We start from the raw sequence: 72089 nt of genomic DNA on the forward strand, positions 1-72089 counted from the left end.
ATGATGCAGATGACTTTACTTCAAGAGAGTGCTTAGGAATGGGGAGGAAGAGCTTGAGGGCTCAAGGAAGTAGCAAGACATAAATCAGGGTGTGAGTAATGCTTAGTCTTTGACCGAGGATGGTTAATCTGCCTTCACGAGAGGCAGCCTTCTATGTCTTCATTTATGGGTGGACTGTCAGCTGTGTTTCATATGAAAACCTGTCTTCAAATGCAGCCAAAGCAAAAACACGGACGTCACTAAGGGATGGATTCAAAGGCTAGTGTAATGGCAGCTGACATAAAGTATGTGTTAGGAAAACTCCATTGCTAATGGATCGATCGCTTTCAAGTGTCAGCTAATGCAGAGAAGGCAGAGACTAAACATCTTTCAAGAGTTTGTAGAAACTCAAACTTTGATAAGGCAATTTACAAAGATGAAATGATTTTTTAAAAAGGGGACTTGGTTTAAAGAGGGACTTGAGTTGTCTCTGATAGTGTATGTGGAAAACAGTATTCCAGTATTCTTCACGCTTGTTCTACAAGATAAAAAGTTATGGATAGTACCTTACTGAGGCTTCATCTCCTCCATACTCCCCACATAGAACATATTTAGAAACTTTACCTTGTTAGGCATGATGGTATATCCCTGTTATCCCTGTACTCAAGAGGCTGAATCTGCAGAGCCAGAAGAAGTTCAAGGCCTACCTGAGCTGCGTAGCAAGACCTTGTCTCCAAAGAAAAGAAAAGAAAAAAGAAAAGAAGAGAAAAGCATACAACACAAAGCAAATCAAACTGAACCAAGACAAAGAAACAACCAAACAGACATCTAACCAAACAAACAAAAAACCCAACTAACTAAACAACCAACCAAACACACACACACACACACACACACACACACACACACACACACACACACACACACACCAAAACAGCCAAACAAACAAACAAACAAACAAACAAACAAAAAATCCAGTCTATTTCGGGGCCAGGAAGTGGAGGCAGTATCTCTAAATAGATAAGAGACAACTTAGGGTGAAATGGAAACCTAAAGTGAATGTTTAATACTCTTGAACAGCTGAAATTGACATTTAGTAAGCACTTTCAGTGGGCTGTGCATTGATCCCGATCCTTTCTTCACATAAAAACATTTGCTTTTTGTAACTGCAGGGGTGATAAAATCCTCATTTGACCAAAAGAGGCCGGTGATTGTAGAAGTTGAGCACACGTGAACTAAAATTCAGACTGCAGGCAAGTGTATTTGAAAGTTCTTTTTTTTTCTTCTTCCCCACACTGGAGACAAGCACATCTTTAGTGATGTAGATTTATTGCTGCTTCCATCCTAAACAGAAGTTTTCTGAATTGGAGCTTTCTTTGATCCTGCAGGAATCCGATGCCAACACCACACGGACGGGAGGCGTCAGGAGGAGAAAGAGTTGTAATATTCAATGGTCTGCGACCAATGCGCCAGGAGTCACCGTCTTTCATCCTGACTGTGTGGACGCATTTTAAAAATGACATCTATTACCACATTAGAGGCAGCCCATAATAGTGCCTCATAGAATGTTTGTCTCAATTGTGGTTATTTAATGTCCTTATACCAAATTTCAAAGGGCTCTTATGGTCAACAGACATAGGGAAATAGATGGAGACAATGTTGCTTACAAGTTCTCAAAGCCTGGCTCCCTCTCTCCCTCCCCCCACAACCTCTCGCCCTCTTTCCCTCTGTAATTTATTTTCTGAAGTCTCTAATTTTCTGGTCTTAGAAGTTTCCTCTCTAAGAAGAGACATCGCATAAATTCTCTGATTGGCACAAGTAAGACTCGAGTGTTAATGACGTTGTTATTACGAAGAGGGGGAGAAATACATAAATCCACTTGATCCTGGCCGGTATGCAAAGGCACGTTAATGGTCCCCAGGTCCAGACTCCATGTTAAGCTCTGACTCAGGGCAAGTTTGAAAGCTGAGCTAAAGCCATGACTAAGGAAGCCAGACTAGAGCTGATGACAGGCCCTCCTCTTCAGCGGTACCAGTAGGTACTAAGGAGGATGGAGGAAGCCTCCGGAGACAGTGACTGAGCATGCTGCTGGAGGTCCTGACCTTCACAAGGAGCAGAGGAATATCGTGTTTCATACTGTGGTTACATCTGTGGTTTCTAACTGAGTTTTTTTTTTTTACCCGCCTTTCTTTTTTCTTTGGGCACAGGGCATGGTTCTAATGATATGTAAACAAAATAAAAAATAATGAGCAATAACTTTTACTGTTCTAATTTAACATTATTAAAACGACACAATATTGCTTTGGAAGAAAGTGGCAGAGGGCAAATGCTGTTAAGCAGAAAAAAAATTAAGTACCAATATGCTGGTATATTATTATCTACACACTTGGCTAGATTGCACTCTGAATGCCTGCCACAGGCAAGCTATGTCTACGCAAAGATAAAAGAAATCTAGAAGAACGTCTGTTTGACTTTTCCTGGATTGTTCTGACACTTTTAAGAGCTGAAGGCAGAAGAATTTCAAGTACCCTGAGCCTTTCCCAAGGCAGACATTCAACTCCTGCTGCCAGGGATTCCAGGTACGTGAACCAATCAAAACACCCAAGTGGGTTCTTGAAAGGACCATTCATAGGAACATGAACCAGTTCTAAATATTGACAGATGTTGACTTTGGATTAAGTGTCAAAAACATGTCACCAGCTTCAGCAAAGGAGGAAAAAAAAAAAAAAAGAATAAACAAAATAAGTATAACAGTCTGGAATGTTTGTTGGATCTGGGGCTGTAGGGATTTATGGTCTTATGATTTCGATTCTGTATATTTTTGACATTTTTAACGGGAAAGTTCATTTTGAAGAGTCATCACTTCAAGAATGGCTTGTTTGATGAGTTCCTCACTTTCCTACATGCCTGGACTTGGGTATGTATACTTTCTTGGACTATAGTCAACGAAATGTCCCAAACCCTTTCATTGCAGTTGAGTCATTGACATTGCATATGGCTTGAAAGTGTGCTTTGGGGATTCTTCCTAGAATGGCAATATTTGTGCAGTGCTGGGATTTGCCAAGTTTTGATTATGGCCTGTGTGAAGAAAAGTACCTTGCAGACAGAGCTCCCATCTGTACGTGAGCAACTGGGACTTTTCTTAAGAGTTGTCAACACATTTTGAAAGTGGTGTTGCCAAAGCTGGGTTACCTCAGATGTGAGCCCAGCGGTATAGCTAAGGCAGCGCACAGACGGGAAAGCCGCTGGAGAGACGGCGATTGCAAGATGCCTCTGCAAACCAGCACACAGGACTGAGACCTCAGTGCCCCTCCACATGACCCCTGGTTGGAATCTTAACTGGGAATGGATTCTCTTCAGGTCTCTGTACTCATCTTCAGGTATTCGTTCCTCAGCATTTGACACCACCGATCTTGCCCAAGTCAAGCTCATAGAAACAAAATTTCAAGTCTTGGCAAGTTTCCCGGGTCTCCTCCCGGGCCAGTGAGAAGGCAGCTAGCCATGTACATTGTACAGCTTGTTTAATTGTTATGTTGCTTCCCTGAACATGAGTGTCAGGTTCCCCCCCCCCCCCCCCCCCGATGCTGACTTTTCTCATTTATATTTCCTATTTTCTGTCATTAAATCTCTCAGAGAGCCATCTGGCTTGCTAGGCCTAATGGTGCTAGATGGGGTTTCTTTCCCTATTGAGATAGATGTTTGGGGGGACATCATGCACCTTCTCATTCTACTTTGTGTATCTGAAGACGTCTTCGCTAGCTCTGGCAGATGGGAATCCTTTTGTCTACGCTTTTCAAACCTGGTTTGGGACTGGTTTTTCTGTGCTGATGTCCTTACCTTCTCCTCCTTTGGTTAGGGTTGCTCTTATTTCCAGCTTGTCCTCTCTGGAGGACTTTACCCTCCGGCCAACAGTCAGCTCTCTCCTTCTATCATGTCCATCCTGAGTATCAAACGCAGGTCACCAGGCCTTGTGGCAAGGACCCTCACTTGCTGAGCCATCTCGCCAGCGCCCATCTAACTTAAGCACAGCCAAGGAGCTTACAAATGAGTGTTGAACTTCCGTTTCCAGTTGGAAAAATTAGTGGTGTATTTTAGTGAGAGGCAGGATGCAGAGGTGGGACCTCCCGCTTTGTGTTTACACAGATTTGCATATCGGAACAAAGAGAACAGACGGTCCACTGCTGTTCGGACGGAGAATTGTCTTAGGACGCTTGCCCTCTTCCAGCTTTATAAGGACATAGCTCTCAAGTCAGGCCTCCAAAGTTGCTCTCCTGCCTTGTTTTGTGCAGGTCTGGAGAAGCTGAGACAATTTTACCCGTCAGTAATGAAGAGGGGGATGGGATCCATCCGACTTCTGAAATGGCCCCAGCTGTCCTGTAAGACTCTGACCCACTGACACTGGTGATTGCAGCTGAAGACAGTATGAATTGGATCTTTGGGAGGCCACTGATCTCTGCTCAGGGAGTGCACTTGCGGCAGGTTCCTCCTCGTGAACTTGAATTTGTACACCATCTTCTCTCCCACACGTGGCTGAGACAGGCTGAGTAACGCTTTGGATGTATCTGTTCCATTTGCTAACATTTACTACTTCTCCGGATCAGAGTAAAGATCTGTTTAATTTATCAGCTTTCTAATCCGTGCTGAGCAACTAACTGAAGACTAGCCGGACGTTTTCTCCAGGTCCTGTGTCTGCAAAAGACAACCGTGTTGAAAATCACGATGTGAGTGAAGAAAGATTGAGAAGAGTCTGACTCTTGTGTCGATATGGTAGATTTTTTTTCCTGTTTACCATCCTAACGCTGCCACCCTTTAATACAGTTCCCCATGGTGTGGTGACCCCTTTTCCAACCATAAAATTATTTCGTCGCTACTTCGTAACCACAATTTTGCAACTGTTATGAATCGTAATGTAAATATTTGATGTGCAGGGTATCCGGTAACCTACCGTAAAGGGGTTGAGACAGGTTGAGAACCACCACGTATGGTCCTCTGACTTACATATACTTTCTATAGACAGAAGCATAAGAATGACCGAGGCACTGAGGTTCCCTCACTGGTGTCCTGCCAGGGAGGTGCGAGCTGCAGGTCTCATGGGCATGCCGCTGTGGAACTTGGATTCTAGAAGGGGTGACTCTTGGAAAAGTGAACCATCAGACTCTTTCTTATTTTGCTCTCCTTTCTCCTCCAAAACTATTGTTGGAGGATGGCCCCACAGGTCCATATTTCTTTATGAATATCAAAATATAAGCATTTTATGGATTTAATAATTCTTACATACTCAATTTAAAGTAGTGGTGGCAAATAAGATTCACCACGAACAATATTTTGATTCGTTTTATATGTCTTAGTTTTTGTTTTCTACACTAAATAAGAGCCCTTGAATTTATCTGTAAACTCGAGACCTCAGCCGCTGCATTCTTGAAATGATCCCAGCCGCTCATATGTAATAACTGAGGTTGCATAAAAATAGATGGGGAGCAAGCAGTGTATTCTAGTCTTCTGTTCCGCTGTAATGTCATGTCTCTAATTCTGCAGGCTGGAAGTTCAAGGTGGTGGAGAGTTTGGCATTTGGTGAGGTACCAGGCTTTCTGTTTCCAGAATGGCACCTTGGAAGAGACACATTTAAGACATAGCATGATGTTAACGTTTATCAGTCTGGTCCTAAGTCTTGAGTGATGATTGTATGTGTGCTAAGTCCTGTGCAGAGGCAGCTATGGAGAAGAATTCAGCATGAGAAGGATAACACAAACTAGCTTACCAGGACTATAGTGAGTCTCATTAGGAGAAAACCTTGGAGAGTAAGGAAATCCTATTCATAGTAAGGGGAACAGGCTGATGGAATCTGAGATTGAATTCCTGACACGAAGTGTAATCAATATACAATGACATGAAGTGTGGAATGTGCATCTAATAAGAAAGAGTGTGTGAAGTGTTTGAAGTGGGAAATCCAATGTGTGACTTCTCTGAATTCTGCAGGTAATATGTGGAAGATATTCTGATGGATTTCACCCAACCATGAGAGACCATGAAATGGGAGAAGTCGTTAAGCCAGCAAGGTTAAACAGATACCCATGCCTCTCCTTCAAGCAGCTCGTTTACCTTTGGAATTCAGAAAGGAACTGTGAACATTTTTTCAGCATCACCTAGAATGCTTGTAGCTGAGAAAATTATTAAATTCTATGAAAAGATGGGCTTCTTAAGAAAAAGATAAAATCATGGCTGTCATACAGACATAACATGAGCATTAAGCATCCCTGGAACTAGGCAGATGTTATAGTTGGCCGGTAGAAACTTGGGAATGAATGCATCTATTTATAGATAAGAGATTTGAAATGTGTGGGTAAATGGGAGGCAGGAAGTTTGGGGAGGGAGGTCAGTTGCCTGCCCATGGGACACAATGTGCATAGCTTCTGTGCAATTTTATCAGAGAACCCTGGGGGGAACCATCTGGAATCTCAAAGGTAGCTTTTTACTGGAGTACACATACCTCCCTGTGCTTTTAAATATGAAACTAGATTGTGTTTCCCAAGCCACACTTAATGATCATTAGATCTTGAGTTTGAGGCCAGCCTGGTCTATGAGTTCCAGGACAGCCAAGACTGTTACACAGAGAAACCTTGTCTCAAAATGAAAGAAAAATAAAAGTGAAGATTAAATGTATTTAAATAGCTTAAGTCCAAAAGGTAAGGTCATAGTAATTTTTGTTGGTTGTTTTGTTTAAGACAAGGTCTCACTTTTCAGGCTAGTCTGGAATGTAGCACAGACTGGATTCAGACTCTTGGACCCCCTGCTTCCATTACCAGAGCGTTGGGATCAGTGTGTGATGCCATGCCTGGTATAGTTTCTACTCTGAATAGAGGTTATTAGTGTCCACCATTGTCTTGTAATGATGCTGACCTCATCTCTCCCTGAGGTGCGTTTCTTGAGAACTCACGGTGACCATTGTTAAGCATTTACAATAACCCTCTAGTCACCGTGAAAAATAAACACCCTGGCTTTGTCTCTAACATATCCTGCCCCTAAATCTACAAACTCAGATTCCTGAGTGACTGACTGTAAAAGTTCTAAGGTCAACTCTTGAGAGCTGGCAATTCAGCTGTAGCCCTGGAGCCATCGGGCCTCCTCTTCCTTTTTTCTTCCCAGGGGATAGACAAGCTAAATTTGCCATGCTGGACAGGGAAATCAGCCAGAAATGAGGCAGAGTCTACAGTCTCAGAGTACCCTAACCAGCCACGCAGATCCGAGCTGCAAAAGTTCACCCAGTGCCAGCCAGTGGTAAAGATACAAATGCACTTAAAAGATTGATTTTATTTTGAAGTGTGTGTGTGTGTGTGTGTGTGTGTGTGTGTGTGTGTGTGTGTGTGTGTAAAACTTTGAATGCAGATGCCCACAGACTACGAAGGCATTGGATTCCCTTTGGTGTTGGAGGTATAGGTGGTTGTAAGCCAACTACTGTGGGTACTGGGGACCAAACTGAGGTCCCCTGAAAAAGCAATAAACTCTCTTAATCACTGTGCCATCATCTCTCCAGCCCCACAAATACACTTTCAATTAGTGTTATTTTGGTAATCTTTTCCAGTTTGGGTCTTCACGAAATGAAATATGTTACAACTGCTACAATTTCTAGAAGCAATTAATATACCATGTTTAGAAAACATTTGGCATAAAGAAATGCATCTATACTTATAACTGCAAAGAACATCTGTGATTCTGCTTTTATTTAATTAAGGCATATAAAAGGATGAATCTAGTATGTCTTCTCAAAAACAAGTCATTTCAGATAAGCTATTTTGGTTGTTCAACATATTTATTTAACTTTAGTTGTTGGGGCTACTGAGATGGCTCAGTGGTTTAGAGCACTGGCTGATCTTCTGGAGCACCGGGTTTCTTTCCCACCACCCACACGATGACTTACAGCTATCTGTAACTTTCATTTCAAGGAATTTGATATGTTTTTCATACATGCAGACATACATGCAGGCAAAACACTCATACACACACACATTCATAAAATCATCTTCAGCTTACTCTAGTTCTCAGGATATTGTGAATAATATACAGAGTTTGCTCTAACACTTGACATTTTTGTTAGAAGTATTCGGAGAGTTTTGCAAGAGCTACAGGATCTTAGGAACGCATCTGCCTAGCCCACACTAGTAACAGACCTACACAGTGCGCTGTTTAGCACCAAATCCTGAGTTACACGGAGGTTAAGACACATTGTACAATCGACTCAGGGTCCCTAATAGTAAATATGGAGAAGCCGAGACCAGTCTGTGGCTGGTCCCCCTGAACAGACATCATATTCGTATTTCTATAAGCAGATGAATACACGGTGGAGTGAAATCCTAAGTGGTTTTCTGGTGCTCCTATCTAAACTCTTAATGTGCCATTGTTCCATGTGGCCTTAACTGTTGAAAAGAGGTTGTAGTTTTTGTAAGAAAATGGAGAGAATGGAAAAGAAGGAAGGGGCATAAAACTTCCATCACAAGTAGCCGTGTAACTCACAGAGGAGACATCTGCAAAATGTTAAAGACGAAAATAGGACCACAGGTTCCTGATGGCATGAAATGGACTTAAACCTTGTCCCTTCTTCTTTTATGATGTCATACTGTTCCTCGACTCATTTCTGAGGAATTTGCAGTTAGCATCAATTGTAGAGTAGGCACATAATTTCCCTCAAGCTATCCAGAGGAGCTACAGAAAATAAAACAATGATTTTATGTCTTTGCTGTTTTAATGCCCTGGGAGCTATCCAGCCCACCCACACTGTATTGAGATGCCATTATGGGAAGAATAAGCTCCTTGTAACACAAAGCAATACAATTTCAAGTATGTGGCGCTGTGTGTGCCTCTGATCATTACAAACATATCCATTCAAGTGGCTCTCAGCTATCTCAGGATTCATTACCCGCATCTAATTCTGCACTAGATCATTTGAATATAAAAGTTTACAGAGAAGTTGTTTTGTCAACTTAAATCGAGGGCCTTGTTTACATGTGAATTCTAATCTTCCATACCTTTCAAATCCCAGTACCAAATGTCTCATTCCATGTCCATGCCAGAGGAACCAGATCACAGCGTGTAGTTAAATGGCTTCCTCCTCCTCATCTTCCTGATATTTATGGTGACTGGACCCCATTCCCAGAGATTCTGGTTAAATGGAGCTGAGACAAAGCCTAGAACTGTGCATTTTAAATGTTCCAAGGAGTGTGAATACTGGTCTACAGACCACACTTCAGGTGGATTTCTTTGGTTCTCCATTTACTCATCTGAATTAACAACAGCGGCTCCTGAGAGATGAGGTTGTTTGTGCCTAAGCAAATTGTTTAGAGAAAACAAACCATAATACCCCTTGTTGATGAAGTTATAAGCAATTGAACACACTGCACCTTTTCATTTGAACTGTTTTTAAACATTATTTTTTGAGATTATAATTACATTCTGCCCCCTTTGTCTCTCCTCCCTCCAAACCCTCCCATGTACCTCTCTTTGCTCTCTTCCAAATTCAAGGCCTCTTTTCTATTTTTAATACACACACATGTACACACTCATATGCATACACACTTACACACATATGCGTACACACACATACACACTTGTGTGTTTGTATTCCTAAATACAATCTGCATTTGAGCTATTTCTGATAAATCCTATTTGTAATAACTTGGGTTTACACTATGGATGTGTCTATGATAGTGTTCCCAGAGAGTTTTGGTTGGGGATGGAAGATTCCCCTTGAATGTGGGCAGCATCATTCCATGGATTGGGGTCCTGACTGGATAAAAGGTTGAAAGGGGGCAGAGTATGAGCATGCCATCTCTCTCTGTGGCTGCAATGTGACCAGTAATCCCACCTTCCTGTTTCCATGTCTTCTTTCCCAGCATGGACTGTATCCCCTCACACTGTAAGCCCAAACAAACCCTTCCAGACTCAAGTTGTTTCTTGTCAGGTATTGATCCCAGCAGTAAGAAAAGTGACTAAGACAGAAAACAGGTCACTGAAAAGTGAGGCCATTGCAGGCATATATCAGACTGGTTCTTGATTAGCACAAAACACTTCTTAACAAGGAATTATAATTAAGCCACGAGAATCTTTGATGCTGCTCTCCTAGGACCAACTTTGATTCATAACCAAAAGCATGCACAGATATAAGCCTTCTCCTTATTTCTCCTCCTTTTCCTTGATGCCTAATTTCCTTAATGCTTAAACAGTCACATCCTAAAGGATGCAGGCCAGCTCAGCACCTCACATTCATCCTAGTTCTTGAACACAGGATGCAATTTCGAAGGTCAGTGGGAACTGTGAGCCAAAAGGTCTTTGTGCACATAAAATGACATTTAGAGAGAATTAACCTTCTTTGGCTGCTGGTTATGGTTGTCTAGGAATGTTGTTGTGTCTCCGTACTATAAGGGTAGCCAGCCTGAGGACAGGCTGGGGGTGAAGGAACAAAAACGTAGGAGGAAATATGTCATTGATTATAAAATTTAACCATTGAATTAAGTGTGCCTAGAACTTCTTTCATGGTTCCTATTTGTATATGGATGCCCTGTAATACATTTTCCATATTCTGTAAACTGTTAGGGTTCATGAGAAGTCCTCAAAAGACCATCCATCATGATGCAATCAACAAGAGCGTTTATTATATGGCATGCATGTGGGGTCTCTCACCTGTACACAATGGCAATGACCCTGAGAGACATGTGTAAATTCCTTTCAAGGACAGCTAAGGGGAGTTCCTAGGGCAGTTAGATCATTTGGGCATTTTACCTACAATTGGCTTAATTAAGTGGCAATTATGTTAGTACATTCCTAATTGTCTAAGGCTAGCAAGGGCTGGCTAAGACTATAGCTTTTCCATTTTGGAGCAGGCCTGGACAAGTCCCAGGCCTTGTCCTTATTTGGTTATCACCTATCAGGCAAGGGGTTTGACCAAGCCCTAGTTCTTAACTGAGTTATTAGGGGCCTGTCATGATGTTTGCCTGGCCCTCTTGTAAACCATTTTCAATTCTGTTTCCATCTACTTGCTGTTAAAGGTATCTTAACTGACATACCAATTTTAAAGCATATTAATGGAATTAATTAAGATGATCAGAGTGTTACTACCCTGGGGTCTCATTTTAGCACAGCATTCATGGACAGTGTGGTTGGGTGAATCATTTAACTTCTGTGGGCCTCAGTCCCCTCATTTGTATAATGATATTGTTGGGCTGGACCATCTCTAAAGCCATCCTAAGTTTCAGTGCTGGGAACTATTTGATTACATGTCACGTGAAACATATTGGTGCCTTATGCCTTCAACAATAATGTCACGCACATATCCCCTAAAAGCTACAGAACACAATGACACATGTGTCACATGATGACCATACATGTGCTTTGATGATGTTCCAATATCACTCTAGTTATATGCTCTGATTTACATAGAATTAATTATTACCACTGTGGAGTTACATGACAATTACAGCTCTTTACATGATGCTGTAAAAAAATTAGCACATCTCTAATATTTAAAACTTTAGCAGAGGGAAGGACAACTCAAGTAATACTTTAAACTCTTTTCATAGGATGCTTCTATTTACATAAATATGGGCATGACTGTTTAGGGTAAAAAGTTAGCTGTTCAGATGGGGAGCAGAAAATAGAGCACTGATTCCTTTTCTCTCTGGAAGTATACATCCTTCACATTTGTGCAGCTACAAAGGCTAGCTACATGAGAAAGTGACATGTAAACTCCATGTGTGCTCTATCAAAGCACAACTATCATGGTAGGGACACCTTTCATACATGATATAACTGAGGCAGAAAAATGTGGCAGAAAAAAGTTTTGAGTAACCTTAAGTTGGACTTTTTGTTCCCTATCCTATCTTGACAAAATCAAATTAATAATATTGAGAAATAAATAAGGTAAATCATGTGTTATTTCAAAACAAAAAGTTAAAATGGGGCTAGGGATCCAGCTCAGTGATTAAGCCTCTGCCAAGCATGCACAAAGTCCTGTTTCCAGCCCTGAGTAATACACACACATAACACACACACACACACACACACACATACACACACACACACACACACACACACACACACACACACACATACACGCAAGCATATATGCAATCAAGAAAGTCTAATTCCTTTGGGTAAATATTAGTTCAACATTGCCTTCTTCTTCCCATTTTTTTAGCTGCCACGAGCTTATGTCTCCTTGGGGAAGATCGTGGTACAGTTCTAGTCATTGGCATCCAACCTCAGAATGTTCCACTCATAAATATATTCATTTGCTCTTTAAAAAGAAAGAAAGAACGAGAGAAGAAAAGAGAGAAAGAAAGATCACAGGATACAACACAAAGATGAGTGTTAGCATTTTAAATGTTTTTAGTTGTGAATGAAAATAAATAAGCAAAAATACTGATAGAAAAATTAAACAAATACATGTAAGGCAGTGTTTTAAAATACTATTTCTAATCTTTTAAAGATTGTACTTATTTTTGTTCTTTGACAGTTTCATGCATGCATATAATGAGCTTTAGTCATTTTCAACCTCCTCCTCGCTCATCTTCTCCGTCTCCCATGGAAGCTCCTCCCCCTGGCCAGTCCCTCCCCACTTTCATGTCTTCTTTTGTGTGTGACCCACTGGGTTTAAATATGGCTACCTGCATGAGCATGGCTGGGAGGTTACTTCCCGAAGCATGGCAACTTATCAATGGCTACACCACTGAAGAAAATGATGCTGTCCCCCACCAGCAACTCTTAACTGATCATGGCTCCTCAGATAGATGGGGCTTCATGAGTGCCCTTCCCCTCCAAGGCCCAGTCTTATGAAGTTCTTTCCCAGGTAGCCACAGCTGCAGGGAGCTCATGAGTACTATAGTCCCCTCCAGAAGTCTTTTTATTTCTTTCTGAATATCTCTGCATCTTTTGGCCATTACATGCTTTCTGCCCAGTCTTCCACAATGTTTCTTGAGTCTTGAAGGGTGTGTGTGTGTGTGTGTGTGTGTGTGTGTGTGTGTGTGTGTGATATAGATGTCCCATTTAAAGTCAAGTACTTCACTGTATCTTATTCTGAAAGTTTTGACCAGTGATGAGTCTTTCACTAAATGATACCTGCTGCAACTATTTCTTTGTTCTTATTCTTTCAGATCCAATTAGTTGTTCTGCTATGGCTATATATATATATATATATATATATATATATATATATATATATATATATATATATTTAATTATTGGTCTATGAAGTTCACTTTTGATCTTCCTTGACCCAAACATTTTCTGGTTCCTACTTCTACAAACTTCTTAGCCAATTCCTTGTTCCTATGGGGGACACAGGGAAAGATTAAACACTTCCCTGTTGGCCTAGTGAACAACTCAGGGAGAGCATGTGTGGTAGGCCCTCTCTATTTGCTCCTTCTTCTATAATGCCAGACAACTCTATCTGTGTATCTGCACTTGTGTTGACATCACACCTCTGCTCTGCTCCTCCCATATCTTGATGTGGTTGGGAAAATTTCTAAGCTATGATTAGCAACATTCTCATCTCTATTACCATGGGAATGTGGTAAGGATGAGTCCTTTATGTGAGCATCACTGATGTCTTGGGACTCACTGGATGTCAGTTCTCTAGTGGCAAGGGCAAACCCTTTTGGGTTCTTTATCACATATTTTGTCCTGAGCCTCAGTTTGGAGGAGGAGACGGGGGGACTTCTGGGTCCCACAGTGTCAGAGTCAGATCCCTACCTGTGCACTTTGGAATCTGCTCTTCACACTTGGCCTTTCAAAGTAGAACACTCTTCTGAAGTCAGCTCACAGTCTTTAAGTCGTTTTAACCTGAACTCTCTGTGCTGGGACTCAGTCAAGAGCCTAATCTTGACTTGCCAAGTTGTATGCTAGAATAAAAACAATCCTGATGAACTTGATCTTTGATAATCAAGGTTACCGCTTCTGTTATTTGAAATCATGTATGTGGCCTTGCTTATTTCCTTCTCCTTTCTTTCTGCCTTCCTCCTTCTCTTCCTTCCTTTCCTTATCTCATATCAACACAGTAAACTCAACCTTCCAGCTCTGCCTTTGTTCATGGCAACTGTCTCTGTAGGGTCTAAGGTTCTCTCTCTCTCTCTCTCTCTCTCTCTCTCTCTCTCTCTCTCTCTCTCTCTCTCTCTCTCTCTCTCATCATTATTACCATTCATTACAGACTTTAATCGCATTCCCTTTGATCATTGCAAAAATCCAAAAGTATTTTATGATTTTTATTCTTAGAGGTCACCCCACATATAAATTATATATAATATATTTAGTTGTATGTAATTTATAAGTTATAATATATATAACCATATATAATATATATGCATATCTTCATTCATTCATTCATTCATTCATTCATTCATTCATTCATTCAGGAAACCTCTATGGACAATTGTTCATAGGGTATCAGGTGCTGGCCTAGATGCTGTCAATCTGACACTGGGGAAGGAACAAAGGGCCTCTTTTAGAAAGAAAGCCTGAGGACTAAAAGATGAAAAGAGTGTGACTAGATCCATGAGGGTTGGAGTGCAGAGCAACAGGTGAACATCAGGGCTGTCTCTTCTGGCCAGGATGACAGGAAATGCTTCCTACAGAATCGCTAGAAGATGAAAGAATATTCTGGGCAGGAGAAATTGTGAAAGGACTAGAAATGATGGGGAACAAAAGAAAAAAAAAACTTTGGTTCAAGCTTCTATGTCTTAGGTGAGACAGCCCAGGAAATGCCACTGCGGGTCGTCTCACAAGCTGCATGTCGTCTGAAGGCACTGGACGGACAGTGTCGGCTCCTGTGGGTGAACGGTAAGTGAGTGACTGGTACTGTTTTTTATGTTGGTTTGCTAACAGTCACACTTTAGCTGTATTTTTGCACTACCATCATGCACGGTGTTGTCAGTGATGGAAACCAGTAAGTGTTCCACAGGGCCTATGACATGATGGAACACACTAGGGACCACAGCACTCAGGAGGCCAAGGTGTGAGGACAGCCTGGGCTGCAGTGACGCTTATCTCAAAAAGCCAAACGTAAACAAAACATTTTATGGGATTTCTATCTTACAATGGTCTCTGAATCCGTAATTATTATAATATAAAAAAATTTAGGATTCTGTAATAACATATAATATATGGCAAACATAAAATTCTAGAAAATACTTTTAACTGAGATTTCTCCTTGAGAATTCAAGAAGAACAAAATTAGAGTTTACTTAAGGACTCATTTATTTGCATACAGAATCACAACCTGCTGTCCTCTGATATCTGTCAGAGAATTTTATTAATTAACCAAGTCCACCACATATCTCTGGGAACTCTTTCAGTAACAGAACCCAACTCAAAATGGCATTTTAAAGGAAGGGAGCATACTCTCACATAATTAAAGCATCTGGAGGAACCCCTTAGACATGTTCCTGTAACATCTTGGGATCTCTCACAGTTTCCCTATACTCCTGTCCCTTCTGGCCCCAGGAACATGTCATTTTTGTCCCCATGGTTTTGTCTCCCATGCTGTGACAGTCCTAGGGACTCGTGTCTTTAAGCCCAATCATGTGCTGTCTTCTCAGAGGGAGCTCATCTTCCTCCCCAAGTTCATCAGCTTACTTGTAGTTGGGTTTCACTGTCCTAAATTGAATCACTATTTCGTTCACGAGTGGAAACCACAGAAATAGAAGGACCAATGGCCCAAGAAAGGAGGGACTGTCCTTGAAGCTGAAGGTACATTATCCCATGCTGTGCTAAAGTGGCAGCACCAGCTTCTGGGAGTCAGTCATTAAATCCTTGGGAATTTGCAAGTAGTATTTATCTACAAGCATTATTAAAAAAATAAAATGAGTGCTGGAGAGGTGACTTAGTAATTAAGAGTGTTTGCTGCTCTTTCAGAGAATCCTCATCACAAGCTTCTGTAACTCCAGCTTGAGGGGATCCAGCTCCCTCTTCTGGCCTTCAGGGACAACTGCACTCACATGCACATACACATTCACACAGAGGCAGAAATAGATACATGAACATAAACATAAAATCAATCTTCAGAAATTACATAGCTTACAGTTAAATTATACTCACTGGGCCGTGGTAGCTCAAGCCTTTTATTCCCAGCACTTAGGAGGCAGAGGCCAGTGGATCCCAATGAGAATGAGGCCAGCCTGGTCCAGGACAGCCAGGACTGTTAAACAGAGAAAACCTGTCTTAAAAACAAACCAATAAACAAAAAACACAAAAGCAAACAAAAATAACAACAAAACATTTACATTATACTCAATGTACATAGAATGTATATGCAGAACACAGCACTTCCTAATCATTATACTAGCTGTTACTATCAACTTCACTCCTAGGGTGATGTATGTCTCCATGTCGCCTGACAAGAATAAGACACAACATACTTCTGTGCATTTCTTAACCCCACACCCAGTGATGTGACTTTCGTGGTGTGAAAGCAGACACTGTGAGTATGTTTATACCATGGAAAAGGACAAGAAGACATGGAATCAGCCTAGATGCCCATCAGAATTGATAATGAAAATCTAGTCAATGAATACAGTGGAATTTCATTTAGGCATAAAGAATTAAATCATGTCACTTTGAGGAAATGCATATAAATACAAATCGTTACAAGAAGCAAAATGAACCAAACTACAAAAGAAAAATGCCATCTTTTTCTCATATACAGATGCTAGGATGCTAGATATGCTATCACAAGGTAATATCATCTACTAAATATAATACATATGGCATGAATGTAGAAGGGGGACCAATGGGGGGGTGCAAAAGGATATGAAGGCAGTGAGGAACAAGAGATGAAGGCAGTGAGGAACAAGAGATGTAAAGGGTGTAGGAAAACCAAAACACAACATCCTTTTCTTTCAAACGCCAATCTAGATTTACTTATATACTTACCTTTATCCATGAGGCACAAAAGGGGACTGTTTAGGAGAGAAAAGGGACCAGCCAGAGGAGGAAGGATTGCAAGGGAATTGTACAGGGGAGGACAGATATAATCTAAGTTTAATGATATATAGGTATGACAGTGTCATAGGGCAGCAAAAAAATTAATTAAAAAGTAAGACTTTAAAACAAAGCTTTCCTCCCAGTACTTGCATCCTTCAGGTGTTTGTGAGAGTGGTCAAGAGCTGATTGACATACAAGGCCTGGTCCCTGCTTCTCCACCCATCTGGCACCTAGTCCATTTACTATAGCAGCACCATTCAGGATCCCCATCAGTCCACAGCTGTCCACCACTCAGAACTCAAAGCTGGGTTCTTCTGCTTGGTTGATGTTTCTGCAACTAACGCGACTTTAGGTAGAGGAATCAGAAGGGATTTCGACTCTAATTTGGATTTTGAAGAGTTCAAGGAACAAGCTGTAAAGTGAGTTAGCTGTGTTCCCAAGGTTGAGTCCCTCCGGCTCCTTGTCATCATACTCGGTGACGAAACATGCTTTCTAGCTGAAGGGTGACTCTGTAGAGTGCAGATGACAAGCAGGGACCTGGGTTACACTTTGTCCACATCACTGTTGATGATGGAGTATTAGGCAACATCTGGAAAGGCACCTATTGCTTGTCACTGAATGACACAGTTGTTTCTCTATGTTCCATTCTTAGATTCAACCAACTGTGGATGGAAAAAGCTTTAGGAAAAGAAATGTCTGTACTGCACTTGTATAGGTTTTTTCCTTGTCATTTCCTCCTAACAATACAGTACAGAACAACTCTCCATAAAGCATTTACATTGAATTAGGGGCTATAAAGTAATCTTGGGGTGACTTAAAGAACATGGAAGAAGATATGTAGGGTGTGTATAGATACCATGCCATGTTTTGTACATGGGGTTTGAGTGTCTATGAACTTGGTTATCTGAGCAGGATGAGGACCCTGGAATCACTCCAGTGTGGATATCTTGGGACTATACTCAGATGGATTTGCACTTGGGCCTCTATGTGGTCTGCTCCCATAGTGAGAGCGAGTTTGTGTGACCAACTGAATGTGACAGAAGGGACTGTGTGGCACCTGAGGCTGGGTCAGGGAATTATGACTTCCGCTTTTCTGTTCTGAAGCCTTTTTCTTTTAGGGAAGCCAGTGGGATGGCATGGGAACAAGTGTGATCCCCTGTGAAGAGTCCCACACATATAGAACTTAAGCATCCTGGTAATCACCACTAACAAAGTGCCAGCTGTGAAGATGAGCCAGCACCTTCTAAGAAGTTTCTATAGGCCCAAGTCAGACCTTCAAATGACTGTGATTTTAAATGATATGTGATGTCTGGTGAGAGACCGTGACTTGACATTACTTAGTCAAATTGAAATTTAGAAATGAGTGGCTAGTTTTAAACCATAATGTTTTGGAGATTTGTCATGCAACATTAGATAACCACTATATGTTGTGTGGCCACGGGCAGAATCCATACAGGCAAGGTGATAGTCACACCTACTTACAAGATCATGGAGAGGACTGAATGAGTCATACATGTCATATCAGGCATCACTAGCAACACGTAGGAAGCGCTATGTTATTTGCTCAATATTGGCTGTATTTCAGGTGTGTCTGTCTGTCTGTACTCTAGCCAGCTCTTTCAGAACTCTGGCTCTAGGTCTGACCCAGGAGCTCAGTTCCATCCAGTCTTTTGAACAGTATGCTATGATTCCAGGAACACATTCTTTGGAATTCAGGTTTTATACTAGATATGGATACAGACTATATGGATATAGATATAGACTAGATATGGATATTTTTATGAGAAAAATATTAACCACCCCTAAAGACATCACAGTATATTTCCCTGTGTTTTTCAAAAGCAACATGCCCACAATGACTTTGCATTGCTTTATGGGTCTCCATTTCTACTTTTTCTTAAAATTTCACGCATGTGTTTTCTCAAAGAAATGAGCATCCATCCCACTTCTTGTCCCCATTCTGTGCACCTTAAACTGTAAGGGCTATGTGTGGAAAAGGAAGATGATGCCCTTCACGGTGGTGAGCATTAGGAGAGGTGATAGTTTTTGGTACTCAGCATTCATTTACCCAGGCTTAAGTGACATCTTTCGTTGCTGAGATACCTAATAGCTACCATCTAGGGGAGATACTGAGGACTTCATCTTTAACCTGAGAGGTCAGCCTGGGTACCATTTTATCATAAGCTTAACCCATCCTTTCTTTACGTTGCCATGACTGCATAAGAGGAACTTCTATTTGCAGTCTGCATCTTGCTTGCCTCCTACACTCATCTCTACTACTCACACTCTGGAAAGACAACAACAACAGGCATCTGTCTCTCTTGCCTCCCAACAGCATCCTTTAAAGCCAAGAAGGCCTTTGTTGCTCATGTGTTTCTGGACCAACACTTAGCGGTAGTGGGAAATGTCCTGGACATGACACATTGCATAACTTATTGATTGTTTTCCTTCCATTGTGAGCACTAAAAAAAAAAGGTGATTTGCTCACATGATCCAAGAGTTCCAGATATTTTGTCTGACAACTCACCGGCAGATTCTAAACATGGCTACTTGGTGGCTCCTCCATCTGGTGGTTCCTCTTGCGATGTGCAAATACCAGGTTTCAAATGGGATTGTCACAGCCAGGGGGACTGTAAGGAAAAGCCTCCTGAAGCAGGAACTTCTAATTGCCAGCATCACAGCCTGTGTCTGGCAAAGTTTCAGCCCAGGAAAAAAGGTGCCCTTGCGATATGATTGTGAATATGGCAGAGAGGAAGCAGGTAGGCTGCCCTTTAATGGCAAGATCTGGTGCACTCACCCAGCTTTTCCCAGATGTGGAAAAGCAGCAAATGGAAGAGGCAGTGAAACAAATTAGCAACAGAAATACCAGCCCTGCCTTGCCTTTGTGGCATTATTCAGGTTCAAATGCCTTTGATGTGATTAAGTTACTCTTTTTAGGATACGGCTGCATTTGAAGAACCACAAGAGAAAGCACAGGAGCTGGAGAGAAACACCCAAGTGGATGAGTGAGGGGACAGCTGCAGCCCTGAGACTGAGATTGTAACTTGTCAGCTTCCAACCCATCACGTGTAAGCCAGACACAGACTAGCTTCTCATCTGCCTCGCTGTGACGCTGTGATTTTGCTGTCTGGTGTGTTTCGGGTCGCATCTGTCGGCTGCATCCTCATCTCTATGAGATTTGTGCCGGCTGATAGCTTCAAGCTATGGTTATCTAAGTCTATGGCTCTTCTTCCTCTCTTAGGAAGCCTCCAGGGGAACATAGTATGCTCTAATGTGGGTGTCTTGATCTTATTAATCAATAGATGGTGCCCACATCCAGGCAGTTCCATATGTTCAGGATAGGACACTGGACTCATTTGTTATGCCCTTTGACATTTGTTGGTTCAGTAATGAACATTTGCCAACATAAAAACCCGAGTCAACTTTCTCAATATCAAATGTTTGAAGCACTCTTGCTTACAATAAACGTGACTGTTCCTCTTTGCTCTTTGCATGCTCTCGACTCCTTCATTATTCCATCTCTCACGACGAAATGATTAAAAGGCACTGCTTCAACCCCTAAAATTTGGCTCTTGGCTGAATAAGGCTTTAAGTTTCACCATGCCGGTCTGTGCGGCAGCCTAGGGAGGCCTTTCGCATTTCATCCATTGCTAATGTTTCATGTCTGTGGACTGAATGAAACCCTTGATTTCTTTTGTAGACACATGTAATCTAAAGGCATGCAACATTTTGCAAATGTTGGCTCATATATTAATTTCATAAGGTCTTATTTGGTCTGTCGACCAAGTTCTGATTACTTCCATATTGCTCGTAATTGCCTTAATATCCCCAAAGACTTTTTCATTTTGTGCATCCCTTTATCTTTGCGTCTTTTATCTCTTACTGTGAGAGTCCAAAATTGCTGACACATTCAGTGGGTTTAAATCCTGAGTGTTGCAGAGGAGTTTTCAAATCTGTTTTAATTTTCTATACTCAGCTGAGGGCCATTACACATTCTGTTCAGTTAATCTGTTTTTAATCATATCTGTAAATGCTAAAGCTGTACATGAAAGAAATGGTGCATAAAGTGAATCTAGATCAAGTATACTTCAGCATTTGTGAAATTGAATTCTTACTTTGTTCTACCTACAAGTTACTCTTCTGTATTTGTATCGAGTTGACTTATAGCAGAAGTTATGGACCAAGAGTTATGGTACTGTATTGAAAATAGTATAGGTATCCATGTTTATATGTGCATTAACTATTACTTATCACTTTGAGTAACAGTGTTACAATAGGACTAATAGGTAGAAAGTTATTATTTATATTTCATCTCTTATCAGCTAGGATATGTTCAGTTGCATGAAATTAGCATTCTCATTAATAGTGGCATCAGCCATTGGCAATTGCTTACTAAGAGTTCCAGAGGACTTAGGCTTTGTCCAATTTTTTTTCCTCCATCCTTGAGGTTATTTGTATTATATCTCACAAAATGCAAAAGACCTTTCTGGGCTGGAGTGAGTCACACTCCCAGATGTCAAACTCCGTGTGCACCTGAGCAGGAACAGATGGGACAGAGGCACACACCCATCCCACTACAAGCTTCTTGACTTTTATCCTTCTTTCAAGGTCTGAGCAATCTTCCCCTCATGTCTTATCTGGGATAAAGTTGGGCCACAGGATCACCCTTAGACTAGGTAAATATTTCCCAAGGCAAGCACTCATCTCGACTGGCTTAGGCTAATCATAATTATCCTGGTCCTCCATGTACAATACTTGAACAAGGGGCTTTGTCGGCGAGTAGGGATAGGCTGGATGAGAAGCAAGTGGGTGGAGGGTAGAGCTGCTTGCCAGACAGTAACTATTCCAAGTTCATGCTCTGATATATTTACAAGGTTTCTACTATGGTCTTTTGACCTATGAAGTCAGCTGTAATGTTTCAAAGTGCTGCCTGTTCACACATTCCTTATTCCTTGCATTTAAAAATAGCATATCTTACTACAATATATTCTTCCTGAGTTTAGTGGACAATGTGGACTATACTGTTGTATTCATGTGAAAGAGCAAGTGCTTAGGAGTAGAGGGGAGAAATGTAAGTCAGGGAAGGGAAGGACAAAGCCTGGGTTGTTCATTTCCTTTGCAGAATCTTCGCTGTGGAAGAAACACACAGCATGTGTTTGGGCTATCAGTGGAGAATTACTTCCTCAGAAGAAAATGCTGGGACTCGATGGGTGAAGGGTTACCATGAGTAGAACATAATTCTGCTGCTGCCTCAAGCCAGTTAGCTAAATGAATAAATACAGATGTGGAAGGGTTGTGTCTTCAGCCGTTTATCTCCTGACTCCTCTTGCTCTTCTTTGGAGCTTTGGCCCTTTGTGCCAAGTTAGACTGGAAATAGAAAGAGCAAGTGTAGGGTAGGAAGACTTTAACTCTCAGGGAAGTCTCAGAGTTGACAATGAACTCTTAGCTACCAATCCAAGACTTGGAGGAGAGGTGCTTTTCCTTGTTTTAGTTTACAATTTAAAGAAAGTGGAATGACCCTTCTCCGGGTTCTCTCGGGTATAAGTGATAGGATTTATTATATACTAATTGAAACAAAACAGAGGAATCAGGGATGGAAGTATTGGGACTGCATAGACTCAAGGGGAAAATTCAACAATCCTGTCTTAGGAGGAAGTAGCATCCTGAATCAAGAACCCCAATACGGGTGCTTGCATCTCGGCATGTTTTGTGTCTACTAAGTGTTATCTGGCCTCCATGTTCTTTCTCTATGTGGCCAGAACCTGCTTTATAGATAGATTCTAAGTCATATTATTGATGCCATATACAACAATTTTGTTTTTTTCCAGGAAGTGTTGATATAGACCATGAATGAACTTTGACTTTTCTGGCTTGGGGCAGAAACTGTCTCTTGTAGGTAAGATGAAGAAAGCATGCTAAGAAAGTAGAATAAGAAGTAGGACTGACTGACCTCGGATCTTGTTCTTCGTCCATGTTTAGGAGCACTCATGTTTCCTGGTTTATGATGGGGCTATATCTTGACAGATTCATCAGAAGTTGAAAATGCATGAATATACTAACAATGTGTTACCATGGCTTGATAAGGTAGCCCACTCAATTACATGGTTGTTTACCTTCCTGACTAGCTGGCTCAGGGGAGCTATGGCTCTCTGCTGCCACACTGACTCACCAGAATAAGTAATGTCCTGCATATCTTTAGGAAAACATTAAAATTCCAAGTCCAAACAATGGCTTCTATAGAATGTAGATTGCTTTCATACACCATTATGACATCATAATAACATTATAAGTCAGGGACTGTCTGTACCAGTGTGGAACATGCTCCCTCACCAACAGTCATTGGAACCATGGCTGTAAAGCAATATTTTTTAGAAGAAAAGGGCTTTTCTAAATGGAAATGTCTTCTACAACACAGACCTCACTGTTTGAGTTTCTGAGTTAATAGCATGGCTAGTCTCTGATGGGACAGCCCAGTGACAGAAGTGGCCTGTGGCTTTGCAGGGCTGATGTGATGACTCTCTGCTGTGTATCGTCTAAGGCTAATTTTCAGGACAATCTCAGAACTCCTTGGCCTGCACAGGCAGGCTCAAACTGATCCTTTGAGTTGTCATATCCTCCTAAGTGCTACAAACCTCCCCCAGCCACATGTCCCCAGCTTATTGGCATCAAAGTCACTGCTGTGCACACATACTCATTTATTCCATTACCGAGACACTCAAGGGACCTCGCGAAAGACAGTCACTCTTGTCGAAGATGCTTTCGTGGAGAAACAGGAAATAATGAAGTAAACCAGAGAGCGGGTAATCTAATTGCCACTTCTGATAAATACCGTGAAGGAAATAAACAGGATATTGTGGGAGAAAATGTTTACGAAAGATGTTCATGGAAAGGTTTACTTGCCCTTTTATTGTCTTTCCAGAATTTTTTGAATAGTTCTCCTTGTGTGCTTTTGGTACTGGGCTCTCTCTCTGATTCACCTCTCCCTGGACTTGCTGCTTCTTCCTGTGACTGGAATGCAGAAACCTTGAAAGCAAACAACTGAGGCCCCTTTCATTCTCTGTCTCTTCTTTCTTATTCTGAGAGCCCCACCTCAAGAATCTTCTTACTATTATTCTCATGCTAGGTATGGAAGCTAAGGACCGTTTTATGCAAACCTCTTCCCACAAGATCTATGCCTAAGAGAAGGCGAGAACCCCCGCTGGGAGACATCTGGTTATGGGGGAGGATAATTCTGGGGGAGATCGTCCCTCTACTTTTCCCACTGCCAAAGCAACAACTTAACATCTCTAAGTAGACACGCAAGGTATTAGCGTAAATCAGTCCTTATTTTTGCATTTGTGTATAGTCTATGCTTTACTTTGTATCATTTACTTTCTGCCAAACCCACACACATATGCTTATAAACAAACAAAGTCATCATACTCCTCCAATGCATAACAGAAGGCAAGCATTGGTCTTAAGGAAACATCAATGTCCTCTAGATTCGAGAGGATTTTCTCCCATCATGGAACGTTTATCCCATACTTCCTGTAACCTCCTACCATCCCAGGCACATGAATGCTAGACTGTACAGCTCAGCGTGGAACCCAAGTCCAGGATGTGGGCCAAATTCTTTCTTTCTCAGCTGCCATGTTTTCTCTCCGAGTGAACTGATATTTGCTTCATTTCCAAGCTGGCCTGCTGTTAGCCGTGATGGAAATCTGTGACCACAATCTTGGTGGGGCTTCCCAGAATTCAAGCTGTGCTGATCTGTGCAAGAAGGCTGAAGGGAGTTTGTGGCTTGGCAAGGTGACATTTTATTTAAAATATGCTAACAGTGTTTATAAGGCACATTTAATACTTCTACAACATTTAAAAAAATCAATGAAATCTTCTTGGTAATAAAATATGTTTTCCAGGAAAATTGTTTTGAAAGTTGTAGTCCAACAGGCTCTAAAGCAAATAATTAGATTCTTAGCTTCATAGACATCAATGGCTCAGAAAGGGAACCTCTTCTAACTCTTCCCTGCTTGACTTTTCTCTGGCTGTTTTCCAACACAGTTTTATTTTATAGTCTCCTATCTGATAACACACACACACACACACACACACACACACACACACACACACACACACTCACACACACACACACACACTCACACACAAAACAAACAAACAAACAAACAAAACAAAAAACAAAAAAAAAATCCCACGTGCTTGCAGAAAACTCAAATCTAACTAATGAAGCTCCTTGATTATGATAACAATTTTCTGAATTCCCTGGATTCCTTTTTCCCCCTCAGGTTTGCCTAAGGGATTTCAGAACCATATATTAAAAGTTAAAAACTGGAGAGACTTTTCTGGATGTTCACCATGTGCTAAAATGGCCCAAGTAAGATCCGAGGAGACTTAATGGTCCAGCTGTAAGACGGAACATAAACACATCAAAATGACGAGGGGGAGAATGAAGATAAAACCAACGGCAGCAGAAAGCAGCTGCAGACAGACGCTCGAGAGACAGCCAGTTGGCCAGGTTCATTACAGGAGAGCAACTGAGGATGGAAGATTGAGGGAGGGCCCCGAGCAACACCAGTTGGGAGCAGAAGAGCCTCCTCCATCATCCCACAGAGAATCAGAAAGGGATTTACCCGAGGAGTTTTGCATTCAGCAGCCTCACCAAGAGCAGCTTCTGCACCCCCTGGACTCCCAAATGCTGAATTGGTTTCCTGGTGCCTGTGGGTGAGTCTGAACCAATCCCGGTCCCTGGCCACCACCACAAAAGTTCATTAAATCCTTTCAGCTGAACACCAAGAGATGGCCGTGTGCATTCACATCCTTAGGGAGTTCAGAGATTCTTAGCAATGTTTTCTCTGAAAAAAAAATTTGTTGTGGCTGTTCTGACTCTGCTGTGAAAAATATCACATTTTCTGAATAGAGCAAGTGACTGCTTGTAAAATCACACACTCGAGGCAATAGACAGTAGCCGGTGGACTGCAAATCCCTCTGATTTCCAGAAGCTCTTTGTTAACTCAGAGAAATGCTAACCAATTTTTAAGGTCTCTAACTTGATTTTCCTTCCCCAGTGTCAGATGGGAAACCACAGATCCCATCTTAAAGGGAACAAGAGACAGTTTATTCTGAAGCCCTTATGAGTAATCACGGCCTGAGAACACAGGTTAGGTTACCCCGACATCCATGTTCAATGTGGAAGCAGTTTCACAGGTTTTCTTTATATATTCTTTATATAAATATATATATATAATATTTATATATAATATATTATATATTTATATTATATATATATATATATATATATATATATATATATATATATATATATATATATAGTTTACAGATTAAAAAACAGGTTACGAATCAAAGCAACTTTAAAACACATTGGTGGGTACACCAAACAGGCAGGTACATCGAGGTGGGGGAAGCTTTTTTCTAGGCCTAAGATGTTATCTGATGACGTTCTTGGGTTGGTGGAGGCTAGTGTTCTGCTAAATTGATGGTGTGTAAGCGGTTTTAGTCATTACCACGAGATGTTAGTTCAATACAGAGTGGGGAAGGCATGGTTGTTCCAAAGGCTAAAACTAGCTCAGGATAAAGTAATTAGCCTCTGAACCTACAAAATTCCAATCTTGCCACAGTCCTGAAATTCCCATCAGTCCATCAGTCTCTGCAGACACGGAAGCCAGGAGTTATTTGTTCACAGCCAGACATAGCTTCTTTTCAGGAGTTTTGTTCACTCCTGGCAAACAGATAGGCAGACTTATCCTCCCAGTCAGACTTAACGCACCCTGTGCTCTTCCCTCTCTACACATGGGAAATTTGTTCCTGACCACATCTAACCTTCAGCTGCTTATAGAAGATGTCTGACATTCCTCTGCCTTATTGCTTTTGTGTATGGCACAGCCTTTGCCTTGAAAGGCTCTCCAGTGATCAAGCACCTGTGTTCCTTGTTATCTGATGGGCAACATCTCCTGCTTACACTCCCAGTGACGTCAACCCTGACACAAGTGTGTCTTTTTTCATTTGGGACTATTTTTTTTTCTTCCTGCAAATCCGCAGGCCTGTAGATCATATCTCCTGTACAGAGTGAGGACATTGCATCATCATCCGGGGGAATCATGCCTTTAACCACACCATCTGAACACCTCAGGGCTGGAGTGTGTTATATTAGATTTATACCTCTCATCCTTAGGAACACCAGGAGCAGGTAATGAGTGCTCACATTATATTCACTTAAGGTAAACCAACAATCTACTTTTCCTATAGCCTGTATTCCTCTTAGGGCATCATCTCACCTTTTATAGGTTTTTTTTTTTTTTTTTTTTTTTTTTTTTTTTTTTTAACACAATAAAGGACACATTGCCTAAGACACACCACCTAAATATTATAAGGAAACATAAGATTCAAAAATTTCCAATGAATTTGAAATTATTATTGTTCTCCAATTTTTCATACTCTGCTTATATCTACCTAATTTGTGTTGGTATTTTTTTTTAAATTTGACTCCCATGTTTTATTCTATTGGTGATTTATTGTTGTCAACACACAAACACACACACTCAACTGTGTATTAAACATCATCTCAACTCTCATGACTGACTCTATTCTTTTTTTTTTTTTTGCATGCCCATTAAAGTATCCACAGAAATACAGATTCTGGCATATATTTAAAATAAAATATAGTGAATGATGAGTTTGATACTACAAATTAAGAAAATGTGTGTGAAAAAATTGATTATTTTGTGTGCTGTTCTCTAGTCCAACCTATAATTAAGCACTGTATTTTTCAAGATTGTAGTAGATGCTGTTATGACTCCTTTCCATCTCTTGGGTATTTTATTTGCATTTTGTATTTACTTTACAAAAATCATCCACACAAGCATTCTTTCAGGTTGGTGCTAAACCTGTAGAGAGGACTGCAATGGGGATAATGGTATGCGCATGTGTATATTGACATATTGAGATTATTAGCCAGACTGGGAAGTCTTCTCATAGCACATGATGGAATGGAACATGAACACATTTTGTGCGTGGAGTTTGCATAATGTAACAGTATAAGTGTTTATTATTTCATTATTTCTACACAACGTGAAAATTTGGAGTTGCTAAAGAAAGAATACTTTAGAAGGTATACTCATGATAGGAATTCATTTATATTAATAGAAAACATTGTTTTAGCCTGAGTCTAGCCATGAAGAATACATGAGCTGGATTTTTTCAAAAAGTAAAGGTAGCTGAGGGTGGCATTTCAGAACTGATGCCAGCAAACATCTGTCTGGACAGCTGCAATTATTTCATGCTCTGTAGCTAGCAGAAGGTCTTTGTTGCATGATATTCTTTAGGTCTTTTTGTTGTTGTTTAGTTGTAGTTTGGCTTTGCAACTCTTTAACCATTTGAAAAGTCTTCTCAGCTGGAGAAATAAGAAAGAAGAAACAGCACATCACTGTCCGGTGGCCTAGAGTTGGTGACCTCTGTTCTCTACAGGAAAGACACAGCACACATGTAAGGATGGCAAACCTTGATTACATCCTACTGAAAAACCAAGCAACTGTGAAGTTATCTGGGGACGAGAGGCAAACTAAAATGTGGTCTGCATATGAGAGGACACCTTCAAGTGTTGCGGTTACACCGGGAAGAGTCTTGCTTTGGTGATGCTGAGACACTGAAGAGGAGCAGTGTGGCACTCGTGAAGAGTCAAATATTTCAGGAGAAAAAAAACAGAAGCAAAAGAAAGTAGGAGCCAGTGGGTGCACTTCCTAAGTTTGTGTTTTACATTTAATATTTTATTAATTCGTGTTTGTGCTACGGCATGTGTGTAGAGGTCATAGGGGCATGTGTGTAGAGGTCATAGGGGCATGTGTGTAGAGGTCATAGGGGCATGTGTGTAGAGTTCATAGGGGCATGTGTGTAGAGGTCATAGGGCACCTTGTGAGAGTCAGGCTTTTTTTTTAATGTGTGTGTGTGTGTGTGTGTGTGTGTGTGTGTGTGTGTGTGTGTGTCATGGCACATGTGTAGAGGTCACAGGACACCTTGTTAGTTCTCCCCTCATATCAAGAAGAGTGAGGGCATAGAGTCGGTTTTCAGCCTTGATAGCTGGCACCTTCCCAGGGCCCGCAATGAGTGTTATTAAATGGCTGAATGAAAGTATGTTAAATTGACTCATTCTTTTGCAAATATACTTAGGAAGATGAAAGGCGCTAAAACTCAATCACCAGATTCTGTACAGGAATAGATAAAAATCAAACTTCTGCAATACAGTCTAGATTTGCAATATTAGTACTCTATGATCTGAGTCATAGAAGAGTGACCAGGGATGGAAAACCGGATTAGTTTTATAAAAAAGTAAAAGAAACACTAAGAGAAATGATGATAAATTAATTTTTCTGTTTCAAACAAGGTATGGGTTTGTAAGGTTCCATGGAGACTATTACTCAGATCTGTTCAGTGTCCAAACAAGAAAATCACTGCCTAGACTGCTTTGCTATATGTCTAAACTTGCCACCAAATATTTGTATAACTGTGGGGCTGACAACACAGTACACACACACACACACACACACACACACACACACACACACACACACACTGAGCCAAAACTGCCTCATGTGAGCTCAAGTCACACATTTTTATAAAGCCCTCATTTGCCTGAATCTGTCAGGTTAGCTTTCCTACCAACCCCTTCCAGTATGACTAAACATTCGAAGTGTGTGTGTGTGTGTGTGTGTGTGTGTGTGTGTGTGTGTGTGTGTACATGTGTGTGTTGAAAAAACAATAAATAAGAAGTTGAATAACCTGTTGATTTGATGAAAGTTATCTAGTAAACTCAGGCTATGTGTTCAAACATTTGGGTGCATGTGCTCTTAAATATCGAGCCATTTGCCTGTCTTGCAGGACATGAAAATCATGATCAGGAGGCACTCAGCATTGTGAGGACAGAAAGACACCCCCCACCACCATCCCTCCGTGGAAGGGGGCAGTTGTTTGTTTGTGCTTTGCATCAGAAAGCACAGGAGTATGTAGAGAAGAGATCTGTCTGCAAATACCTACTTTATGTTGTAACAGAGCCGCCCCTCATCAGAACAGCTTTCCTGTCTTGTTTTAATAAATGTGCAACATGATGGCATTGGGTAGACGATTGAGTAGAACACACTCAAATCTCCCAGGAATGGGAGGGAGGCTTGTGATAGAAGGAGGGTGTAAGGCACAGATTGTCTGTAAAGGTTGGGCACCGACAGGAGGAGAAGTTTCCTGACTGACTTTGGAAGAGAGAATGCTGAACTCCCAGTGCCTTGGAGATCCCTCCATATGAATTCCCTCCTATTTTTTTTTTTTTTTTTTTTTACTCAAAATTACTTCATTAACAGAAAAAGAATTGCTAAGATGTGAATGTTGATAATGTCTTCAGATTTGTAAGAGCTGGAATTGGTGAGGCTTCAATTAGCTTATTTTGGAGTCTGACATCCAAGGTCATATCTATGAAAAAGGAGGTCACTGTGTGGTCTGTTCTGGAGAGAGCTTTGATGGCTTTTACTGAGAGGTGTCTTTTCAACGTACAAAGAATGGAACAGTGGCTGTCCATGGTTGCCTTCCTTGTGAGAATGTGCTAGAATATTTTATTGTTGGTTTGGCATTGAAGTCGGCTGTGAAATGATTTTTATGAATGCTGTTTCCTGGGAGGCACACAGAACTGAGAATTGCATGTCATGGGGCCGTGATCTCAGGGAACAGAAATCAAATAAATAAAGGTCTTGGGGAATTATGGTCTATGGGATGTATTTTCTTCACAAAATGAGTCCATGGTTCACTTTGATGGTGAGTTTAAATGGATCATACGAGAGCAGAAAAACACATCTATCTTTAAGTGGTAACAAAGTTCTATTTAAGAATTCCTCCCATAAAATCATATCTGAAGCCTAAAATTCAAGAGAATAAATAAGACAGGAATATCTCCTATAGAAGAAGAAAGTAGCTTAATACACAGCTTTTCAAGCCTTTGATTTAATGGTATTCATACTTTAAATGCAGGAGGGAGCAAATAGAACTCACTGTTCCATAGAGGTATATGTTCAAGGCTTCATTTTAAACAGCCATATTAAAATGGTTTCTCCTCCAGGAGAAACAGACACCTCCTAGAAGGAAGAGATGGAAATAACTAGCCTACAGCGGTTGACGGGGAAGCGGGTTAGCTGGAAACAGAAGAGAGAGAACTGGCTTTGCAGGAATCTCTCTGGCAGTGTAATAATTCGATTCCCCCACAGACCCCACAGACCTCCTGACCTGCTCCACAGGTCCAGCTCAAGGCAATGTCATCATATGATCCAAGCAGTTTTAGGAAGGCACATTTTCGAATACAGCAGGAGAACAATAAAGAAGAAAAGCTTCAGATTTGACTCAGATATTCTACAGTAACCCAGGTTCCACAGAGCAGTAGGTTGCTCAGCCCACTGCTCATGGCAGGGGCTTGGACAAGCCTTTGCAATATGAACAAAGTTTTAAATAACTTGGGCCATTGTGTTCGCAGGCAGGACCCTTCAGACCCCAACCTCAGCAGGGTCAATGCCACATTCTCCAGTTCGTGGTAATTTGAATGCTTTTCTTCTCAGCAAGAAAGTTACGGATTTCATGACAGAGCACTCAAAGACCCTATCCAGAGACCTGGAAATTTAACCAGCACCAAAGAGTAGACAGGTTTTAGTGTTTTCAATGGATACCTGCTTATAAATTTGCCATCCTGCAATATAGTGTATTTTTAAGTACAATCTTGAAATGAGTTGAATCGTAGCAAACATAATGCACATGTTGACATGGAGTACAATATTTAAGCAAATTGAGATTCCTGTGGAGAGATGATAAACGAGGGCTATGCTGAAATAACCCGTTACCGTAGTTCATTACGTCTCTGTAAGCCCTTTAGAATCCTTTCTTGAATTCAAGCTGCAAGTTTTCGATCAGAACACAATGTCTCCCAAAACCAGGGATGACGAAAATGGCTAGTCTAAGAAAAGTGACCCAGGGAGGACGCACAAGGAGTGCTAGGAATGCTTTGGCTCCTCTCCTTCCCACAGCTTGGCACTAATTTGTTTCTTATTAAAACTGAGGCTGGGGAACTTGCCCAAGGCTATGCAGATAGCAGCTATGGAGGCTAATAATTCTACCTAGCAGTCTGAAATGACTGCTCCAGTAGCAGTTGGGACACAGGTCCCTTTTCTATGTGGCTGCAGGATAGGCATCAGGTTTAAAATGGAAGCAGCCCCTAGGCCAGAGCTCCTCTGAGGAGATAAAGAAGTTTTGGTGCTGCGGGATGGTCTGTATGTCAAATTACTCTGATTGGTCAATAAATAAAACACTGATTGGCCAGTGGCTAGGCAGGAAGTATAGGCGGGACTAACAGAGAGGAGAAAAGAAAGAACAGGAAGGCGGAAGGAGACACTGCCAGCCGCCGCCATGACAAGCAGCATGTGAAGACGCCGGTAAGCCGCAAGCCACGTGGCAAGGTATAGATTTATGGAAATGGATTAATTTAAGCTATAAGAACAGTTAGCAAGAAGTCTGCCACGGCCATACAGTTTGTAAGCAATATAAGTCTCTGTGTTTACTTGGTTGGGTCTGAGCGGCTGTGGAACTGGCGGGTGACAAAGATTTGTCCTGACGGTGGGCAAGGCAGGAAAACTCTAGCTACATTTTGGGTCTCTTAAAGTTGTGTTGGCCTTGAGACCAGGGCTTCAGCTCTTAGGGACTTGGATTTTGTCCCCTTCTCCCGGTGGTTCACTACTGGAATCAGAAAGAGAAGAGAGGAAATCAGATCCTCGGATAAGGCAAGGACACAGGTGTTCCAATCAGCCTGCCAACAAGGGCTTCCCTAAGGACCTATTTAAGGTGGTTGGGGTGGCTGACTCCCTCTTCCCATCTAGCTTATTGAACCAGACATAGGGGAGGATGAAAACATGATAGAGGGACATTTTCTTCTGCATCAGAGCTAAGTGTATTCAACTGAGGCTAAGAAATATTCTCCCATTTTGACTGTAGTTGGGAATTTTGGTAAACTCCCTGGAATCCTTTTCAGAGCTCTTCAAAATCAGAGATGACACAAGAAATATTTAAAGAAGGACCAAGTAATTATGCCAGTAAGCTTCCTGTGGCCCAGTTCCCAGATGAGTAAAATTTTTAGCAACTTTGAGAGGCAAATTGTGATTTATTGTAATATTTCTCCCAACATATCCATCAACTGAGACTGAAAATGTAAAAAACCAAATGCTTGTCTAAAAATTTGAATGTGAGTTAAAATTTGTAGAGTTTACACACCATCTTTTTTTAATTAAGTATTTAAGAGGTCAAGATTAAACAAAACAAAACCTAGAGACACTCATATATTCTCCTTTAATATATTCTCCTTTAATATTCTCCAAACTTACTTTAAACAGATATTGAGAATATGAGTTGTTTTTATTAATGGATAACAAGATATATTCATCCATGCTTATGTTATACACTCAAATCAGTTTGAAAGTAACAATTTCCTCAAATAGTTGTTGTTGTATTAATGTATTCTATCTGATTTCTGGTATAGATGGCAGATGTCTCAAGCCACTCAGCTAACCTTGTGTCTCACGACAGCGTCCCTGCTCTTATCACAAAATTGCAATTTACTTTTCTTCTTTATTGAAAAATGATCAGAACAGCCAGTTTGTGAAGAAATGCAGCAGTGATTTAAGAGCATGATTCTCTTCCTGCCTCCTCGTATCTAGTCAGTCAAAAGTAATATGACAGCTCCATCTCTTTGAAGGCTTTCAAGTTATCATTTTTCTCTCCAGTCATGTGACCACCAGCTATTTAGCAGGCCCCCAACACTCCTGGCTTGGACTTAGCAATAGCTTCCTGTTACCTCCACCTTTGCCTATTTGGAATTAACCTCCTAAACTAACAGAGTTCATTTTTGAAAACCACAAATCTAACAATTATAGTTCTTCAGTGAGACCACACTAATGTTTTCCTTCAGGATCATAGAAAATAAAGTTTTGTACTTGCTAGATAGTTCAGTGGGTGAAATGCTTGCTGCCAAGCCTGATGGCCTTGGTTTGATCCCGGAGACCAATAAAGTAAAAGGAAAGAATGGACTCCTGAAAGTTGTCCCGTGACCTCCACACAGGTACCCGGTATATATGATCCCCATCCCGCAAAACACACACACACACACACACACACACACACACACACACACACACACACTCACCTCCCAAACACATCCTACATCCACCCATCCACACTACACACACACACACACACACACACACACACACACACACACACAGAGGTATTAAACTTTTAAAAAAGAATATAAAATTGTATTATGTTGTGTATAGGATTTTGTTTTGCTTTTTTGAAGAAAGCTTCCTAAGTAGCCCAGGCTGTCCTTTACTTATTGATCATCCAGCCTCAGGCTCCACATGCTGAGATTACTCAACATATGTCACTATGTCTAACTTCTTATGCAAGTTTCTTGGATCCTTTATCATCCTCACCCAGCCCACAGTGTTCGGTATTTTCTTCTTCCTCAACTTACACAACTATAGTGTAGGACAGTGTGTCTGTTTCTCACCGGATGAAGAAACACACACTATCTTCCTTGGGAGGTGGGGATCAGAGTCAGGACTACATTTCTATCAAGTTGTCCTGCGATGCCAGTGATGCTGGCATGGGGACCACACGTGGAGAATCACTTCTTTAAAGCAAGCCAAGTTTTCTTCCAAAGGAAGCCTTGGGCTAAACTCCACAATCGCTTTCCTTTCTCTTTTGGCTAGTGCCTTTTTTCGCTAAAGTTGAACATAGACATTCTTCTAGATCTTCAAGTGTTGCCCTACAGTCCACAGTCTGTTAATCTGTCTGGCTTCTTTCTTAAATCTCAAGGATAACAGGTATATTATTTACTCTTATGTCTCTGGACTTAACATAGTGGGTAGGAAGCCATTCTTGGCTGAATGAATAAAAATTTGTGGTATGGTACTTGATTCTTGATTTGGCTGTTTTGCAGATGGTGAACTGTCCATGCTATCTGTTACCTTTTGGAGGCTTCTGGAACATGTATTTCAGTGACCTTTTGATAACATTTCAGAACTCTTAACAATTCACCAAAGGGAATTTGAAGGCAATTCTAATCTTACATTCCTATGAACAAGAGACACACACATGACAGGCCATCAGAAATCAGTTTGATGAGACTCGATACAACATGAAACAAAAGGTTTTTCAAATGGTCCTGGAAATTTTATGAACCTCTGTCTAATATTATTTCTTAGATGAAAGTTGAAGCTATGTAGTGAAGATATAACTAGAATATGTCAGTAAACGATCATCAGAAAATCAAAATGCAGTCAGAATGTTACTTGAGTTGAGGATATGGCAGCTCTAACAATGTAGGCTCACCATTAACCCCTAATATGCCAGTTAAAGAGATAAGTGATAATGGTAAGTGGAGAAAGAGATTAATCAGTGGACTGTAAGGGAGACTTGGAAAGGGGAGCAAAGAGGTCCAGTGGACCTGTGGGTCCAAGTGTCTTTGGGACACCGACATCATGAGATTTAGGTTTAAAGAGAGAAATCAATATCTAACTATCTATCTATCTATCTATCTATCTATCTATCTATCTATCTATCTATCATTTACTATTTATCTATCAATCTATGCATATACTTATAAACATATACATCTGTCTATAATCTATCTATCTATCATCTATCTATCTATCTATCATCTATCTATCTATCCATCTATGCATATACTTATAAACATACACATCTATCTGTCTATCATCTATCTATCTATCTATCTATCTATCTATCTATCTATCTATCTATCTAATCTATGCATATACTTATAAACATATACCATACACAGCTATACACACATCTATCTATCCACCTATCTATCTATCTATCTATCTATCTATCTATCTATCTATCTATCTATGCTGTGGGATGGTCTGTATGTCAAATGTGTTGCTCTGATTGGTCAATAACTAGAACACTGATTGGCCAGTGGCCAGGCAGGAAGTATAGGTGGGACTAACAAAGAGGAGAATTGAGAGAACAGGAAGGCGGAGGGAGACACTGCCAGCTGCTGCCATGACAAGCAACATGTGAAGATGCTGGTAAGCCATGAGTCACATGGCAAGGTATAGATTTATAGAAATGGATTAATTTAAGATATAAGAACAGTTAGCAAGAAGCCTGCTATGGCCATACAGTTTGTAAGCAATATAAGTCTCTGTGTTTACTTGGTGGGTCTGAGCAGCTGTGGGACTGGTGCATGACAGAGATTTGTCCTGACTGTGGGCCAGGCAGGAAAACTCAAGCTACATATCTATCTATCTATCTATCTATCTATCTATCTATCTATCTATCTATCTATCTACCTACCTATCATCTATGCATATCCTTTAAACATATACCATATACATCTATACACACATCTGTCTATCTATCTAAATCTATCTATCTATCTAAATCTATCTATCTATCTATCTATCTATCTATCTATCTATCTATCTATCTATCATCTATCTATCTATCGTCATGGTCAAAGAGTGGTCCTGCCCATTATTGATCCATCACTGTCTCAGCAGCTCCAATCTTTCCTCAAAGTGGTTGAATACATTGTCAGACCTGTATGAAAACTTTCAAGGAAACAAGTTCCTTCTCTGGCTGAAACCAAAGCTTCAGCTTTCCCCTTTCTCTATCATGAGGCTCCTGGGGTAACATTAATTATTGGGGTCCACTGTTTCAACAGTCTGATAGCTGAAGGGGAAGCACAGATGTCTCTTCTGAGTGTCTCCTTTCCCGACAGTATGATTACAAGAATAGGGGCTTGGTATATTTTGACTGTAGATGTTTGGCCATTGACTTGTTGGCCTTCCATTGTGTCCACACAACCTATAGGCATACATGGCTTTCAAACTCCATGGAGATCAGAAAATGATTCTGAGGGACAGTTGAACTCATTTTTCTGGTTTTAGATGATGGCACAACGTTACCAATGAAAGCAGACAAATGCCAACTAGGAAGCTGAAGTCAAAATCTTCTCTTTGATCGGATACTTAACTGACTTGCTCAGATTTACAGGCCATTCTCAACTGGAAGAGCAAGACTCGGGGCTGTGAGTCAGACACGCTCACTGCACGATGACTGGTGTGATCAGGTGGAATGAGGACAGGGCAGGAAATCCAGCCTCATCTAGTGCAGGGTCTTGAATGTCATGTCAAGGAGTCTGAATTTGATTGTGTGAGCATTTGGGAGCCACTGACCTAATTCCAGATTGGAAATTAGAGAAACATAAAGCAGAGAGACTAATTATATGGGCTATGCAAAAGATTGGACCTGAGCCAATTTAGGGCATTGAGAATGATGGAGAATATTTCAGAGAAAAATTTTATAGAACTTAATGACTATATTAGTCAGGGTTCTCCAGAGGAAAAGACTCAGTAAGATGTGTGTGTGTGTGTGTGTGTGTGTTCACTCATTCTAAGGAAATGGCTCATTCAGTTATGGAGCTGGGCAAATTCAAAATCTGCAGGGCAGGGAGGAAGGCTGCAGATGTGTCCCAGGGAATAGTCTATGTTGTCATTTAAATATGAAGGTTGGCTGGTGGCAGAATTCTTTCTTACCCTGGGGGAAGTCTGCCTTTGTTTACTGATGAATGAGACAGAGTGTCATGGATTACATCTGCTTTACTCAAAGTCTACCAATCTGAGCATAAGGGTCCAAAAGCACCCTCCACAGAATCTAGACACTGTGGCCCATTCGAGTCAGTATATAAAATTAACCATTACCTTGAACGTACGGATGTGGAGCCAAAGGATGAGAGACACAAAAATAAATGGTTCTGTGGCTTTTACTTTGCATATTTGAGTGAATGGTGATGCCTTTGAACTAAGAAAAGGGCTGATTACTTTCAGCTATCAATTTGAGACAACCTGGGAAGAGTCATAAGGAGGGATTTTCTAGACCAGGTTGGCCTGTAGCCATGTCTGTGGGTGCCTTGGCTGTTAATTGATGGAGGAAGGCCCAGCCCACTGTGGGCAGCATCATTCCCTAGACAGGGGATCTTGAACTGCGTAAGAGTGCTGAAAGCTAGCAGAGCATAAGCCACAGCAAACAAGCAGGCAAGGATGCCTGCTTCTTTTCTCTCAGTTCTGACGTCTCTGCCTTGACTTCCCTGAAATGATGGACTGTAACCTGACATTGTGAGTCAAATGACGTCCCCCGTGGCTATTTGGTCAGAATATTTTATTCCAGCAACAGAACTGACGCTTAGGGCAGACAGAAATCCTGGAAAGAGAGAAGATGTTGAGTGGAAGAGGTTTAGAAAGTATTTACTGATTGTCAACTTTACACCAAGTGCTGAGCAAAATGTCCTCTCTTTTAGTGTGTACCTGAGAGGAAACAACACAAGGAGACCATTAGGTAGTGATTATGCATGACGTTTAGAGGCAAAGACACTGCTGTTCTATAACCTGGACCAGCTATTTAACCTCTTCAAGTCTGACCTGCAAAATAAGCTACTATTTCTAATTTTTAAAATTTTTATTTATTTATTTAACCCCCTCCTCCTCCATGTATATGTGTGTATGTGTGTGTGTGTGTATACTTGTGTGCCAACATATGTGTGTTGGATCATAGAACAACTTCCCAGGGTCACTTCTCTTCTTCCATCATATGGGTTCTGGGAATCAAATTCAGATTTCAGGTTGGGTAGTGTGTGTACTAACCACTGAGCAATCTCCCTGGCTTGGAAAGATGAGATTTTCTGAGAAGTACATGTGTCTGTCCTGTCTGACACAAAGTAGGTTACCAGGTGATGTCTACATGAGACATTGTTCTGTCTATAGTTTCATGTTGTTGGTCTCTGCAATAAAAGAAAAACATTAAACAGATACCAGACTTGTCCCGGTGTCATGACATTCTCTGGGGACATGGTTGCTGGGAGGGTACTAAGTGACATTGTCTTCTGTTACAGTATGTTAAATGACTCCATGGTGGCTTGAAACAGATAATGAAGCCCCCTAAGGACTTGTGTTAGAACTGGGGAATAACACAGGCCCTGGTCTCATTAGAGTCTGTTAGCCATTGTGTAAACAATGTGTGAGGATTCAGTAATGGATATATAGTATTTCATTAAAGTTCATAGAGGTCATAGATAGGTCTCATGTTTAAAAAGCATGCCAAAGCCCCTTTAAAATTGTTTAATTACAGCTAATAAAATGACATCTTAATTTTTTTGTTCACAAATACAAATGCTTTTAATAGAATGGAAGTAGCTTTTACCCGTTGATGTGATAATTTAGTATGGCTTGATTTTTCATTCATGAATGGATACACTGTAGGTGCTCCAGAATCATATGTGATGCCTAAAACACAGATGTGATGCTTAAAACGCAGAGGAGGAGACTAACATGTGGGCCAAATCTGTCTCCATGCTTCTTTTTCAAATAAAGGTTTATTGAAACACTCCCTGGTTCTGCTGTATGTTACCTCTGCCTCCTATGGCTCCCCAGTCAGGGCTAACTAGTTAACACCGAGAGAAGCTACGTGCCTTGCAAAGCTCTTCCTGTAAAGTCAACTGATGCATGTGGCACTCAATCACTTCATATCAGTTTGAAAGACTCAAATGCTCTCAAGGCCATGCTCAAAGAATAGAAATGCTTTATGCCGATCGCATGGACAGAGGATCCAAAGAGTTACCAAGTATGACCAACCTGAAGAGACTTTAGTGAGAAGCTCCTTCAGCAGACTTTGCCAAAGGGAGACCTGGGATGCTATGTGCTGCTTTTTCCAAATTTGGAAAAAACAAACAAACAAACAAACAAACAAACAAACAAAAACACGTTTCTGGTACTCCAATCAAGGTTTCAAGTTCTGTGTCATTTTCAGAATCAACCAAAGAGGTCTGACCACCACCACTGTGCCTCCACTTTCTCCTTAGACACTAATGAAATACCGTTATGACATGATAGATAATAATTGGCTTGAGAAAGGACACAGCTGATTCTGATTTTACAGATCTTTTTTTTGTCTCTATTCACAGGCCTCAGTGGACAGATTGGATCAGTGTATTGCATAGAATGATAGACAGCATGGAAGGAAAAAAGCACCAGGCACATCCATCAATTTCAATGTAAACCTCAACACTTCCAAGGGGCTGCTGTCTGAAGAGAGAGAGGACAGAGACATGGTAATTCCTGCAGGAGGCTGAAAGAATGAAGTAGGAGAAGAGGACAAAAAATATCACGCTTACCTGAGTTGCCAAATCACAGCAGATGGTGGGATCTAAAGGGAGATAAACATTAGAGCCTGGAAAGTAAGCAACTCATCCTGTCAGCCTTGAAGGGCTGGTGCAGCTGAGAGATCAGTTGAAGAACTAGATAGAATTCGTACCGCAGCAGTGATGTTTGACAACAATCAAGGCTGCCCATCAGAAGGATGATGGAGAGGGAACCTGCGGAGGGGAGTGAGGTCCTTCAGTAATGGGAAGCACTCCCCCAAAACTGCTTGGAGTTCAGAAGTCGGAGATTAGGCAGGTGTAAGTAATTGGAAGAAAATAGATCATGCTAAAAGCAGGAACTAATCGGCAGACAAACGAAGCAGTATGTTTCTTCAGGTAGATACAGAAAAGTCAGATTGCCTTGGGCCAAGAGAGCATCTCTAGATAACCGGGTTAGTACCTCTGTATTCTAGTGCTCCAGATGTTATACATTATAGCCCGAAGTCCTGGCTAGGCAGCTGTAGGATGGCTTTGAGAGGCTGCCTCTTGCCCCTAGATACTTGTCCCATCCCTTTGCACTGGTTCCTTTGGTCATCAGCTCCCTTTCTCATTTATTCTCCTAATCACTGCTTTGTTAAATTTCTTAGAATAATATTTCAGACACTATGCTTAGTCCTGGAAACGCCATGGTTGAACAAAACAGACTTTTCCCTCCTGGAGATCATATTATAATGGGGAGATGTTAGTTTAGAGCTATGTGGTTGCCTTTACTTTCTTTATAATGAAAAATAATCATCCTTATCATAGCTGTACTTATTTATAATATGGTTCATGGATTATTGAGGAACTCGTACAAGACATAGCCCAAAATCAGTCCAAATGACTATAACTAACATTCGTTTATTTCTTCAGTACTGTGGGTGTTGTCCTGCCAACAAAGAGATTTGATGTCACTTCTTTATTTGAAGTCCTTTTTTTTTCCACCTACATTTTTATTAATCATAATCAGTTGAGAAAATGTAATTGTTTGGTAATACTTTTATTAATTCTTTGAAAATTTTATATATGCGTGCAATGTATTTTGAATGTATTCACCTCGCACTCCTCCCCATAAGTTCTCTCAGGTCCACCCTCTCCTTCTAACCCCTTCCCACCTTTTCGTTGTTTTTAATTACCCACCTAGTCTAGTTTATGCTCCCCATACACTCATGGCTGTGGTGCTATGTACTGAAATACCGTGGTCAACCTAGTAGGGGCCGCACCGTAAAGATAATTGATTCTCTCTCCATGAGAAGTCGTCAGCTAGGGGCGGGGACCCATGAGCCCCTTCAGCCTCCATGCTCGATTGTGGGCTGCCTTGATCTCCTGCAGGTGTTCTGCCAGCAGCCACAGTTACTGTGAGTTCTTGGGTGCAGCAGTCCCGCATGACATGTCCAGAAGACCCCATTTCATTCTGGTCCCCCGTGACATATGGCTTTACAGTCTTTCTGACCCTCTTCCTCCATGGTCCCTGAATTTTGGGGTGGAAGGGGTGCGATGCAGGTGTCACACTGGTGACTGAGCGCTCCCTAGGCACTTACTCTCTATACTTCGGCCAGTTGTGATATTCTGAATTAACTGTCATTCCCTGTGTGATTAGGGCTGAGATTAGCACTGAGCTATGGGTATAGAGATATGAATTTAGAGAGCAGTTGATGTCCCTTTAGCAAAATAATAACAGTAGGTTCAACCCTAGGGCCTAAGAGCTTACCCAAAATGGATGCTTGATGAGATTTACGGTATCAGGCATGTGGTTCTTCTTGTGGAGCAAGCCTTAAATCCTGTTTCTTAAAAAAGAGGTGGGTTACCCATAAAGCATTTGGGCCACTGTTGCACCCAGGGGCATGACTTGCCAAGCCAGTCATTAGTGTGCCTCATGGAGGTCACAGCTGGGTTGATTACTTTTTCCTTCCACAGCCTACATCGCTCCCTCTGGTACCATGAAGGTTAGCCAGCAGGGAGGAGGAACCTTCCTGATCAGTTTCAACTTGATTTCTCCATGCCCCATGAAGAAAGTGTGTGGTATCTTTAGCAATAGAGTCTTACCATAAAGTTCTGCTGCTTTAGGGGATCTCTGGTACAGACTCCAGGGGTGGTGTTCCATGCCTGGCATTGATTGTTTTATTTGGCATCCTATGGCTTTTGAGAGGGGTATTGTTTACTGTGTAGAGTAACAATTTTATATGAAAATGCATGTAAGATAGATAAGATAGATAGATAGATAGATAGATAGATAGATAGATAGATAGATAGATAGATAGATAACATAAAAATAGTACATTTCTGTGTGGCTTTTTGAAACATCTTTAGTGTTAGTACATTTTCCTCCAACTTTCTCCTCTGACTTTGCTTCCCAATCCTCTCTCTATTTAAATTTCCCTACCCATGGCTCCTCTTCTCCTTCATATCACTTGTGTTGAGATTTTTTTTTAAACCTAGAACAGGAATCAATAAACTTTTTCTTAAAGATGCTAGTATTGAGCTAAGTATGATGGCACATTTTGGAGGTAGAGGCAGGAGAATCACAAGTTCAAGGCCAATAATTCCAGCTATACAGTGAGCTCATGGCTAGTCCTGGCTTAAAAGAAGGCTTTGGTAGTAAATACCTTAAGCCATGTGGGCCACATTGTCTCTTTCATAGTCGTCTGAGTCTGTCATCACAGTACAAAAGCATCCACAGACATGTGAAGAGAGCTGTGGGCGGCTGTGTTCTAATGCACATTGTCTATGGGAACAGGAGGTAAGCCAAGAGTGGCTCATGAATGAACTTGCTCAACTCCCAGCCTAGTGTAGGTCATGAGGCTTAAGCTCTAGGGTATCACATAAATGCTGATTTGGAGACTCATAATTCTCTTTCGCCCTGATAAGAGCTTCGTATTTCCTGATTGTGTAATGTGTTTTATTACCTATCTTAAAAATAGATGATGGACTTCTGAATTACTCAAATAATGGAGAGGAATGGAAACCTATGGGAGAACCCACTTTCAATAGTATGCAGCCTTGATGTTTCATTCATAAATGCCATTTAATACATTGCTTCTATTTCCTTTCAAAAGACATGTGTTGTGGATATTTGATCACACTGTGTGAAAGCCACCTTCTGATTGGTTTAATAAAGAGCTGATTGGCTAATAGCTAGGCAGAAGAGGATAGGTGGGATTTCTGAGCAGAGACAGGAACTCTGGGAAGAATCTGGGAGGTGGGGATTCACCAGAGAGATGTGAAGTAAGTGGACATACAGTATGGAGGAGAGGTAATGATCCACATGGTAGATTAATATGAATGAGTTAATTTAACTGTCAAGAGCTAGTTGGGAACAAACCTAAGCTAAGGGCAAGCTTTCATAATTAATAAAATGTCTCTGGCTGGGTGATGGTGGTGCATGCCTTTAATCCCAGACAGAGGCAGGCATATCTTTGTGAGTTTGAGGTTAGCCTGGGCTACAGAGTGAGTTCCAGGAAAGGTACAAAGCTACACAGAGAAACCCTGTCTCGAAAAACCAACAATAAACAAACAAACAAACAAATAATTTTTAGTGTGTGTGTGTGTGTGTGTGTGTGTGTGTGTGTGTGTGTGTGTGTGCACGTGCCTGGGGATCCAACTCAGGCCACCAGGCCTAGCAGCAGGTTACCTTCCTAGCTGAGTGATGGTGCTAGCCCACACCCCTACTTATTAAACCCATTGTCCAGATAAACCAGGATTGACTGAAGTAGTCCCTCTGCCCTTCAAACTTTCTCATCTTGCATTATCTGGATTCCTCTTCCTTAACCAATAATCATAGTTAACGATGTAGCTCAGTGACAGGGAGCTTGCCATGCATGTGCAAGGCCATGGGTTCAAGGCTGGGCATCACAATTAATTAATAATCAATCAATGTATACGCAGCTTTGCTGTTTTACTTTTCAATCTAGCAATCTGCTTCTTAAATTCAAAAACCAAATGAAATAAATTTCTCTAGAAATTCTGTCTCTCACTTCCCAGACAACATTCATCATGCATTCATTTACCTAACACGTAATCTGCTGTATCTCTGAGCATCTAGGGTAGAGAGGTTAGGTGAAAACAATAGATAAAACCTGGTGTTCACTTTCTGCTGGATACTGTTTAAAATGTTCACCATGAACTACTCAAGGAGGCTGTTTTCTGGTTGTCATGGCTGAAACACAACTATGCTGTTCTTTACTCTGACACTCTAAATATATAAGCAGGTGAGTTGCCTTCTGTAGGAAAACAAAGGAATCCCACTTTACAGTATTCAAGATCACTTGCACTGTACTTGGAGGAATGCAGAAGCTGCACGCTCTCCTTTTGCACACCGTGCTCCCGGGCCGTGGTCACCTGGCCTTAATCGCTTTGGATCACGAGGGGCGAGGATAGTAATTTGCTCATGGCAGAATCTCAGTAAATATCTGCCTGGCCAGTTAATGACTCAGCTGCAGAGGCTAGATAATTAACAGAATGGGAAGAGAGCCGGACAGCTTAATTCCTTTTCAGAGTCCAGTTTCTTCATCTTCCAGGGGCTTGTTTTAACTGCTTTGTTGATAGAAAAGATTAGGGGTAAAGACATAGCAACATTATAGGCTTGAGTGCTAATCACTCTGATTCTAGCCTACATAACTTTCAGCTTTTCAGAACTCGGCTGTATATGAGAGCTTTGATTTAAAGCAGCATCGTAGTACTATCCACCACACAGTATAGGGAGAATCATGGGAATTCTGTTAGCTTTTTAACAAGACTTCCACACTGCACTCTACATGAGCGATGATCCCCATGTGACTAATCTGTGTGGACCTGTTTGTCTGGCAACTCATCAAGGCCCATTGGCACCCTCCTCTGAACTCTTATTATCCAAGTGGATAAAGGCAGGGTCTCCCACCTAAAAAGTGGAGTTAAATCCAGTATCACACAGCTCTATGCATTTCTGAGATGCTGGGATGAAATGTCTCTTGATTTACTGGCAAGTGTAACAATGGGTTTCAGGGAAGGCAGTGAGTTAAGGAAAGGCAGGCACTCCCAACATGTTTTATGGTTTCCCAAGGATGACAAGATGACCCAATAATGACAGCTGTTACTCACAAAGGCAGGTGCTGTTCAAAGTGATGCAAATATTTCCTCACTGAATCTATAGGACAACTCAACAAGGTAGTGGTATTTTTGTACCCATTTTATAGTTGAATAAATGGAGAACTGGGCTAGATCTGTTGGTGTGTTCTTGCTCACATAGCTGGGGAGAATGTCAGAGCTGAGTTTCCTGACTCTTGGCCATACTCCGATACATTGGAACACTCATGCAACAGGAATAGGGTTACTTTTGAGAAATCAAATAGAGTGGTTGCTTAGGAGTACTGGTTTGTTTAGAGACTCTGGACACACTTTTACTTCCTAAATCATTTAGATGAGAACCAGAAGCTCCAAGCTGTTGTTTTTCAGCTGCAATCCCAACCGGTTTCGCAAAGCTGGTAGCCATCACAAGCTATTTGGGAGTCTACACACCTTCCCGTCTCAAAGACCTGACCACGTGGGTAAGCGCTGTCTCACTGGGAAATCTCAGGAATGGGAAGATAAGCCAAGAAAACAAACAAGGAAAAAGGTTGAACTTGTGAGCTATCTCTTCATTTGCTTCAAAATAAAGACAATGTCTGTAGTGTCAGTTACAACCTGTCTTTTTATATCTTCAGCCCCGATGAATGGCATTCCTGATGCCTGCAGGTGACTTTCGAGCGGACATGCTTCCCAGGGCCTAGATCTATCTACCTCAGGTATGCAGTGGTTTGTACACAGACCCAGTAGACCCACTGGCTGCCTCCTGGATGTCACCAGTCTACGTTAATAATGTAACACTCTGAAGAGACACTTCTGTGGGCCTCTTGTGTTACTTACTTTTCTATTACTGTGATAAAGCACCATGAGCAAGGCGATCTCAGAAGGAAGGCTTTATTGGGGCTTAGAGTTCCAGCAGGATAAGAGCCTGACATGGTAGGGGACCACGGCAACAAGCAGCGAGCTGGGACAGGATGCTGACGGCTCTCATCTTGAACTGTGAGCCACACGCAGGAAGGGTACAGGGCTCTGAAACTAAGCTCTCACCCAGGTGACATACTTCCTCCAGCAAAGCTGTACCTCTTAAACCTACCCAGAGAGAGCCACCAACTGAGGACCAAGGAGTTGAACATGTGAGCATATGAGGAACATTTTCACTCAAACCACTGCAGCTCCTGACATTCTACACATCAGCCTGGTGGCGGCGGCGGCGGCGGCAGCGGCGGCGGCGGCGGCGGCGGCGGCGGCGGCGGCGGCGGCGGCGGCGCACGCCTTTAATCCCACCACTGGGGAGGCAGAAGCAGGCAAATCTACGTGAGTTCAAGGCTAGCCTGGGCTACAGAGTGAGTTCCACCACAGGCTCTGTAGCTACACAGAGAAACCCTGTCTCCAAAAACAAACAATAGCAACAAAAAGATCATACACATCTCGTGAGTACAGGTGTTGAATATCTTTCAAAGGTTTTTTTGTTGTTTTTTGTTTTTGTTTTTGTTTTTGTTTTTTTTGGTTTTTTTTTGTTTTTTGTTTTTTTTTGCAAAAGACAGCCTTGGAAGATTATCACAAGGAGCAGAGGGCTGGTTTGCTGACTGGCCAGTATAACAGAGATAATGTCTTCTCCAGGGATTACACCTTCTTCCAAAAGAGGGAGCTTCACAGCATGTAGGTTTCCTCAGCTGTGAGGCTAACTGTGTTCATTGTCTGAGCAACTTGCATTAACCACAGGGCCGTGAGGGGCAAACCATACAGATGTGAAGGAAGAGCTCAAGCTGTTTGTTAGGTTAGGAGTAAGAAAGGCCTTTGTCTCTGCCCCCAGGAGTCTCACGTGTTCTGCTAGGCCAGTGTCTCAGCTTCCAGACTACAACACAGAAATCTCAGTCTTCACAGTTCCTGGCAAAGCCCTACGAGCCTGCCACTCAATTGTCCAAGTTTGTCTAAGTCTAAAGCATTGTCTTTAGTACAACCCCAAACAAGAGACTTTATTTTATAGCTTGGTTTATTTTTAAAACTGGTGATGGTTGGGGTACACAACCCATGAAAACTTTTATTAAAACACTGTATCCTATCCCTTAACATCACTTGCAGGTCCTCATAGTTTCTCCATTCCGATATATCAAAACAAAACCTTTCCCACCCACACGCCATTTCAGCGCAGCCTTTTGGGGCATTGACCTTCATTGGCCAGTTTGCCTGATACCAACTGCTTGTCAATTTGCAAGGTGAGAGTTTACATATGCTAAAAGCAATCCTCTGGCTATTGATCCTCAGCTTCTGTGGGCCTTTCCTCACACATACCTGACAATGGGCCTTCACTGATGCTTAACATCCCTCACAAGATGTTAAGATGGGTATTCTCAAATACTTTGTTGTAAGTAGGGACCCTTGAACTCTACACAGTGTTGATTTTCATTTTCCTCTTGTCATTCCAGCCCAGTTTTTGATACTGCTGACTCTCCAACACCTTGTAACTGATGATGTTGTCACCTGAAGCTTAAGGACGGCTGTTCTGTGTTTTGATTCTATTTTTGGATGGAAACCCACCCTCCCTGGGATCGAATTTCTTTTTAACAGCGCATATTCCCATGGCGTTTATACAAGCTCTCTCAGCTGGTTCGCCAGGACAGTTAATTAGCGTGGTCACCTCAGCTGTGCCGACACTGGTGGATGATACCAATAGAAATCCAGAAATGTTTTAGAATGATAGGCTATGTGAACCAAAGCCAAAAGAACCCCGCTGTTCCTTCCTCCTCTGTTCAAAGTCTGTTTAATTGTAGCTTTTCTTCCATACTACAGATAACACCAGTGATTAGAGACCAAACCAAACCCACAAAACAATGCTGATATTTTAGCAAGCCAGATAGGAGATAATCACTAGCCATTAAGCAAACTTCATTTCCAGTGAGACAATACAGAGCTGTATGGTTTGAGAGCACAAAATAATGTTATTTTTATCTTGCCTCCAGTTCCACATATGGCAATCCTGCTGAGCCCTCTGACCGGGCAAAGTTGAGGCACTTGTTACAGTGAGTTTATTAGCTGCAGTGGGACCGTGTTCCATTTAATTTGTGCCAGGAGGCTGCTGTATGCAAATCACCAACATGGTAGACAGTTACAAATGAAATAGGAGAGAATGGGAAGATGTCTCCTCATTCTACCAGAAGCCCGACAGCATCTCACCCTGTTAAATTTTGAAGGCATGTGAAAAGTTATCTGCTATGCTTTCTTAATTGAAAGGAAATGTTTTTAAAAATATTTTTAGACACAAAGTAAGAACATCATGTTTATAATACTGGAGGAACTCTGGTGAGATGAAGCTTCTAAAGGCCAGGCCTGTCCAGTTGAGCAGCAGGTACCTCTGGACCCACAGTCTGATTGACTTGATGTTGTTTGGGTTCTCTGTTTTTGTCAGGAGACCAGCACCTTTCCTGAGAGGGATTGATTGTAGCATGCATGCTTGGCGCGGGAACTTGCTCATTCAACAGGGCTTCCTTATTAATGTTGCATATTAATTGCACAGAATAATGGGTTGCATTAGGACATGCTCTTACATGTGTGCAATGTACTTTGATCCTATTCAGCCCAATAGGGGTCTTTTTGGCGAACGAGAATTAACCACATCAGGCCTAGGCTTTCCAAGGTGACATATCTTGAGAAGATTAACATAGCAGAATAACCCAGGAAAAAAAGAGACACACCTAAGGAAAAAAATGAAGCAGCAAAATGGTTAAGTGGGGAAAAAAAGTCATGCCAGAGACCTGACAGCAGAGGAGACTCAACTGAAGACGTTGGGAGCAGACGATGCCTAACCCCAGGTTGGCTGTTTATCCGCTAACGAGTGAGCTGGGCTGTGCGTTCATTAGGTTGAGTAGCTCCCGGGGGACCAGGTCCTTGCCTGTGCAGTGTGCGTGGACGTGGGTGGTTGTGAGTCTTCCTTCCATGGGCTTCCTGCACTGTTTGCTCCTCTTCTTTCCTTCTCTCCTACATTAACACACCAGAATTCTCACCAACGCAGGCACGTGCTTATGACACCACTCTGTGTCGATCAAGAGTGGCCTCTGAACTCGCAGCTGGATCTTTCCAACCATATTCAATCGGGATCACCATAATCTATTGTGATTATTCCTTTTGGGAAATTTTTACACAATCAAAGAAGCTAAAAAACATTGATCCCTACTTCTAGATGGAAGAAGACAAACATGATATCTAGTTAAATAGCAGTCTGACAATAAACCTATGTTTTTTTCTGTGATCCCCACTCCCAGTTAAGAATTTATGATCATATGTACATATTTCCAGACAGATTTTTTCCTGACGTAATTGAAATATTTCTAAAAAAATTTCTCGAGCCTGGCCAGGTCTGACCAGGCATAGGTAGCTCTTCCAGCTTGGCACACACAAGCATAAGCAAGTCTGTTCAAAGCTGTCACTGTTAAGGTCTTGTATGTCAGATGCAGGAACTACCTACATCTTGAAGGAAACACAGTTCATTTGCTGGGGGATAATGTTACCTCCATTCTGTCTAGTTTCTCTGTACGACAAAAAGAAATGAAAGCAGCACTTTGAGCTGAGAGGGCTTTAATGATTTTAAAAGACATGTGTATGAGGTATGGAGGGGGGAGGGAGGGTCCTGGTAAATCCATGTGCGTATGGGATCAATTTGTATTTTCCAGGCTGAATGGAAATTTCACAGGACCTGTGAGCTCTGAGAACTATAAAGACATTTTAATGGCCCCTGCAAAGCTTTACCTATCTCAACTTCTCAGTCAATTACAATTTGTGTTCACAGAATATGCAAAATGGTGATCATTTCTCATTCAAAGTATGATATTCCTTTTCACCTTTTTTGGTATTTCAATGCCCAATAAACTACTTAAAGTTTTAAATTAAAAAGGTGTATTAACAGTTATGGCCTGTCTGGGCATGGTAGTTCATGCCTGTAATCCCAATGTTTAGAAGCTGGGGGGAAACGGATTGCTTCAAGTTCAAGGCCTAGCCTTGGCTATATAATGAAAGAGTCTGTCTTCCAAAAAAGGGAAGAAAGAGAGAAAGAATGAAAAATAAAAAAAGAACAGTTACAGCAGAAAAGTCCTGGACTTTAAAAATATTTTTTGGCGAGTCTCAATTCAATGCCTACACAGCCCAGATACTACGGTCAGTGTCTTATCAAACAAAACTTGAGCTAGAAGAAAATCCAGCTGTCTCATCACAGTGTACACAACTGGTTTGTCTGTGTATTGGGTGTCAGTCTTATGGTGAAGAAGTAACTTCTCCAGTCCTCGTGAAACACAGCTCCCTGTGTGGGTGCGGCAGGAGATTCAGTGTAAAAAGGATCCAGCCACCATGTCTGATCTCCTGCGTCTTTGGTTTGGCCTTCTGTGACAATGGCCACGCAACACTGCCGTATTGGTGGCTCGGGGCTTGGGAGAAAATGGCTGCATTGGCTAAAGGGATGGGAAATGCAATACTGCATACAGCACACGGGGATTCTCTGCTATAACTGTCCCTTTGCCTGACAAAGGGTGCTATGGAAACCCTGTTGGTGCCTCATGGCAGCTGCTCATGGTGAGTTGCTTTTGAGATATCTTGCCAGCCAAACAAAGAGCTGAAATCAATGGCTTAAAATGGCAAGGGCCATTCTTACCCGAGCAGAGACCACTTCACATATTCAAGGTCTGCTTAAAAACAAATACCAGGGAATCACTCACTGAGTTTTACTTGGGAACATCATTTAAACCGAAGTGGTTTTGTACATTTTGGACATCTTTAAATTAAATTTAGTAAGTTGCCACGATTATTTACATGCAAAATAATAGAGAGCAACATAAAAACAATTTTGAAAAAAAAATGGTTTTTGGGCTTTGACACAGGGAAGTATAGTCAATAATGTACAGTTTGCCAGTTAGGCTCATCTGGGAAGGGAAATATAATCTTTAAAAAAAATCAGATTTCCCAAGGGATCCATGTCTCCAAGAAAGGTTAAAACATGACAGCATTAAATTGTGGGCTCTGGGGGGATATTTTGTTTAAGGAAGCACACAGTTTCATATAGTTTTCTATGAGAAATGTCTGTTCAACAAATGTTGACTGACTGGATCTCACGGCTCCAGAGTAATTACTTCCACTTTGGGACTGAGGGATACATTTCCGCCCATGGACCTAACTGTTCTACAGTCTGACAGGTAATTTGGCCTCAAAGCAAACTGCAGACATGTCTAAAGGCTAGAAGGGAGAGAGAAGACTAATTGGTTTGTTACCCCACCAGTGACTACAATTCACTCTATCTCGGGGTATGATGGACTGGTGTCCCTCAGCATTGCAAAGGCTTTGGCTCATATGTATTTATTTATGGACTTCTTTATTATTTTTCAAAGACACAAAGCTAAGACCATTATTTCAAATTGTTGATTGTGATGGGCATGGTAGCATAATTGCAGCCCTTGGGAGAGAGCAGTAGGTGGATCTCTGTGAGTTCAAAGCCAGTCAGGGTTATGTCGTGAGACCCTGTCTCAAATAAAACAACAACAATAACAACAATAAAAAAAAAAATCCCAAACCCAAACCAAACTCCTGCTGATTGTGAAAGTATATGAGAAATGTTGTTTTTGAGGGGACCTTGAGGTAGCGAAAGAAAGCACCTATGTGCTCCCACCCCACTTCCATAGCTCATCTGCTCTCTCTGGATGCTTTCCTTTGAAACGTATTTATTTATTTATTTATTTATTTATTTATTTATTTAATTATGCGCATGTGTGCAAAGAGCAAGTCAGAAGGCAACTTAGAGTCTCCTTCCACTGATATGGATTTGGGGCATTGCCAGGCATGGTGGCAAGCGCCTTGACCCACCAAGCCATGACAACTCTCCGGGCTCTTTCTTCCCCCTCTGGAGTCGGACTGTCCCGCTCTTCCCCTCACCCTGCTCTGCCTTGTGCCTGTCCTGCCTCCAGCTTTCCTAACTCACCCAGGCTTCATCCTTCCATTTTGACGTGTTAGCACTCTGCCTGGGCCTCAGATTACAGGAAGGCTGCCGTCCTGTGAATGGCCCCAAGGAAGGCCAAGCTCACGTTTCACGTGCCTGGAAATTTAGAATTACAAATTAATCTACAGGAAACAATTGCTTGAACAATTTAAAACTGATGTGGGCGGCAGTCCACACAGCCCTCTTTCATGGGCCACCAGGCAGTGTGCAGGTCGGGGGAGGTCAGGGGGTCCCGGAGCTTCTGCTTGCTGGAGTGTTTCTTCCTTCGCATGCTGTTCGTTTCTTTATAAGGGTTAAGCAAGGTAATTGAAAATGTTTATGGCATTAGACTTCTAGCAGAGCCACATTCCTTTCCAGTTTGATGAAATTATCAGCTATTTAACAGCCCTTTGGGTTGTTTTGACTGTAAAATTTTCATTTATACCTTCATGCAAAAATGCCCACTGCAGAACTCTGTTAAACGCCTTCAGTCGAGGGCTGTTTGCTGGTGGGAATGGAGTGGTCAGAAAGCATCCCCCAGGGTGATTTATGAAAGGCCTGCTTCACAAGACACAGGTTACTTTTGGCTTTCAGGAATAGCTAAAGCCTCTCAACCATCTTTGAGAAAGTTTTGGTTCTGTGAAAAGACCTCAAATCTAATATATTTTACCTTGAAAGAAACCGTTTTTCATGCAGATTAATGAGCATTTTTTAATGCAGTTTTGGTTTATTTTGTTTTATTATATATGACATATCAAAAATATTTGAAAGGGTGATAGAAAATAGTGCTTTTATGCTAAAATAGTTCTTTCCATCTTAAAAACTTAAAACTAAAAGTCATTATATATATATATATATATATATATATATATATATATAAAACATACATAATATATGTGTAACAACCCCCCAACCCCCCCCCCTACACACACACACTGAAGGGTAAGGGCAGCTGTAGGCTTAGCTAATTCTGAACTGGGTGTGTATAAAACTTTATTACACGGTCAACATTTTAAATGACTCTTACATGAATTTTTGGGTAGGACATATTTTTATTGTTGGTTGTTTCTAATTCTTGACTAATCGATTTTTAGTTGAATATGTGGTGGTTTCAATGAGACTGGACCCCACAGACTCATATGTTTGAATGGTTGGTTCCCAACTGGCGGAACTATTTGAATAGGATTAGGAGTTGTGACCTTGTTGGAGGAGACGTGTGTGTGTGTGTGTGGGGGGGGGGGCTGAAATCTCAAAAGCCCAACCATTCCCAGTTAGCGCTTGCTCTCTCTCCACATGGTGGCTGTTGTCCCAAGAGGTGGACTCCCTATAACTGTGTCTGTTTGTCTCCTGCCATGCTCCTGCCGCGATGGTCACCAATTCTAACCCCAGAACCAGGAGCCCCCAAGGAGAATGCTTCCTTTGTAATTTGCCTTGGTCATGGTGTCTTGTCACAGCAAGAGAAAAGTAACTAAGATACAATACACAGTGTAAAAGTCTACCACGAAATAGAAAGCACTGAACTAAATATTGTAATTTGTGAGTGAAGAGTTTCAACCTTGAGGAGTATGGTGTCTAATGCATGAAACAGAATGCAAGATTTATTCAGCCAATGTATTGAGTTAATGTTAATGGCATATATACAGTGTTCCAGTTTGCAATATACAAGTGGATACAACTCTGCTCTTACCTGGGCGCGTTACCTTGATCATGGTGTGCAGGGGCAAAAGCAATCCCAAAGCCATGAAAAAGAATCCAATAATCTGAGTGGTGTCGGAGCACTGGTGAGGAGAGGACTCAAGGGAGGCTTCTGACATTGCCCTGGGACCAGAGGAACCAATATGACGTCAATGCATGTGGATAAAGAAGAACACCCCAATTACAGCAAGAGCTAGTGAAGGGGATGACAGTGTAGTTGTCTAGGATACCATGAAGAGTTTCTGGGGGTGTACAGGTGCCTCAGACACGTGATAAATACAGTTAGGTGGTGAAAGGTGATGTTGAGACATTAAAAACTTTACCCTAGTAATGAAGAACACGAATATATCATGAACTCATGCAATCAACTCATATTTTTCATCCTAGAAGTATATTAAACATAGAAAAAGAGAAGAAAAGTGTTGGATGAACGAGGTTAGCCACTTTTCTGGCATTTTGATTTGCAATTTGGAGGCAGGGGTTGGGGGATTGGACTTGACATGGACTTTTGAAACCTTTCAAAGCCTACCCTCAGTGACAGGCTCCAACAAGGCTGCATCTCCTAAATCTTCCCAAACAGTTCCACCAACTAGGGACCAAGTATTCAAATATATGAGCCTATGGGGGACATTTTCCTTCAACCCTATGGTGATTAGCATATACATTCTAAACCATTGGTTCCTTAAATTTCTTCCGAATGCCAGAATCACTTGAGTTTCCCATCTCCTTCTCTACATCTTTCTTCCCTTTTCCACTGGCCACTCTCTGCCCCTTTCCACATAGCTTTAAATTTACAACCAAAGCCTTTCTTCTCTTTGGTAAGGGTTGGTCATTAAAGGCGCCTTAGCGAATGAGCCCAATAAGGTGGCGTTTCCATTAGAAAATATGATCAGCGCTATTAATCTCTTATCAGAGCTGTGTGATCATACGGAGTCAGTGTTCCCTCTGTGCGTATCAGTGCTCCTTATACCAGGGCTCAGAATTTTCATGAAAGGCTTAGAGCCACGGAGCTAAACAGAAAACAAAATCCGTTGTCTGGTGAGAACAAACTTGGGCTAAATTCTTCAGCCAGGTAAGAGCATCTTCAGCTACATGGAAATTAGAATGGGGTTCCCAGCAGGTTGGTGATGACAATGTCAACATGAAGCAGAATTGTCCAACCTATCCTCAGTCACAGGTAAGGTTCACACAGCATAGTCTTGCTTTTCCTGGATTGCTAGCTGTCTGCTGACAAATTCACTACAACGCATTTCTTTCCCACAGACAACTAACCTGTATGTGTAGAAGTCCCTTCTATCTGGAAAGCACATAAACCATAACATGACTTTTAAATAGTATTTTTTATTTATAAAATTGACCTTTTGCTTGAACGGACACTTTTCCTCTTTATATTTGATGCATACACCCGGGAACACAATCAGAAAATTCCTATTGATTGCTCTGAAGCAATTTAGTTCTGGTCATGGCTGTACTGGATTTGCAATTATACTTGAGGAGAGGTGTTATTGACTGGGCCTGGTAATTACCACACTGACATCAGACTCAGCCAGAGGTGAAACTAACCTCTGGCTCCATGTTGGTGTTCCTGTTATAAATGCTTTGCACTGATTCTTCAAATATGGGTATGAACAGCAGGTACTGTTCCATTGCGGGCTGAACAATTCATTTCTCCATGAAGTTAGTTCATATTTGCATATATATACAGCTTTAGGTACTGACTCGGGATAGCTATATATTGAAGAAGTTAATTGTTGATCCAAAAAGCAATCAATCAAGTAAAACAAAAGCAAAAATAAAAACAAAAACTTAATACCACAGAAAAAAAAGAGTTCACATTTTCAACCAAAGCAATGGTTTCTGGATAAGGTCTATAAATTCTTAGATTGTTCTTGCATCAAATCTGGCCTACTCCATAGCAAATAAGCTCTCCATACAAATGTGAATTTCTTATATAAAATATTCACATCTCCTCTCAGAGCAATGGCTGTATATTTGTTCTTTGGAAGCAGAACTGTTTGTGTACACTAAACAATATAATTGGTAGTTTTTAGTGAGTACATTGGAACATGCATACAAACAAAGGTTATATGAAGCAAGCATTCTGTTTTACCTAATGCATGTGTGAAGATACAGAAAATATCCTGATGTAACACCTACTAGCACATTTGCAGGTAAGCTTGGTTTAACTATAATCTAAAAAAGTGTGTACACAGAAACCAGGCAGCAGTGAAGAATGCAATATTTAATCTTGGATACGAGTAACAAAAACCTATAGGACATTTATTTAAAGGAATTATCAATTACGCATACTTATTTTTTTGCGTGCTTCATAATGCACTTACTTTAATTTGCTAAGTGAAATGAAGACAATCAAGAAATTTTATAACCTTTAGATACTTGAAATGCAGCTCTTTATGTTTAGATCATAAGCAATTCTCTACTCTCTGTTGATGCAAAAGGCCACCAAATTTTGTTTGAAAATGCAAGTACCTAAAAATTAAATATATATATATATGTATATATATATATACATATATATATATATATATATATATATATATAATTAAATTATGTGTAGGTCTGTACACATGAGTGCAGGTGCCTGAGGAGCCCAGAAGCCTTGGATCCCCTGGAGCTGGAGTTATAGATGGCTGTGAGCCACCTGATAGGGGTGTTGGGAACCAACCCTGGGTTCTCTGGAAAAGTAGCAAATACTCTTAAACTCTAAACCATCTCTCCAGCCCCCAGTACCTATTATTTGACAAGAAAGCATCATGAGTTCCTTCTTCTCATGTCATTTAACTTGTAAACTTCAGCCTTTTCATGCTGTTCATCTCTGGTTACACTTAGACCCATGTTCCCTGAAGCAGAAGATGGTTTATTTTAGCACAGACTCAAGTTAGACTGTGAAAGAGAGTCGTCTTTTTCATTGTTTCACAAAATACAGTAATTTTGGTACTCAGACACCCTTAAAGATATCTTTCTGAACAAAATTCCTACTGTTGTAGACTTGGTACAATATTTCCACAGTGGGTCACAAGTTTGAGGAATCTTGTTCATGTGACATTTCCAATTTAATCCATCCAACCACAAAGTCACTGATACATAAATAGAACTGTGATAAAAGGGATAGCCTGAACATTCTGAATCCTTCAAACTTGTAGGTCAAATAGACATTCACAGAACCTGCACTGGCTGCCTTCTGACAATACTGGATTTTAGGAGATTGGCTTTGAGGAACTCAACCAATTAGTCGGAGGCAAAGCTAGTTTCTGTGATTTCAATATGGCCCAATTAATACAGGGAAGAGAAGTCCACAGTCATGTGGTAGTAGGCTATGCATCCCTAAGCTAAAATATTTGCAGAGACTGACTGCCATTCCCAAAGCAACACACAGAAGGGTTGGAAATGGAATGTGTTCTCTTTTAAAGAAGATTCTAAACTCCAGATATTCGGGAGGAATCACTGTATTTTTTTTAAAAATATTTTTTAAAAAATTTATGTGTCTGAGTGTTTTGCCTGTGTTTACATCTGTGAATCACTTGTATGCTTGATGCCTAAGGGGGTCAGAAGAAGACACTGGATCCCGTGGAACAGAATTACAGACTGTGAGCCATCATGTGGCTGTCGGGAACTAAACCCTGGTCCTCTGCAAGGGGAGCCGGAGCTCTTAACCGCTGAGCCTTCTCTCTAGCCCCAGCATTCTTATATTTGTGCCCTTTCTGTACTAAACAATACCAAGCACCCAGAGATCCATCCAGCCAAGTCAGTGAGATCGAATTATTGATCTGTCACATTTACTCATGATGTGTTCCTCTGTTGTAGGGTACTTCAACTCTTCTTTGTCTGCAGACGAAATGCTTTTATTTAACTTGTTAGCCAGGATTAGAAGTAAAAACAAAACTTTAAGTGGAATGAAAAGAAAATCATCCAAGTGAGCTTAAAAAAAACTGAAGTCAGAACAGTAGACATGGGGCAACATTAAAAAAAATAAAGTTGACATGAAACAGTAATAAAAGATCGGATGCATAATCCCGTTTCTCTCCCCACTGAATCTTGGTGTCCTCACCTGCACAAAACTCACACCAGCACTGATGATGTACACAATCAGGACAGCACTTACATGGTTTTGTTGTTTGTGTTGTTTCAATGAGACTTCAGCAAATAATCCTGTCTTGAGGTAGCTCTGAGCCCTGCGCCATTTTCCCCGACAACTGAAAACAGTGAACATAAATCTGAAGTTCAACAGCCAAGAGAAATGCGAATGGAGAGACTGAAATAACAATGGAAGCCAGGATCCAGGGACAGGATTGCACTTCTAGAGCAAAGCAAACCAAGAATCCCTGGCTCCCTTCCTCTCCCTCATATTTATATTTCAAAAGATGCCATACTTTATATTTCTAACACATCATTAATTGACTGTCTGAAGCTGTCAGGCACCTTAATGTGATCTTGCCGGAGTTTTAGGGAAGGATTAATCTTTACATGTACAGAACTGAGTTAGAATGCATAGTACAGTGTAATATGAGATTGAACCAGACAAGCCTTTTCCTTCTAGATTAGGTACCTGGAAATTGTTGGAGAACTTTGGGGAGGGACTACTGAATTTCCCCTCCAACATTTCTGTCCTCTCCTATTATGTGCACTGAGTGGGTAAGCCGTTCCTTAGCAGCAGGGTGGCCACGTTCCTCTGTTCCAAAGCAAGCAAGCAAACAAACAAAATGACCACCATCTCACTGCTGCTGTGGCTGTTGGCCATATTTAGTTACTAAGATCAGGGACAGGCAGGCTGAGGTACACTGAACCGAACTGTTGCTCATGCCATTAAAAACTCAACTAGGCAGAAAGCTAGGCATGGAGCCGTTGACAAAGATAAAGCAGGGAGCTCTGTGGCTTATCCTTAATTAGGTGTTGGCATTGGCTCTTGTCAAGCAAGGGGAAGAGAGTGTGCCGCTGCCACCACCGCCACCGCCGCCGCACTCTGAAGCACACAGACAGCCCCAGCCGCAGTGGGTGAGAACACAACGTGATTCAAGCTGGCATTGAAAGGGATTTAGATAAGTACTCGAGGTAACAAAACTCGAAAAAGGAGGATGCTAGCCATGGTCGCTTTAGATGAATTGCAACTGAGTGCACCTTTATTATAGCTTATCAGTCTCCAGACAGCTACAAACCAACCTTCCTGGTGCATTCCTTGCCATGCTTTCCTGGATGAAAGGTCAAATTAACTCCGATTTATACGTTCTGTCGTGTTGCCTTAGCCTCCCTTGCTACTCACACGTGAGCACAGCATCTCTCAAGGTATCTCAGGCATGACGTGTCTACGCCTCGGAGGAAGAAGACGCCTCTCCTCTCTGAAAAGATCTCATGTCTTCTTTAAAATAATTATCTCATAGGAAGAGGCTACAAATAACCCAATATTAAAAGGTCACCGAAATGCTGCTGGCAGGAATACACACACGGCTATTTGCCAGCTGTAATCTCTCTTGTCCACCGTCATGACTGTATTTTGTGGCCCTCTGACATTCTCAAAGAGCTAATATTCTGGCCTATTAGAGCTCCGCCTATACGTGTTCTCAGCATACACAAAAGCTGCGTGTTTTCGTAATGTGTATAAGCACTTCAGACGGTAAGCTGTGCACATTGCAGCGAGCAGATGGCAGCTCTTATCACAGATAAAAGCTCATATATATGTTTCTGTAACTGCACTCTCAGAGGGAGAGGATAAGAGAAGAATTCTTTCCACATCACAGCTTACATTACCCATCTACTTAGGCAGCAAACAGCATATGTTTGACTGCTTTGGGAAGCCGGTACTGGAGGGGAAAATATGATTAAAATAAACTTAAGGATAACCTGATGAATAAGTACAAAAGATGAGGTGAACTGAAAAGTTTGTTGGACAGGATGGGGTGCTCTACATTTAGCATTCTTCTCCAAAGTTGACACAGAAAAAAATAGAGTATTTTTCAGAAATCAGCTTCCATGTTTAAACAATTATTAGTTTTTAAAATATATATAAGTGAATCCCAAATTTTTCATGTCTCATGCAATAATTTGGGTATTTTTATATGAAAATATCATGAGCTATTTATCTGAATCCCAAAATAAAATTAGAATCATCCATATACATCTCTTTATATATATTTAATTACATATATATTTAGTTCCATATAAGCACAGACACACATATATGTCATGAAATATTGTGACAATAGTTTTCTTTTGCTGCTATTAAAGTTTTTAACCAATGCTCCCAGCATTCTGGGTGAAAGGAAACCCTGGTTTCAGGCATATCTAATTTGAAAGAATATGGTTCCACACTTCTTTGTGTGAATGCAGAGCCACTATGGATGAGGAACATCTCTCTGAAACATGTACTCATTATGAGAGCAGCTATGGGGAACTTGGGGCCCAGATCTCCTGGTACCAAGTTTTAGATTCTGGTGTGGGACTGTCTGGGTGATTGTTTTACATTGGCTGTGTAAACTTAGCTTTCTATTTCATTTATGAATTCGGGTTATTATTTTAGACTAAGATCTATTGGCACTCATAAAAGGAGAGACAACTTTGAGCATTCCCCATGCACACTTTGGTATTCTGGTAAGACTAGTATTCAGCTGGAAGGTTAAATGGAGTTCAGATCATTTCCTTTCATTTTTCCATTTTGTGGCTTTGGCTTTTGTCTCCTGCCTTCCTGTCTTTCAGCGAAATAGAATAAAGATATCTCTATTTTACACCAAAAGATTCAATTACTTTTCAAATGCTGGGTAAACATCTGCAGATGAATGATTTTAACAAATGTATTTTGATTCCACACAAACTTTGGTGACACTTTTGTTTTCTCTCTTCAAGAACAGAGAATAAGATCGAAGCGTGCATTTTAAGCAGGGCTTCTGGGCCCCCATCGCAGGCACCCCTGGCAAGCAGCCAACCAATCTCTGAAGCCCAATGAAACTCTGATTCCATCTGCTGCGGCAGCACAATCTATCGCACTTGGGGTCAAAAGCAGGGAGGCAGCAGTGTTAACATTACACTAATCTGTACAGACGTTTTCACTGGGCTAGATAGGCTAATGTTACATGGGCTTTCAAAGCTGCAAGGCTAGGGAGCAACGGTAATTGTCTGGGGAAGACAGAGGAGGCAGTGGATTCCAGCTAAGGATATTCTAAGATAGGCAAGATGGATGAAACTGAAGAAAGAAGAAAGAACTATCTTTTAAAAGAGACAGGTCATTTGCTAGCCTGCTAAACAGGTATTTCAAAGACAGTATTGGATCACATAGTTAGCAATTACAAACTCTTATTCCTTTCTTCCTGTACTCAAGTCTTAAGCACATACATTTGCATACATATTTACACAGAGAGACCGAGAGACAGACAAGGAGAGAAACAAAGAGAACCCTTCAGAGCTTGCTAGACAATCAATACAACCATAATCGCCATTAAAAATAACTTAGATAGAAATAAAATGATAGCTTGCTGTAACCTCGGTGTTAGAAAAATCAGAATCCCCAACCCCTTGGAAGATTGCATTGAAAAGAAGTGAGCATGTGGCCAGCCCCCTGAGCCCTGTCCTTCCTCCCCACCCTTCTTGGCAGCTTTGTGGTTCACAAAAAGCTTGCTGAGTTTTGGGAAGCACTGTGTATCATCAATTGTGTTTCAAACATAACCAACCAAGGAGCTGATTGTAGATCTTCTAAGGAAAACACATGAAAGGAAACCACCCTGGAAGCAGATGAACGCACACAATGGAAAGTGAAGCCAAAGAAACTGTCTTTTTCATTTTCCCAGTTTCATTTGGGAGGGGAACAAAAGGCTGTTTAAGATCTGTGCCTTTAGGCACATTGGAAGCCATTAGCAACTACATTTCAGGATGTTGTAATGTACAAAAATTCAATTTAGACTGCTTGACTTTCTTTTTTGTAGGAGAGAGAAAAATGTTTGGCTGGGAGTGAACTCCCTGAAAAGTCTGCACAATTAACAAGTATTCAGTTATGATTTTCCTGTAATTTGAAGGTATGCATAGCTGATAGGGAAAAAAAAGGAGTGACAATAGATTTCCTTTTGACAGACGCATACTGTCTCTATAATTTAAGCAGCAGTGAAATCTACACCTAATTTCAGTTTTTTTCTTTATAAAATAAGTCAAAGCCAAGGGTTGTACATTGTAAAGTTTTACTTCTCTTTCCTTTTTAAATTCAACTATAAAAGCTGTTTAGAAATCTGTACAACCATCAAGATATTCAATCGCAGAAAATAAGGGAAAATTTGGCAAGCATTTTTATTATACCGGTTTAACACAGCCTCTCTATATTCCTTGTCATAAAAACTAGGTCATAAAAGGTACTAAAATTGCATAGACTAGAAGACTTCCCCCCCGACCCCGTCCTTTTCTATAGCCTTCAACCTAAATGAAAATTCAGAGTACAGATTAATGAATATGCATGAGTCTTCATGCATTGACATACATATGATTTCTCATCTACAAAGAACCGTTTGGAAGACTTGTTATCTGACCAGAAAAGCCTGTACTATGTTGAGATAAAGGAGACTGACTCCAATCCCTTCAGCCTTTGCAATTGCTTTATATTCTAATCACCATGCTAAGCATCTGTCCCCGGCAGGCAGCCTGTTCAATCTAGCAGATAACGAATGCAGCGGATGGATGGTGGCTGGGTTGGCCTTTCCCCACATGCACGTGAGGAGCCGGTGTCCCATTCCTCTGATTACATGGGCAGCGGGAAAGCACTCTCAGAGCTGTAATTGCCTCCGTTATGAAACATCTTCACCTGTTAGCCAAAGCTAAGTTGAATCACAGCAGAAATTATTAACAGTGGCTGTTTTCAAGCCAGCTTAATTTGAGCTGATGCCGCTGTTCCCTTAACACAGATGAATAGGTGTGCAGGACGAGAGCCTAAGTAGAGATGACACCCCAATGAATATTTGCTCACAGTCCTGCTGTGGGGAGCTGGCTCGCACAACAACAGACAATTGTCAAAAGCTAAAGGGTGGGGAATGTTGGAGCTTTGGACAGGACCTACTCTGCAAGAATTTTCTCTGAGCTCGTGAGTACTTCCTGGCTAATGGCCGCTTTTGACAGCTAAATCATTTTTTCAATTAGTTTCCACAAATGTTGGCAAAGGCAAACTAATTTGGGGGGGGGGGCACGGAATGGTATGAAGAACATTGCTTCCCTTCCAATATGGCCAACCTCCCCCCTCCCCCCCCCCCTTTTTTAGAGAGCCGAACAAGCATTAAAATTTAATGGTCTGCTTTCATTTTCTCTGCAGTATGCTTCGAGATGATTATAAATTACAGCATTCTGCTTACTTTTGATGGAATAAGTCATGTATCAGCATTTGATTTAGAAGCTTTGTGTGGTTGACATATGAAACGCATCTTGCGGATGTGATTTATCACAGCTCTTTTGTGCTTGTTTCAGAAGGGAACGGCAGCACAGGAGGCTAGGCCTGGTGACAGTGACAACATCCTAGGAGTTGGGGTGTGGCGGTAGCTTCAGAGCATTGACTCCAAGTGCCAGAATCACCTGGAAATATTGCTATTTTGTTAATACTATTAATGTTAAATACTACCAGAAATCCTCTTGTTTGTCCTTCCGAGGTCATTGTTGTTTTCAAAGTCATCGCCCTTTTTGTGTTTTCAAGGTCCTGGGGAAAAGACGAGCAAGGCATTGCTTGACAGAGGAATCATTTCTCCGAGATGGATGAGGGTATCACCTGGCCAGGTATCCTCCTGAAACCAGCTTGGGGAGTGGCTGTCTTGTAAGGTTCCTGATGCAATACAGTTGGCCCAAGAGGGAGGTTGAAAGAAGAGAGGGAATTATCTCAGAATGTGTGGTGTAGGACCCAAGGGATAGCACATACAGCTTCTGCTTGATTCTTTTCTTTTCTTTTTCTGGTGCTTTGTTCGACTCTGAGTTTATATTCACTGAACTACAACCTAACAATCCATTTATTTCACCATCTCTTCACCTATTAGCTCTGATAGCAGTGACCTGACCAGCTGTATGGGAAATACACTGGTTATTACATAGTGTGGTCAAGCAATCAGTTGGGTTATGTTCAATGTATCAAGTCTGACCAATAACTCAAGGAGAACTGCAGGGATCCCACATACTAGTTCACACTCATACTTCTTAGTGCAGGTGTAATTTGACGAGACATTCCCCTCCTTTACCCATTACTCTCCATTACTATAAAGCAAACATGAGCCACCCATCCCTGTAGAGTTTCACCTGAGTTTCCAGCAGCTTACCAGGTAAGTCATGACCTCACCTGGACAGACAGTTTCTTCTGATATTTATGATATTATTCTCTAGTTGTATGTGTCCTTGCTTTCTCCCTCTAGATTGTCCTCTACAGGCAAACTCCATTTTAAAATTATTATTTATTATTCATTTTACATCCCAACTGCAGTTTCCCCTCCTTTCTCTCCCCAAGTCTCCCCTCCCACCCCTCTCTGCCACCCCATCTCCACCGCTCCCCCATTTTTACTCAGAAAAGGCCAGGCCCCCCATGATTGTCCACAAAACACAGCCTATCAGGTTGTAGTAAGCAAAGTCAAACTCTTATTCATCCCCTGCCTTTTTTTTCTAGTATTATAGCCCAATACACATTTTTGAGGTAGAATAATGCTAAATAAATAAATAAATAAATAAATAAATAAATAAATAAGTAGTCATTTCATGTTACAAGAAGAAATGAGACAGTACAAAAGACTTTAACAATCTCCTTATGTTTGTTTCTACTAACTATATGGAATATAGAAATCCCAGCTTTTAGTTGGGTACATATTTTCCTGGGGAAAAAAAGACTGTTTCTCAGCCAGCTTGCTGGTAGACATGATCAGTTTCTAGATCCGGTCGATGCAATGTAGCAAAGCATTACTAGACTGGATGTCGTGTGAAGATGGTATGGTGACTCTGGCAGTGTTCTTATCATGGTTGGATGGACGCTGCATTAGTGGAATGCCGGCCATCATTTTGTATGTCAAGATGCTCTTGGCTATGAAAAACTTGTGTAACAGAAACACAAGATAGAAGCAGCCAGAGTGCAACAGCCCTAGCTGGATAATTTCCCCTACTCCCTTAAGTTCTTGAATGTGAGAAGAAAAACAAATTCAGCCTCTAGCAAAGGTTAAACTGAGATCCTCACTATAGTTTACTGGTGGGATGGATTGACACATAGCTGTTACGAAATGAAAATCATATATCTTTTGTTCAAAAGCTATACTGCATCCCAAGCTAGCCGTAGCAGGGTAAAGCAAGCACCATTAGTTCCTAGCTGATGGAACTGACTTTGCTTACAAGGCCTGGTGTCAGCGCCTGGCAAACCTTGTTCAAGCTCACCTTGAGCTCAGCCTCTTGTCACTTACCGGGAGGCTTCTGTATATCCTGGACATGTGCTTTGGGGTCATCCATCAGGAATCCTCTGTATCAAGTGGGAGCAGTTGCTCACACATCCTGAAATGGCCTCCCCACATTTTCGAAGCTACAAGTCAACACTCGGCTTTAAAAAGTCCTCCTTATCCCCTTCTGGTTCCCTCTGTAGCACATCTTCTTTGATCACTGTTATTGCTCCTCTTTTCTTTTGTAAACTTCCCTCATCAGACTGGAACATAAGCTTCTAGAGAAGAGGAGCTCGCTCACTCATCTGGGAATCAAGATGATTGTTTTTATTATTATTAAGAGACTTTCTATTCATTTTACATACCAACCACAGATTCCCCTCTCCTCCCTCCTCCTGCCACCCTCCACCCCAGCCTTCCTTCCCAACCCACTTCCCATTCCTACCTCCTCCATGGCAAGGTCTCCCCTGGGGAGTCAGCAGAGCCTGGTACATTCAGATGAGGCAGGTCCAAGCTCCTCCTCCCTGCACCAAAGCTGTGCAAAGTGTCCCACCACAGGCACTAGGCTCCAAAAAGCCGGCTCATGCACCAGTCCCGAACCCACTGCCTGGGGGCCCCCTAAACAGTTCAAGCTAAGCAACTGCCTCACCTATCCAGAGGGCCTAGTCCAGTACCATGGGACCTCCACAGCTATTGGTCCATAGTACGTGTTTCCACTTGTTTGCCCAGCCATCTCTGTACATTTTCCCATCATGATCTCGATGTTCCTTGCTCTTAGAATCCCTCCCTCCTCTCTCTCATTGATTGGACTCCATCTTGCTCCACATGGAGCCTTGCAAGAACTTCCTGAGGGTTGGCTTACAGTGTAAGAAGACAAATCCATGTGTGTAGACACTTGGCCTGGACCCATTGGAGCTCAAGTAGATTTCTTGACTCCTTAAAAATCTTTGCTTGATTTTTACTGATGTGTGTGTGTGTGTGTGTGTGTGTGTGTGTGTGTGTGTGTATTCATTTATGTGTGAGTACATGTGAGAAAGAAGATAATTCCTCTTGCCTGACATGTTTGCATTGTAATTTATACACACACACTGGAAAGTGCTGACTCTTCTTCCTGCTCAACAGGTTATTTTTGTTAACATGATTATATTTGATGTTTGGTATTTTCTGCCTTATTTTTTTCATGACAGTGTCCTGGAACTCACTTTTTAGACCAGGCTGGCCTCGACCTCAGAGATCTACCTGCCTTTTCTTCCCAGGTACTAGGATCAAAGGAGTGCACTACCACCACCTGTGTTAATTGTCATAATTTGATGTTCATGTAACTTGATGACTCATCACAGAAAATTCTGGAAATACCTATGAACCCTTCAGTGGAAGATATGAGAGAGGTTTCTCCAAAGATTTTTTCAAACTTTTGCCTGACTTCTGCTTCTGTAATGTGAAAATGCTTTACCAATTTTCACCTAATTTGAATCTACTCTCTGTATTAAAGATCAATTTTTATAGCAAATTCAGTTCTCAATAAATTCTGATTTTCCTTCTCCTGTCCAAGACACTACCAAAGAAGGAGGATGCTCTAATGAGTAGTGAATTCAATTCTGCTTCATCACCATAGTGCATTTTAATTATTTGTAGAGCTGCTATTTAACAAGACTGTAGTAGTTCTTTAAACAAACAATTATAAACTTATAAATACGATTATTCAGAAAATTTGGTGCAAAGAAGGAAGTCAAGGTTTCCATCTCTCCCCAAGAGTGTTTTCCTTATAGGTATATTCATGTCAAAAAAATTTTCATAAACCGAGACACAGAAAGACACAGAGAGCATAAGAATTAGAGAACATACAAATTGTATTTCTATGTGTATACTGTTCGATATGGTGGGCTCTGGTCACCCATCCCAACTGAACATACATGTGGAGCTAGTTCACACTGAAGTGGGCTGGCAAATGTACCTCAGATTCAATGACAGTGTGGGGAAAATACACAAGACCTAATTAATAACTTTCAGTAAAATGTCTGGTGTATAAGCATTGACTATTGTTAAAATCTAATATTTTGGTTCTATAATATATTTTAGGGCATTATATATAAAATATATGTATCAAGTATAATAGATAATATAATACCAAGATTAATTTTATCTATAGGTTTTTACTAATATGGCTACTAAGGTTTTTTTTTTTAGTTGTACCAATGGCATGGGGCATATTTCTCTTGGTCACTCCTCCTATCTCTAGTCAAAAAAGACAGACAAAATTTTCCCAAACTCTGACTGGCTCATTGTCAATAGGCCATGGTGTATGTATTTTTTCATTGTATACTTTGCTTTTGTGATATTAATTATTAATATAAATACCCAGCTAACCTAACCAGACATACTTTTTTCTAGCATATACAATCTGTTTTGAAAAGTAGCCATTCTTTTTAAACTGAAAAGCATTAAAAAAATTTCTCTTAAAAATGGAGAAGCCTTTTCAAGGTTTTTGTTGTTTTAGCTTTTGTTTATGAACTAGCTTTCAGGAGAACTTTTTTTTCCCAGTTGACTTTGCGAGAGACATTTCATGTAACAAAGGAAGCAAAGAAGCCCCAGCATTAACCTGAATTTGTGGTAAATGGTTTGTAGTTCTGTGACTGGAGAGCTCAGTTCAGTTGTACTAAGAGGCAGATGCAATCTGTAGTTTCTCTCTACAGGCTCTTCTGTTTGGGAGTGATGACTGACCAATGTCCACACTTAGGACTGGAGAGAAATACATGTACTTTTCTGTGTCTCTGTCTTTGTAGACATCTTCCTTTCCTGCTGTGCCTGGATTCTAGGTATAATGGACCGTTTCTTCTTGAAAGACACTGGACAAAGGCAACACAGAGATGAGTCAATCTCGGGGCCACCTTGTAAATCCCAAATCAGGCACAAGGCAGGGATTGGGCAAAAGTTCCTGACCCAGGGTGAAAGAAAGGACAGACCTGTTAGGAAGTGAAGTAAGACACAACAAGTACCCTTCAAAAACAGAAGTCTGTTTTTTGCAACTTAGGCCAAGGCCCTCTGTTTCATCGCCGTTCCCTCATCTGCACACAGGACCTCAGAGTAACAGTTGACCTTTTGTTCAGGAGCCTAAAACACTGGTTTTCTTTGCAATCTATGAACTATGTCATCCTTCAAAGACTCTCCTAAAGTTGCTGACATGTTTGACAAACAACAGATAGCAATGTTACAAACCAGTTTCCAAAACATGTCTTTTTTAATAAGCGTTCTCCATGTACAATGTGAGAGAAAATATTGCAGTGCAGTGGCTTTAAACTTGTTTTCCTCAGCTGTTATGGTAGCTAGTAACTCCTCACAAAACTTCCCTAATTCTATTTTCCTGACTGAAGAGATGAAGAGAACAGTGCATTAGTGTCTATATTAGTCAAGGTTCTCTAGGGTAACAAAACTTATAGAATATATCTTCTCTTCTCTGATATAGATATATATGGATTTTTTAGAACATATTAGAATAATATACTAGAATTTATTAATTCATATATATATATATATATATATATATATATATATATATATATATATATATATGAGATTTTTTTCAGAATGACATACAGGCTGTGGTCCAGCTAATCCAACAATGGCTGCCTATGAACAGACAGTCCAAGAATTCAGTAGATGCTCAGTTCATGAGGCTGAATGTCTCACTGGTCTAAAGTACATGCAGAAATCCCAAAGAAGTAGGCTCTAATGCTAATAAAGGAATGGACTTGCTAGTGAGGGTGAGAGCAAGCAGATGGAGAGAGAGCTTCCTTCTTTCATGTCTTTTGACTAGGCTGTCAGCAGGTGTGGTCCAGATTAAAGGTGAATCTTCTCCCCTCAAAACACCCAGATTAAACCTTTATTTTCCCACCTCAAAGGCCCAGATTAGAAGTGGGTCTTCCAACTTTTAATGATTTAATTAAGAAAAAAAATTCCCTTACAGGTCACTTGGGTTTTAGTTAATTCGCTATGTCAAGTTGACAGTGAAGAACAGCCATCACAGTAGCTCATAAGAATATCACTTCCCCAGTTATTTCCAAGGAGAAATAAAAACAGGAATTGGTCAGAAAATCTTGTTCCCTTGAATTTTCTAGGTAACATCAATATTTGGCATATGAAACTGGAGGAAAACTAAAATGTGGATAAAACCTGAAATAAAGATGACTAAACACTCTGACCTGTTTCTCTGCAGTTGGCCCCTGTCAGAGAAAAGGAAAAGCTGTTCCTTTCTAATCCTGGTTATCTGGCTGAAAAGGTTGTTGCATCAGAGTCTGCACTTTGGGGTGTGCATTTTTCTCCCCAGGGAGCAAGGTTCAGGGGCATAGGAGTTGTGGGTACAGCAGACATGCTACTTAAGATTTATATAAAGGGCAGGGAGACCAAATTGGTATACTTAGTACAAACAGCTCTTTGTAATAAAACATAAATTGAAAATTGCCACCTGCAGTGAAAGGCAGAAATTCTTGTCACCCTGAATCTCTAATCTAGAGGACTAATTGTATGCATTTTTTAAAAGAAAAAAAGGCATTTCCCTTTGTGCTACACTTATATTTTATCTTTGTGACTCATTGCAATCTGAGGACCTTACTTAAAATTTCTAAGGCCAGGAGATTTGAGTTTATTGTACAGAAAGAAAATGGCATTCAAATCGAATACAAACTCAGTACATTAAGTTTTCAAACCAATGATCTCACTATCAACTTCATGCATAAGAAATAGCTTAATTTCGAGTGATAGCATGCTAGACCACAATGAAAGCAAGGGCAGAGGATTTTATTGGTCTGAGTAGCTATAAAGACCTATGAGTTTCAGTAGCTGTTCAAAAAGCAGCTCAAAAGACTGCCACAAAAGATCATCTCGAGCCAACCCCTGATAGCTCACAGAATTGCTGCTTGGAGTCTATTTCTTCAAACTGCTATTTTTCCAGAAAAAAATTAATTGTCACTGTGTGTTGTGGGCTGAGTCCATTCCCTACAATTCATGTGTTGCAATCTTACCCAGAATATGACTGTATTGGAAATAGGGTCTTTAGAGAGGTAATTAAGTTAAAATGGTGTCCTTAGGAAGGAGTGTAACCCAGTGCTACTGTTGTCTTTGTAGGGACAGGACTGCAAGACCACAGAGGCACACAGAAATGTGGTCTAGCCACCCCTTTAATAGGCTTTACTGTGGCAGCCTACCAAATGAATATACCTGCCATTTATAGCAAAAGTTTCAGTGGTCACATTGACTGGACTTACCTCCATCATGTGGCACCCTGCAAACTTTGTGACTAATTGCTGAATTATTGGGTTGGCTTCTGGTCAGCTTCAGTGAGATTCAGAAAAAGGGACCCTCAAAGCAAGTCTGTGGTGATGGATGCTTCCTGAAAGTGCCTACAGCCTGGTAGAGTGCTCACACACGGAATCCAACCTGGTGTTATGTGTATCGTTCTCTCAGATGTGAAGATGATCAAAGAGAAATCACTGCATCACTGAGGCATTTGTGGCCATGGCTTTGTTCTCCTGAGAGAAACTTGGCTGTTTAAAAGCAGGAGAAGTTCTCAAGGTGGAAACCATCCTCTGACAAAGCTTACATTTAATAATATTTTACTTCAAGCTGGTGTTTGGGGACTTCCTTGATGTTCCTAAGGGTCCAATCTCAGAATAGCAGCAAAACAGGACACAGCAATTATGGTATCTACTCCGCTGGCAAAAGCCAGCTGTGAGGATTTTACTGAAGGTCTGTAGAAAGGAATAAAGATCATATGTCACCCATATATTGTATGACATTACAATCTAAAATCCTATTTCTAAGAGGATTAGAAATATTAGTCAGCCATATTAGTTGGAGTCTTCCCTAATAATCTGTTAACTTATTGAATATAAGTAGTCCCTGAGGAGAGTGGAACTGTTTGGGAAGAATTAGGAGGTATGGTCTTGTTGGAAGAGGTGTGTTACTGGGAGTGGGCTTTGAGGTTTTAAAAGTCCATGCTAGCCTCTCTCTTTCTCTCTCTCTCTCTCTCTCTCTCTCTCTCTCTCTCTCTCTCTCTCTCTCTCTCTCTCAGCCTGCTGCCTGTGGATCAGGAAGTAACCTCTCAGCCCTATGCCTTCATATCTATTGTCATGCTTTCTCATAATGATGATAAGGGACTAACCCTCTGAAACTGTAAGAAGGACCCCAATTAGATGTTTTCTTTTATTAAGAGTCCTTGGCTGGGCGGTGGTGGTGCACGCCTTTAATCCCAGCACTCGGGAGGCAGAGCCAGGCGGATCTCTGTGAGTTCGAGGCCAGCCTGGGCTACCAAGTGAGTTCCAGGAAAGGCGCAAAGCTACACAGAAACCCTGTCTCAAAAAAACAAAAAACAAAAAACAAAAAACAAACAAACAAAAAAAAAGAGTCCTTGGTCACGATGTCCCTTTCATAGGAAGAGAATAGTAACTAAGGCAACATCTTTTGTTATTAGGGAAATACTAATTAAAACTGCCTTAAAACTCTATTTTATCTCCATCATTAAGAAAACAAGTCACAATAGGTACTAGTAATGACTGGGGGAAGAGAACCCTGACTGACCACTATGGGCAAAAGAAACGGAAAGGTCTCATATGGAAATTAGCAGAGGCTCTTCAAGCAACCAAATATAAAACTACTACCACATGACCCAGCTAGACTACTTCTGGGTCTGTAGTCCAAGGAATGTAAGTCAGCCCACCACAAGAATACCTGACCATCCATGTTTATTGCTGCATTATTCACCATAGTGATGATATAGAGCCAGCCTAGGTGCCAATCAATGAACAATGAA

The 72089-nt window shown here is 41.2% G+C and overlaps 3 long non-coding RNA genes across 4 annotated transcripts; 2 read left to right on the forward strand and 1 right to left on the reverse strand.

The window, feature by feature from the left end:
• Positions 1-1017: 1017 nt before the first annotated feature.
• Positions 1018-23132, reverse strand: LOC143269590 (uncharacterized). Of its 2 annotated transcripts, XR_013046101.1 has the most exons (3): positions 22892-23132; positions 19469-22308; positions 17285-17603 (listed from the first exon to the last, which is right to left on the reverse strand). It is a non-coding gene; the product is annotated as an uncharacterized LOC143269590 (long non-coding RNA). The 2 variants fall into 2 exon arrangements; XR_013046102.1 differs by lacking the exons at positions 17285-17603; positions 19469-22308 and adding an exon at positions 1018-4668.
• Positions 23133-23240: 108 nt separating this feature from the next.
• Positions 23241-27252, forward strand: LOC121824095 (uncharacterized). Its single transcript, XR_013046103.1, has 3 exons — positions 23241-23741; positions 24614-25659; positions 26995-27252. It is a non-coding gene; the product is annotated as an uncharacterized LOC121824095 (long non-coding RNA).
• Positions 27253-28206: 954 nt separating this feature from the next.
• On the forward strand, positions 28207-30053 carry LOC143269490 (uncharacterized). The gene is made up of 2 exons (XR_013045918.1): positions 28207-28678; positions 29827-30053. It is a non-coding gene; the product is annotated as an uncharacterized LOC143269490 (long non-coding RNA).
• Positions 30054-72089: the final 42036 nt, after the last annotated feature.

This window comes from Peromyscus maniculatus, chromosome 19 (genome assembly GCF_049852395.1).
Source record: "Peromyscus maniculatus bairdii isolate BWxNUB_F1_BW_parent chromosome 19, HU_Pman_BW_mat_3.1, whole genome shotgun sequence".
NCBI classification, from domain to species: domain Eukaryota; kingdom Metazoa; phylum Chordata; class Mammalia; order Rodentia; family Cricetidae; genus Peromyscus; species Peromyscus maniculatus.